Source organism: Salvelinus namaycush, chromosome 40 (genome assembly GCF_016432855.1).
Source record: "Salvelinus namaycush isolate Seneca chromosome 40, SaNama_1.0, whole genome shotgun sequence".
NCBI classification, from domain to species: Eukaryota; Metazoa; Chordata; class Actinopteri; order Salmoniformes; family Salmonidae; genus Salvelinus; species Salvelinus namaycush.
In genome coordinates, this window is record NC_052346.1 from 11,570,749 (window position 1) to 11,642,837 (window position 72,089).

General features: G+C 43.2%; 1 protein-coding gene across 1 annotated transcript; it reads right to left on the reverse strand.

Annotated features, from left to right (window-relative positions):
* Positions 1–21,883: 21,883 nt before the first annotated feature.
* Positions 21,884–58,042, reverse strand: LOC120033125 (fidgetin-like). Its single transcript, XM_038979390.1, has 2 exons — positions 57,899–58,042; positions 21,884–25,806 (listed from the first exon to the last, which is right to left on the reverse strand). The coding sequence occupies exon 2, from the start codon at positions 25,796–25,798 to the stop codon at positions 23,618–23,620; it is 2,181 nt and encodes a 726-aa protein (XP_038835318.1). The 5' UTR covers positions 25,799–25,806; positions 57,899–58,042; the 3' UTR covers positions 21,884–23,617.
* Positions 58,043–72,089: the final 14,047 nt, after the last annotated feature.

Here is a 72,089-nt window from a genome sequence, read left to right on the forward strand (position 1 = left end):
TTGCTTGATCAGTGGGTAGGCCTATTATCTGGCCAAAATGACATGAAAATTGATCAAAATATATGAACAGTATTGCAGTCATTTCAGCAGTTCAGTATTATTTCGATTTTAGAAAGCAAAGCAATCGACATCCTATCCTAAACTTGTCATTGGTTAGCTATGTCGTTTTGAGCCGCATCCCATTTCTTGTAAGCCGCCTAGCCCTGGCCACTCGCCTTCACTCCCCTCAAAGATGTACAAGCATTGGCTAGGTGTAAATGGCTTGTCTACTAATACGATTACACTAGTCCACTTTTAATCTTCGAGGGGCTGTGAATGAGTGCACAGGTGAGAAAGGGTGCATGCGCACTTATGCTGTCTTCCCGTTTTCTAGTTAGACATCAATCATTGTTGAAGCTGACAGCTGACTTCTCAGATAAATAGCCATGTTGCTTGTTATATGATTTAGCTAGTTAGTTGTCATTACTTTGAGCAAAGTTGCCACTATGCTCTGAATTACTGGTAATGAAGGATTATTTTATGAGTGGTCCCAACGATTGTCTGTCACCTCAGATCATGGATGGAGAGATGAGAGAGCATCTTCAACGAGGAGCAAGCAAGGTATTTTAAGGCCAGGCATCACACTTTTCCGACCAGCAAAATAAAGTTCTGAACTGGTTAGAACCCAACAAAAAGTACAGGTTTATATCATTCCTTTCTGTTCCTTTTTTAACCTGTGAACTCAACAGTTGTTTACATTTAGCTCATTAAATTACCTCACCAATCAGTGTGGATAGAGCAGGCAAGCTAGTTGTTTACATGCGTGATGGACAGACAAGTGTAACCTATGGCGCAAGATGTGGAGGAAGCTTGAAGCGCTGGAGATGTTGTTATGACATGCATTAGGTGAATTAGGTCCACAGAATTATACCTAGGAGGAGAAGCTTCTATGGAGGAACTTTGAATGTCCTTTGAGCTAGCTAGCCAACAATCTTGAGCTAACTAGCTAACAAGCTTGTGTGTGCAGAGCGGCACCAGAATTGAAAACACATCTTACATTTTTGTAGTTAATAAATCCGACATGAGACATGATAACTAAAGTATCCTTAACTAGCACTGGAAAAGTTTATTCATTTCTTCTCTAGCTAATAAAAAATCTCTCTCTATTTTCTGAATCACAATTGTAAAGTCAGTACTGTAGCCTATGCTTTGGAGGGGGGAGGGGCAGTGGTGGAAAAAGTTCCCAACTATCATATTTGAGTAAAAGTAAAGATACCTTAATAGAAAATGACAAAAGTAAAAGTCACCCAGTAAAATTCTACTTGAGTAAAAGTATACAAGTATTTGGTTTAAAATATGCTTAAGTATCAAAAGTAAAAGTATAAATCATTTCAAATTCATTATATTAAGCAAACCAGATTGCCCGATTTTATTGTTTTTTTTATTTATGGAAAGCCACAGGCACACTCCAACATTCAGACAGAATTTATAAACGAAGCATGTCTGTTTAGTGAGTCCGCCAGATCAGAGGCAGTATGGATGACAAGGGATGTTCGGTTGATAAGTGTGGGAATTTGACTATTTTCCTGTCCTGCTAAGCATTCAAAATGTAACGAGTACTTTTGGGTGTCAAGGAAAATGTATGGAGTAAAAAGTACAATATTTTCTTAAGGAATGTAGTGAAGTAAAAGTAAAAGTAGTCAAAAATATAAATAGCAGGTAGCAGGTAGCAGGTAGCTGAAACACAGACAGGCGACATGCAAAGATTTTCAGCTTGTAGGCAGACACTGGAATATGTTTCTGAGTGGCAGAGTGAGGGCTTTGCATAGGTGCTTTGTTGCGTCTTGTTGTGCCTGGAATGTAAAATAATGTTATTAACCGGTTCTCATGCTTTTAAAATAACTCTTCTGTTCCGGAACAGTATGGATCACTTTCGCTCCATGTTCTGTTTCTGTTCCTTAAAAAAAACATAATTTTCTGGTTTTCGGGAAACTGTTCCCTGAACCGGTTTCAACCCCTTCTCTTAAGGGTTTCACTACCTGCATCTTCTTTGTATTGTTCAAGGTAAGCTATAGCCAGTGTTGTTGGAGTGACAGTACTATTGAAGACAAGCTTGAAGACAAGCTGCTATAGCTAACATTAGCCTAAATGTTTCACCGACTATTTCACCAGCCATGGTATTCTTCATCCCTGTATCCCACAAAACACGTTAGGTAGCTAATAAGTTCATGTTAATTAATTGAGAGATAGGGAGACAGAGATAAGAAGAGGAAGAGAGACCCTTCTTTGCGTGTGTGTACAGTATGTGTGTATTTAAAAGAAAAATTGGGTTCTCCATGACAATTTACTTTAATGTGGACCCAAATAAATAAGACTGATAAAGTACTGAAACACCTTTTTTCCCCTCTGGGTAAGATGGTGAAGGGACGCACATGGATCTGGCGGCCAGCGCTGGATCCAACGTGGTCGTCACCATGGAGCACTCATGTAAGGTAAGAAAGATGACCTAGTAGTTTGTGTGTCTTAGAGATCTCTTTGTGTATGCTTGTCAGAGAGAGAGAGAGAGAGAATAATCATGACTCTCAATATGAATCATTATTATCAATATGAATTAAATCCTTCTCGCCCACTGCCATCCGGCCTTCAACAACACCAGGTCGCAGTCAGCACACGACACTACACTGTCACTTTATTGGCTTTTGCACACTAGTACTGTACTATTTTGCTTACTTCTCTACAGTTGTATGTATTTATATTTTGGATGATTGTCTTGTAGTGTTGTGAGTATTGTATTGTTTTTACTTTGCCTTTATGACAAACTAATTTAATCTCATCTCTCAGCAAATGAGATTGTCCCTCCTGGCCATGGAGACGTTGGCAACTCGTTCTCGTTCCTGACAGCTGAATTTAAATGATTATCATAATTTTTGTTATCTTTCATGCCATCCAGTGTTGTAGATAGTCAAATCAAACAGCTCTTTCTATAACGTTTTTCTTTTGAAGGATTTGTTGTTGATGATTCATAATCAGACTAAAATTCAAATGTATGTATCTATTATTGTACAGTATAATAATGTGTTCTAGTAATGATTATTTCATGCAAACAATACCAGCAGTTGCTACTTTCGAAATAATAAATATAGTGACAATCTCTTTTGAAACAAGCTGAGTGTTGGTGTTTTTCTCTCATGCCTCAGCGGAATTAGAAACATCTTTGAATGCTGTTTCCTCAGTTTTAACTTTTTGGCTGCAGTCAACTTTAAAATCTCAGAACTCGGGTTCTGATAAAGATATCTCAGTTAACAAAAATCTAAAAGTCCAAATCTGACGATGTGAAGGTTTTTCCCTCGGCCGCTACACATATTATTTTGCCAATTCAATGTTCAAACAAATCATGTGAAGTACTATGATACTGTATCTGTCAACGTTGGTATGAAGAGATACGGGAGACAGGCGCAGGAATGCGTAATAGTTTTAAAAAATTATACCCCGAATTACGGCGTGCCGTGTAAGGGCACGGGGGCGGAGACCAAACACACACGTACACAAAACATATGGTTGAAACCAAAACAAAAAAGCAAGGAGTACCTCGAATAAATACACACATGCACAATGATTAACACACGGGACGAATCATCTGCGCAATCCACAAGGGCACGAAAGCCCAAAACACACAGCACAGGTACTCGGACAGACCAGTAGCAGTGGCGTCGGACAGCCCGGTTGTGGCGGCGTCGGATGGGCCAGTTGTAGCTGCTGAAGTTACGTCGTCGGACAGACCCGTTGTGGCGACGTCGGACGACCCAGATGCAGCTGCTGAAGTAGCGGCGGCGCTGGACGGACCAGTCGCAGCGTCGTCGGACGGGTCATTCCCGCTGTCTCCCTCAATGGTCAACTATTCTGTCACGTTGGTAACAATGATTCGGGAGACAGGCACAGGAATGCGTAACAGAATTTAATTTTTTTTTACCCAAATTACGGCGTGCCGTGTAAAGGCACGGGGACGAAGACCAAACACGTTACAAAAACACAGGGTTGAAACCCAAACAAAAGAGCGAGGAATACCTCGAATAAATAACACTAGCGCACAATGATTAACACACGGGACGAGACCCATAATCATCTGCGCAATCCACAAGGGCACAAAAGCCCAAAACACACAGCACAGGTACTCACACGCACCAACGGACATTGTAACAATAATCGACAAGACCATGGAAATCAAAGGGCACATATATACAAACACTAATCAGTTGGAATATGGGACAGGTGTGCGTGGTGAAAGTTCCCGGAGGGATCCGCGACAGTATCCTTATAGAGCATGCAGCTCAGCCTAGAAGAGTCTACTGTACACCAGCCTCTCTTAGTCTGCCTCTCTTGATCTGCCGCTGGAGTGTCTTGACAGGCACCCAACATATAAAACAGCATTTCATCCCGTGGAGAACAACTCACCAGAAGCACTCAAAATAAAAGAGTGGAAGCGGCGCGGCGTCGAACGATAAACGGAGCTGGACACTCCGTGACTTATTTACTGGCATTGTATTATGTAGAGAGAAGAAGAGCCGGAAATATCGCTACAGGCAGCTAGCGAACATAATGGGGCCCCTCTCAATCTTCCCAGGAGTTGGATTGGTTGCGTCGGTTTTCACAAACACTATCCGATCAAGCACCCGGAGACATCGGCAACTAGACAGATGATTAGTCACTGTTAACAGTAGGGAAAAAAACACAGCGAGAGAGCGGATATTAATGATTCAATACAGTTGGGTGACAGATGATTCTGTTACTGCGTAGATAAAGTGTCAGCGGCCTTGTATCAATCATAATAGGCTTCTTATTGAGCATCAAGAAACATGTTTAATATCATTAAATCTAGATCTGTATCCCCCCCTCCTATTTCTCCCTCCTTCCCTCCATTTCACATCTGGCAGTTATCCACGTGTGTAAGAGAGAGGAGATAGAGAGAGGAGTGGGGGTGCTGGGGTGGGGGAGAGTGAGAAGGTAGGGGGAATAGAGAGAGAGCGAGAATGAGAGAGAGGAAAGAAAAAACTCCAGGGGCAATCATTCTTGGCAGTGCTCTGGCAGCTTGTGCGTTTTTGTAATTTCAGACTGTTTCACAGTGGCACCTGCAGCGAGGTGCAATAACGCTTTACGGACTGCTGCTGATGTCATCACATTTTGACAAACTTCTCAATCTGAAATGACCTTGGTCTGTTGACACTGGCCGGCCTCTGTCTGCCTCTCCTCTGCTGTTCGTCACTGTCCTTGGAAAGCGTTGAGAGAGACGGCTGCGTGTGTTTGTCTTTGAACACAGACCTCTATTGTACTTCTACTTTTGTCCTATTGAAACAGCACTACTCAGTCTGTTTCCATCTTCTATACTAGGTTTGTACATTTTGGGCTGGGTCTTGGTAAATGTAGCTGGAAGGCTATCAAACTACAGAGACAGACAGGTAGACAGGCAGGCTGACATCAATTTGGATCTCTCCATCACACAGAGGATTAAACAGGGATTCCCATCTCATTCCTGTTCTGTCTATCCCTCCATCCCTCCCTCACTCCCTACTGACCCCCCATTCCCAACCACACACAATTCCAGGGTCTGGTCTGGAATCCTACTGGTTGTAATGAAGTCATTCCATCCACACCTGATTGGTTGACATTGACATTCCCTCTCCCCCTTCTTCGTCCATTGCGGTCCTCCGTCCACCCACTACCCACTGGACTAACACGGGTGAACTCGTGTGGAAAATGTAAGATAAGTGGGTGGTGATGGTGTGGATTGTAAGTTGTCTTAACTAAAATAAAACAACCAGACAAACTACTAATTGGATGTAACCATTGGTAGTCATACATGGTGTGATTCTGTAGCCGAGAGAGTAGCCACACCGTCTAACCTCTATGAACCAATGGAGGCTCCTCAGAGGAGGAAGGGGAGTGTCACGGCAGCCTTCCCTCTCTTCACTAAAAGAGGGGGTGAAACAGGGATCGGACCAACACGCAGCGTAGCCAGTGCTCAACATGTTTATTAAACAAAAAACAGTGAACACTTACAACGAACAAAAATAACAAAGTGTGGCAAACCGAAACAGTCCTATCTGGTGCAGAACACAAACACAGAGACAGGAAACAACCACCCACAATCCCCAACACAAAACAAGCCACCTATATATGATTCTCAATCAGGGACAACGATTGACAGCTGTCTCTGATTGAGAACCATATTAGGCTGGACACAGAAACAGACAAACTAGACACACAACATAGAATTCCCACCCAGCTCACGTCCTGACCAACACTAAACAAGCAAAACACATAAGAACTATGGTCAGGACGTGACAGGGAGGACCATCCTCCTCAGTGAAATGTCTTTTTTATTATTATTGTGAAACATTTAAAAAGTTATCCTTTTTAGACAAAACTAAACTAAATATATTCATGTCACCAAATAATTGATTGAAATACATTGTTTTGCAATGAAGGTCTACAGTAACTTCAAAAGCACTGTCTGGGGTAGCGCCATGGTGTAGCCGGAGGTCAGCTAGCGTTTGTCCTCCTCTGGCTACATTGACTTCAATACAAAACCTAGGAGGCTCGTAGGCCTCACACCCTTCCATAGACATACATGGTAATTATGACCACTTCCGGAGGACGTCCTCCAACCAATCAAAGCTTTTGCAGTATAAACTGACATGTTGTCCATCCAATCAGAGAACTAGGATCAGAGAACGAACCTAGTGTGTTGAATTGGGATTGTGCCACAGAGCATTATGGGGATTCTATGTGTTGAGAAGTTTGGTGACATTGTTGGATTAAGAGTGAAGAATGATAGTTTAGCATTTTGGGGATATTATTCCATTCAAATTAGTTTTTTCAAATTACAGGAGATGTAGGAGGTATATTATGAATTGTTTTCTTGGTTTTAGAACTTTATTATTGTGTCCAGTTAGTACAATTTATTTAAATTTGCCTTGCTAACTTCAGTAGCTAGCTAGCTACCAGCGCGAGTGTGTAGTTTTCTCTGCCAGAATGGTAGAATGGCCAATGCTGCCGAAAATATTGTGGACTTTTTGTTGAAGAACCCCTTTCATTTTCTGGGGTACATGGAAAAGTTGCGAATTAAATGCAGGGGTCGACCTCTGCCTGAGCTCAGTTTCATGAAGAAGGATGAAAAGTTGAGGGCGTTCAATACCAACTGGTATCAAAAGTATATCTGGTTAACAGGGAACTTTCATCAAGCCGCCTTTATTGCTGACCTTACCTGCTTTTGGAAAGTCTGAGCCTTGGTCGAAAGGTGGGTACAGTGACCTGAAGAACATTGATCGTTCAGCTAAATGGCAAAACAAAAGCAGGGAGCATATACATGCCCACATCAGATTCAAGCTTCAGGGAAAAAACTGCATCGATTATGATGAAGGTCTGCGTATTCAAACTGCGCAACACAACGAGAAAGTAAGAAGAAACAGGGATGTTATCAAGCTGCTTATCAACACAACTGCGTTTTTGGGCATGCAATAATTTACTTTTAGAGGAAACGAAGAGAGGGAAAGTTCCACCAACAAGGGCAACTACAAGGAGCTTGCAGAGGTAATTGCACGTTACGATGCTTTACTTGCTGAACATATGGAACTTTCTACTGTCTTTTCTGCTTTGTCGAAAACAATTCCGAACGATTTGATAGTTTCCATCGCATCATCCATTAAAAGTTAGATTAAAGAGAGCGGTTGACACAGCAGATTCTTTCTTGTACACTCAAGTAGACTTTCCACTTTCTTCCGGTATTTATTTAGCAAAAATGATAACACATAATCACTCCGGACAGACACAAGCAAAAAGTAATTACATAAATGTTGCAGCAGCCTAGGCTACACTCAAACATTAGACATCTGGGATGAAAACGAGACTATGTTTCAGTCTGATCAACTGTAGGCTACTAATAAGAGCAGATGCATACAGCCTATGCACCCTGTCCATCTGGTCAGGGTAAACTAATTGGTAACGTTATGTATTTATAGTCCATTTGTGTGTCAGGAGAAAATGTGTACGTGATCAAATTTAGTTTCTATTCAAAATGTGGCTGGCTTGGCTGCCTATATTTTTTACATCCAAAACGATTAACTGGAATTAATTCATCAACATAATAGTGATGATAGATGTGAGTACATTTTTTATAAGGCCTACAGTTGCATAGGCCTGCATGATGCAAACATGCATAAAGCAAGCTCAGCCCTGTGAGTTCTATTGTCTATCAGTTGTTGTCTATGTGTCTGGGTAGAGGAAATCCCCCTCCTAATCTAGTCTAAATATAATGTATATGAACCAATATAAGGTAGCTGCAGTTTGACAGGGTTTTCATCCCCCCCAGGGCCAGGAGTTTTTTAAAACCATGTGACCTGGTTAGGAAAAACTGGTCACATCATAGCCCATATAAAACCTTTTTACAGCTGATTAATCACTGTCATACACTGTCATAGAGTTTTCCTAGTTATATAAGGAAAAACTCCAGGTCTCAGTGGGTAAAAATTGCCCCATCACTCTGGGACCAGTCTGCCTGCAGTTGTCAGTTATCATCAGGAATGTGGACGATCAGGGCTTTATTCAGGAACGTTTCTTTGGATACTTTGATGTGTCAAGTGGGCGAGATGCGCAGTCTGTGTTTGACTTGATTAATTTTGAGACTTCATAGAGCAAGTCGTTGTCCAAACCTACGATGGCGCAGCTGTAATGGAATGTATCTGATGTTTGTATTTACAGCTAAGTCCCCTCCTGTTCCCTGATTTAAGAGGTGATGACTACTCCACTTGACTACCATAGTCAACTTTCTCCTGACAATAACTGAAGACCCTTCTCATGTGGCCGCTCATCCACTGGCACATTGAATGTTTCCCCTCCAAGCACTGTGAGTACCCCTATCAATTTTCTCTCATTACTGTATGTAGAGCCAATCACATACACAATCACATTATTACACATCAATGATTTTACTCCTTGCTTGGACTAACTCATTCGTATGTCTTTTGTCTAACTGTGTAGTGTGTTGTGTTATTGTTTTTTGTCTTCCCAGTCAAATCCTGTCCTGCACTGGTCAAGCCTCTGAACACCTCAACTCATGCCTCATACCTCATTCAATCCCTGCTGTGTACCCTTTCCAACACTGTGTAGCCCTCTCATTCCCATTTCCCATAATATTGTACCATAAATGACTTTATTAAATGCTTTAGGTTAAAATAATTAATCTTTGACAATTTTTTAAAACACACTTTGTTGTCTCCGTGCATTCTGCGCCTATACCGTGGGTCTCCCATCCTCCTCAATTATTAAAGTCAGCAGCCTCCACTGCTATGAACAGAGGTCCTCATAAGAAAGTGGCACCAAACCGCCTATGTTGACAGCCAGGTCTCACGTAACATTGTAAATGTGAATTCGGGATTTACAGTTGAAGTCGGAAGTTTACATACACCTTAGCCAAATACATTTAAACTCAGTTTCACAATTCCAGACATTTAATCCTAGTAAAAATTTGCTTTCTTAGTTAGATCACCACTCTATTTTAAGAATGTGAAATGTCAAAATAATAGTAGAGAGAATGATTTATTTCAGCTTTGATTTCTTTCATCACATTCCCAGTGGGTCAGAAGATGACATACACTCAATTAGTATTTGGTAGCATTGATTTTAAATTGTTTAACTTGGGTCAAACGTTTTGGGTAGCCTTCCACAAGCTTCACACAATGAGTTGGGGGAATTTTGGCCCATTCCTCCTGACAGAGCTGGTGTAACTGAGCCAGGTTTGTAGGCCTCCTTGCTCACACACACTTTTTCAATTCTGTCCACAAATTTTCTATAGTATTGAGGTCAGGGATTTGTGATGGCCATTCCAATACCTTGACTTTGTTGTCCTTAAGCCATTTTGCCACAACTTTGGAAGTATGCTTGGGGTCATTGTCCATTTGGAAGACCCATTTGCAACCAAGCTTTAACTTCCTGACTGATGTCTTGAGATGTTGCTTCAATATATCCACATAATTTTCCTCCCTCATGATGTCATCTATTTTGTGAAGTGCACCAGTCCCTCCTGCAGCAAAGCACCCCCACAACATGATGCTGCCACCCTGTGCTTCACAGTTGGGATGGTGTTCTTCGGCTTGCAAGCCTCCCCCTTTTTCCTCCAAACATAACAATGGTCATTATGGCCAAACAGTTCTATTTTTGGTTCATCAAACCAGAGGACATTTCTCCAAAAATTATGATCTTTGTCCCCATGTGCAGTTGCAAACCGTAGTCTGGCTTTTTTATAGCAGTTTTGGAGCAGTGGCTTCTTCCTTGCTGAGTGGCCTTTCAGGTTATGTCGATATAGGACTCGTTTTACTGTGGATATAGATACGTTTGTACCTGTTTCCTCCAGCATCTTCACAAGGTCCTTTGCTGTTGTTCTGGGATTGACTTGCACTTTTCGCACCAAGGTATGTTCATCTCTAGGAGACAGAACGCGTCTCCTTCCTGAGCGGTATGACGACTGCGTGGTCCCATGGTGTTTATACTTGCGTACTATTGTTTGTACAGATGAATGTGGTACCTTCAGGCATTTGGAAATTGCTCCCAAGGATGAACCAGACTTGTGGAGGTCTACAATTTTTTTTCTGAGGTCTTTGCTGATTTCTTTTGATTTTCCTATGATGTCAAGCAAAGAGGCACTGAGTTTGAAGGTAGGCCTTGAAATACATCCACAGGTACACCTCCAATTGACTCAAAAGATGTCAATTAGAATATCAGAAGCTTCTAAAGCCATGACATAATTTTCTGGATTTTTCCAAGCTGTTTAAAGGCACAGTCAACTTAGTGTTGACTGTGAACTTCTGACCCACTGGAATTGTGATGCAGTGAATTATAAGTGAAATAATCTGTCTGTAAACAATTGTTGGAAAATTTACTTGTGGCATGTACAAAGTAGATGTCCAAACCAACTTGCCAAAACTATAGTTTGTTAACAAGAAATCTGTGGAGTGGTTGAAAAACGAGTTTTAATGACTCCAACCTAAGTGTATGTAAACTTCCGACTTCAACTGTACATACAAAATAATATGAAATGCTCTGAGACCAGGTTGACGGGGAAGGATAAGAAATGTCCCTTGCTTCAGCTTCAATTCCATGTGATAGTTTTTTTTGTCTTTCTCCCAACTATTTTACTCCACTGTCTACAGAAAGGAACAAACGATGGAAAGACTATTGTGAAATGATCTGAACAAAAAGCAGTCAAGCAGTCAGTCTGACAAACAAACACACACACACACACACCAGACGATAGATTCGAGGAGAAAACCACCAAAAATCCCTTCAGAACTTCACAGTCTGTCTTTTGTCAGGCTATCTAGCGCTGCTATCACACTATGTGAATGCACGCTGATGCCCCTCAGTAGGCCTCTGCTGCATATCTGTCTGCCTGTCCATCTGTCACGGCTGAGTCTAACATGACAGCCTCTGCCTGTGTGTCTGAGAGCGTTAAAGCACAGTGGAATCTGACAACACAACGCAGCAAGAGCTCTAAAATAACGATGAAAGCTCTACTCTGTACCCATTGTTTTAATAAAGCTCTACTCTATAACCATTGTTTTTAACAAAGCTCTACTCTATAACCATTGTTTTAATAAAGCTTTACTCTATAACCATTGTTTTAATAAAGCTCTACTCTATAACCATTGTTTTAACAAAGCTCTACTCTATAACCATTGTTTTAACAAAGCTCTACTCTATAACCATTGTTTTAACAAAGCTCTACTCTATAACCATTGTTTTAATAAAGCTCTACTCTATAACCATTGTTTTAACAAAGCTCTACTCTATAACCATTGTTTTAATAAAGCTCTACTCTATAACCATTGTTTTAACAAAGCTTTACTCTATAACCATTGTTTTTAATAAAGCTCTACTTTATAACCATTGTTTTTAATAAAGCTCTACTTTATAACCATTGTTTTAATAAAGCTCTACTCTATAACCATTGTTTTAATAAAGCTCTACTCTATAACCATTGTTTTAATAAAGCTCTACTCTATAACCATTGTTTTAATAAAGCTCTACTCTATAACCATTGTTTTAATAAAGCTCTACTCTATAACCATTGTTTTAATACAGCTCTACTCTATAACCATTGTTTTAACAAAGCTCTACTCTATAACCATTGTTTTAATAAAGCTCTACTCTATAACCATTGTTTTAATAAAGCTCTACTCTATAACCATTGTTTTAATAAAGCTCTACTCTATAACCATTGTTTTAATACAGCTCTACTCTATAACCATTGTTTTAATAAAGCTCTACTCTCCTGTGACGACCGACTCAACAGAGTGTTCCTTTTAAGCACTAAAGGTGGGAGAAGGGAGATGAAATGAAGACATCAGCATCTGACTCCTTGTCATTGAGGGGGACTGGATGAAACGGATCTCCGCTTGTTTGAGTCATTAGCGGACGTTTGGGGCTCAGTAATAGACGGAGCACCGCACTGATAAGGGACGTTAAACCCGCCATATTTTCTATTAGCTCTATCAACTCTAATCTAAAATGTATGGGCAGGGATACGGATAGGCTACATCTCTGATGACTTGTGATGATAGTCAATGAAGATACTGTACATCTATGAATAACAATGCTTTAGTGAAGAGAGAACATTTGATCTTGTCTCTATCGGATATGATAAGGCATCATGAATGAAACTGAATAAGTGAATGGTGTATTGGCTTGAGTATAACAAATGGCGGTTATCTCTTAGACTGAACTGTCCATGTATTTATCGACAACCTGAAGTAAGTGTCAATTAGGCTTTCTCCATAAGTTCCAGACATACAATTTGCATGACAAAATGCAACGTGTTATCAATATCTCAATGTCAATGTCATGCATTATGTATTATTGATGTATTATCATAAAAAGAATACATTATTAATAATGTATAATTTGCTTAGGGAAAGGACTAATAAACCAGAGTTACATATTAAGCATCAGCAAAAAATATCCAGTCAGTCTGTCCTGGCAACCTTAAAGGGATTGTTCACTCAAATGACAAAAAAATAGCTAATTGTAATTTGGGTGAACTATCCCTTTAAAAACATTCTAAGATATATATTGTTTTGCGATGTCTCTCTGAAACCTCCAAGCACATGTGTTTTTAAAGGGCACAAATGAATGTCATGTCTTCTGAGAGGCAGGCAGGGAGGCATCAAGGCTGACTAGCTGCCTGAGGAGTGACAGTGTTGGGAAGAGACCAGCTCTAGGAAAACAGACATTGTTGAGGAAACAAAGTCTGTGCACTCTTCAAGATTATACTTAAGAATGTGTCTTACGTTTTGTTCTAAAAACCTACACCCCAAATCATTTCCTCAAAAATATTACCTGTTTGAAAACAGACACACAGATGAAAGATTAAGTAGTAGAATGTATTTTCTTAAGAACGCAAAATTCTTATTCTAAAACACTGAAATTGATTAAAATAGGAACTTTGAACCACTAAGGGCCACTTTCAACAACACTTTGCTAAAAGAAACACGACGCTAATAAAACAAATGCTAATTTAAAAAAATAGTACCTTGTGTTCTTTGCTATCAGTCCCTCTCAACATTAATATATTGTTTTTGTGCATCTGAGGGAAACAAGTAGGAGGTCACGATTTAGAACAATACATGTTGATTCCAATTACGGTAAAAAGCAATGAACAAGATGCGCTAATGATGAAAAAAAAGGTGTTTGTGTGCGCTATCAAGAGCCAGTGTGGAATATTTAATATCAGATTTATTTCCATGATGTGTGTTGTGATGAGACTTCAAATTATTATTTTCCACACAGTGTCTGCATCAACACAGCAACACATTGTGGGTATTTACTTCTCTGTTAGAGTGGTGAAACAATCAAGGCTTGGATTATAGCGACTCTTCAAGACGGCACCGATTATTAGATCGTCCCCCACTTCATCGTCAATGAGTGGCGGGAATAAAACAGACAAAATGCTTAATAAATGGCCAAGGTGTTTTATTTTATTCACACCCCCCCCCCCAAAAAAGGAAAAAAACACAATTTTCAATTAATGAAGCTGGAAAATGTGTACGGGGTCCCTCCAGACTCGCATTAACTATGACTGGAGGGGCCAATCATACTTAGATCTGTGCTGTGGTCTACATTTCCTATGCAGGACATGCCCACTACTCTCCTCCTTTCCTTTCCTCTCCTCTCCTCTCCATCCTCCTCTCACACCCTCCACCACCCATGCTGAGGGTTGTCGGTGCAGGGCCACTATTAGTGCTGGAGAGATAAAACTGCTCCCAATTAGCGCATCACTGACCACGCTGTGGGTTCTCTTCACCCGTTAACGCTGCCTGAGAGAGGGAGGGAGGAGGATGAGCAGGGAGGGAGAGAAAGGGAGAAGCGATGGACAGTGAGAGAGAAAAAAAGAGAAAGGATAGAGTGGGATAAAAGAGCGAGGGAGTGAAATGGGGCTTAAGCATTCATTTTGAGTGGAGAGACAGGTCCCATTAGCATTTAACAGCGGTTGTGCAACTTGGTGCGGAGGTTATGATGCAAATGAGGAGGAATTAAAAGTGGACAGAGGTTTGTCATTGATGGATTGCAGTCTGGCAGTGCTCACCACTTCCTAGTGTCCATCAGAGGCGATTACTGTGTAATTAAACCTTATTTCTGGACTCTCCGGCGCATAATTACTTGTGTGGGGGGGGGGGGGGGGGGGGGGTGGAATATGGAACCATCATCTAAAAGCTGTGGCGGCAGAATGCGTTAGCGTGATGGTCTCTCCGCTGTCTCAGTCCAATGTCAGATCCAGCCGGCTGACAGTGCAGAAGAACAGTCACTTTTAATAAGAGGTGAAAACATATTAAACGACACAGTATGCTGATTATAGTGGAATTAGGCTTTCAAGTGCTCCAGTCCTTTGTGTTATTTGCATAATGTATTCTTTCTATCCACCTCTTCTAGAGCTTTGGGCAATGTCCTCTCACAATTTGAATCTATTGCACATTTAAGGCTACTTAAAGAGAATTATCACGTTGCATATTTGAATTGTTGTGCGGGGAGAGGTATGTTAGTTGTATCCTATTGAGTCTTGCTCTGGCCAGGTGATTCTAGGTGTGCAGTGGTGACCAGAGTAACCCTCCAAGTTCACACATACACGTACACAAACACACACGCACGCAGGCACGCACACACACCAATATTTGCAATGCAAATGAAGAGCACAGGAGTAAGTTCCTCTTTGATATCAACAAAATGACAACACATTGATTTAACAGAGCTCCACTAATGATCTACCGGTACTCATAAGATTACCATAACAATACATACATATATAACGGTTTCAATGAAACCCGAATGAGCTAACATTATGTACTGTATCTATAAACCCATCCAAGGTTTGTATTGTAATGCGAAGACCTTGGACCTGCAACATATTGTTGCTATGTAGACTCTCAGGGCCAAACTGTAATAGAATGTACATACACGCAGTAAGGATGGGACTGGTTGTAGCTTTTCAAATCAACTTAATATTTCATGTTTTGTTTCAAAAACAAGGCAAGAAAAAAGAGCAGCGGCTGAACCTCAAATCTCACAGACCTCATAAAGAGATAACATGTAGCAAAGTACAATAGACAAAGACCAAGCAGAAACTCCATTGCTCAGCAACCTGAAATCTCAGTCTGCTTTGCACAGCTAATTACACTGTAGCTAGCTTCCTACGCTTACCATCAACCATATAATGATGCTTTCAAAACTGGTAGAGAAAAAAGCACCTAATTTACATTCAGAGTAGTCATTTTATGTGAATTCTTTGTGTGAGGTAAGGTTTTAGTGTTTGTACTTGACACTTTCCCCACAAAAATACATTAATTGTTACATTTTAATGAGAGAAATGTATGACTACACTTTTGGTGCACTGCAACATAACAGAAATATTTTAATTGCACACGTTGTAGGTTGAGGTGGCACAAGGTTTCTTAAAAAATGTGCATTATCTACTGTATACTGCATACACAGTGCATCTTGCTGTGAAGATATTCCATAATATCTGTGTTTGATGTCAAATAATTTGCCCTACAGGAAATGTACATTGTGTAAAAACAACATTTAACATTAAAGTATATTTAAACAATTCAATTAGCCCCCCCCCCCCCCCCCCCCAAAGAAAAAGATTACAAAGATCTTTGGCGGGTTCAAAGGGACTTTGTTTTTTCAAAAGTACAGCCTTGATTTAAATCGAAACTACACTTTTAGAAAAAATGGTTCCAAAAGGGTTCTTTGCAGAGGGATAGGGTTCTACCAAGAACGGTTTTGATCTGAAGAACCCCTTTTGGAAGACAACATTTCTCTGTAAGGCAGAGTTCTACCTAGAATTATAACATCCTAAGAACTGTTTTTGGAAGAAAGGGTTCTTTGATGATTCTTTGGAAGGCAAGAAGGATTCTTCGGAAAGGCAATAAGGGATCTTTTGAAGGCAAGAGGGATTCTACATAGAACCATATATCATATTTTCCAGCATGCTCTATTTCAGGGTGATTTTTTGAATTTTTTCAAATGTGTTTTTGCATGTACATTGATTGGTTGATTAATTTTATGCTACACAAAGATAAATAACATATATTTTTTAACTAAACCAATCTGTTAGTAGTTGGACTTATTGCCCACGTTAAAGAGATGGTTGTTACAGTTTCGATCATTGAGGTAGTCTCAGTATTCAATCTTCCCTAATTCTGAATGAATGTTGCGGGTGATAAAAAATGTGACTTGTTGGATATCCTAACTCTGGCTGGATTCCATTAGGAATTACACATCACTTTGCAAGCTAGCATAATGTGAATTGCAGGCCTGAAGTGGCCTGTAAACCAGGGTTTCCTAACACCACTGTGTTAGGGTATAACTAGGCCCTCAATGAAAGGCCTCATGATATATACACTGAGTGTGCAAAACATTAGTAACACCTGCTCTTTCCATGACATAGACTGACCAAGTGAAAGCTATGATCCCTTATTGATGTCAACAGTTAAAACCACTTCAAGGGGAGGAGACAGGTTAAAGAAGGATTTTTAAGCCTTGAGACAATTGAGACATGGATTGTGTACGTGTGCCATTCAGAGGGTGAATGGGCAAAACAAAAGATTTAAGTGCATTTGAACGGGATATGGTAGTAGGTGCCAGGCACACCAGTTTGAGTGTGTCAAGAACTGCAAAGCTGCTGGGTTTATCCCGCTCAACTGCTTCCTCTGTGTATCAAGAATGGTACACCACCCAAAGGGTATCCAGCTAACTTAACACAACTGTGGGAAGCATTGGAGTCAACATGGGCCAGCATCCCTTTGGAACGCTTTCGTCACCTTGTAGAGTCCATGCCCTGACAAATGAAGGCGCTTCTGAGGGCAAAAGGGGGGAGGGGTGCAACTCATTAGTAAGAGGGTGTTCCTAATGTTTTGTACAATCAGTGTATAATGTATTGTTATAATTCCTCTAAAGGCTGGTGGAACCATTCATAAAGGGTTCTAGGAAGAACCTTTAGATTATAAAATGGTTCTTGGTAGGATCCTTCAGAGGGTTCTAGGTAGAACCATATACAGGGGGTTCTTTTTAAGAATCTTACATAGAGGGTTTTAGGTAAAGGGTTCTACCTAGCACCAAAAAAGGTTCCCCTATGGGGACAAACCGGAGAACCCTGTATGGTTCTACGTAGCACCTTTTTTTCTAAGAGTGTAAACTCTGTACTGTTATGTTGGCATTCAACACAGTTAGATGTCATGAAAACAAGGTTTATTTTCAAGGAACACAAAAACCCAATTGAAGACTTTAGATCTTAAAAAATACAACCAGAAGATATTATTTCAAGAAAACATCTTTAATGAATCAGTTGTTGTCTTTTGTACCTCAGACAGATTACATGAAAATACATTTAAGTCGACTGCAAGTATGGCAACATATTCACACATATAAACATGTATGTGGTGCATTTTGTTTGTATTTATGTATATAAATATGTACAACAGAAACACGTTACACTCAGTTAAAGTTTTGTGCAAGTGTGTTTTATATATACTAATTATATATAAAATCCCACACAAACCAAATCATATTCATGTGTGCCCACGTAATATACACAATCACACAACTACAGTTCACCAAAGATTAAAGCAACGCATTGGTTGATGCATCAAGAGAAACCTCGGAGAGGACCTGCAAAGTCCAACAGTTTTCTCCCGTCCACCAGAAATGTTTCCTTGCGGGTGTTGTGTGTCTATATGTCGCTCGGTGTTTTGAGTGAGTGTGCATCCAGCTGTCAGACACACGTTAGACTCTACCACCATCTCCTCTGCTCAGTGCCTCTGAGGTAGACTCCAGCTCAAGGACCTGTGATTTCCTGCTCCCACCCACTTCCTTTTTGTTTTTCTTTTGTTCGATTTTTCAACAAATGTAGGACATTCAAAAGACATAAATGAACTACTACATGTATAATATGTAGCCATGAGGTAGAAATGTTTTAAAGAACACTATACTTAAATGATTGAATAGAAAGCGGGAAAAATAAACAAACACGGAAACCACCAATAACATTGTTTGCCAGTTCTGGTACAAAGAAAAAATGAAGCCACGTACATAGCAACAAACAAAGAAAATAAGATTGGCTGGAAAGTACAATTCAAGTGATTTGGTTGTGTCGAAAGTACTGTATATGTGAAGGAATGGGCTTTTTGTGCTCTCATGTACATCAGTTTAGAGAGGGCAGACTGAATTATGGGATAGACCGCGTTGTGGTCAGTCTGTTGACAGACTTCACTGCAGTTTCCATGTGCTGTTGCCGCGCTGTCACACACACACACACACACACACACACACACACACACACACACACACACACACACACACACACACACACACACACACACACACACACACACGCACACACACACACAAACAAACACACCTCAGCGTGTCCTTTCCTCTCCTCAGTGAGAGTGAATGGAGAAGTGAGATTCACACGCCTGGGCTGCGGGTCAAGGAGAAGGTAGGGAGACTCCATTTTCTATTTCCAGAACAAGCCTTCTAGCGATGAGCTTTTACACATACAGTACACTCAGGCTGTGAGAATCAGCCTGTTGACACTGTATCATGTTTGTGAAACATTTGAACATTCCGATAAATGAAAGTTTTGTGAAAGTGCATTCAGGTAATTCTTAAGTACCTCCAGAGGTAAAGTGGAGAGCTCAACATGGATGCTTTGTGTTTTAAGGTTTGTTTGTGTGTAGTTTATCAATAAAACATCGTACATTTCACCCACCTACCAATATTTTATATGAGTGAAGTATAATTTGAGTCAAAGTTTCAAAGGCCATGTAAGTGGTTATATTATGGTCATGTTACTTCCGTGGATCTACCCTTTTATCTACCCAAGAGAGAGAAATTGGAGAAGTGTTCAATCTTAAATATCCGAGACATCGTGGTAGACTAGCGAGTGTGCAGTCACAGCAAGTTACATCTAAATTCCATTGAGTGCTAAAATGGAAAAGGTATGCAAACTAGAATTGGAAATATTACCAATCAAAGGAAGAGATAAACGTTACACTAGTCACAAGTTGACAAAACAAACAAAAACGTAAACGCAAGCAACATGGTACTGGCAATCTCAGTGCTCGGGGATTGCAAACCCATGATTATTAAAGACGAGACAAAAATACACACAAAGGAATGCTATAGTGCAGCTGTTGTACAATAATAATACACCTACGGTACTTCAAGATCACCATTGTAGTGCTTAGCAACAGTCACGTACAGAGAACAAAAGAAGAGCAACAAACTACATTCAAATGCAATGAGCTATGAATCACTGTTCTGTGGGTCTTTTGGAACTCACCACAGTAGGTTGACTGAACGTTTCTTAAAGGTCCAATGCAGCTGTTTTTATCTCAATATCAAATCATTTCTGGGTAACATTGAAGTACCTTACTCTGATTGCTTTCAATTAAAATGGTAAAAAAAATATATATATACAGTGGAGCAAAAAAGTATTTAGTCAGCCACCAATTGTGCAAGTTCTCCCACTTAAAAAGATGAGAGGCCTGTAATTTTCATCATAGGTACACTTCAACTATGACAGACAAAATTAGAAAAATAAATCCAGAAAATCACATTGTAGGATTTTTTATTAATTTATTTGCAAATTATGGTGGAAAATAAGTATTTGGTCAATAACAAAAGTTTATCTCAATACTTTGTTATATACCCTTTGTTGGCAATGACAGAGGTCAAACGTTTTCTGTAAGTCTTCACAAGGTTTTCACACACTGTTGCTGGTATTTTGGCCCATTCCTCCATGCAGATCTCCTCTAGAGCAGTGATGTTTTGGGACTGTTGCTGGGCAACACAGACTTTCAACTCCCTCCAAAAATGTTCTATGGGGTTGAGATCTGGAGACTGGCTAGGCCACTCCAGGACCTTGAAATGCTTCTTACGAAGCCACTCCTTCGTTGCCCGGGCGGTGTGTTTGGGATCATTGTCATGCTGAAAGACCCAGCCACGTTTCATCTTCAATGCCCTTGCTGATGGAAGGAGGTTTTCACTCAAAATCTCACGATACATGGCCCCATTCATTCTGTCCTTTACACGGATCAGTCGTCCTGGTCCCTTTGCAGAAAAACAGCCCCAAAGCATGATGTTTCCACCCCCATGCTTCACAGTAGGTATGGTGTTCTTTGGATGCAACTCAGCATTCTTTGTCCTCCAAACACGACGAGTTGAGTTTTTACCAAAAAGTTCTATTTTGGTTTCATCTGACCATATGACATTCTCCCAATCTTCTTCTGGATCATCCAAATGCTCTCTAGCAAACTTCAGACGGGCCTGGACATGTACTGGCTTAAGCAGGGGGACACGTCTGGCACTGCAGGATTTGAGTCCCTGGCGGCGTAGTGTGTTACTGATGGTAGGCTTTGTTACTTTGGTCCCAGCTCTCTGCAGGTCATTCACTAGGTCCCCCCGTGTGGTTCTGGGATTTTTGCTCACCGTTCTTGTGATCATTTTGACCCCACGGGGTGAGATCTTGTGTGGAGCCCCAGATCGAGGGAGATTATCAGTGGTCTTGTATGTCTTCCATTTCCTAATAATTGCTCCCACAGTTGATTTATTCAAACCAAGCTGCTTACCTATTGCAGATTCAGTCTTCCCAGCCTGGTGCAGGTCTACAATTTTGTTTCTGGTGTCCTTTGACAGCTCGTTGGTCTTGGCCATAGTGGAGTTTGGAGTGTGACTGTTTGAGGTTGTGGACAGGTGTCTTTTATACTGATAACAAGTTCAAACAGGTGCCATTAATACAGGTAACGAGTGGAGGACAGAGGAGCCTCTTAAAGAAGAAGTTACAGGTCTGTGAGAGTCAGAAATCTTGCTTGTTTGTAGGTGACCAAATACTTATTTTCCACCATAATTTGCAAATAAATTCATAAAAAATCCTACAATGTGATTTTCTGATTTTTTTTTCTCATTTTGTCTGTCATAGTTGAAGTGTACCTATGATGAAAATTACAGTCCTCTCTCAGTGGGAGAACTTGCACAATTGGTGGCTGACTAAATACTTTTTTGCCCCACTGTAGCTCTCAGCAAAGGGCAATTTCTCAAGCAAGAATTTTGATAGGACATCTGGGAGTGGTCTGAGTGTGGAGGGGAAAACAGAACATGTGCTGTTATTGGCAGAGAGGTTTGGAACTCTCTTTCTTATTGGTCTAATAACTAATTTACCGCATGGTGATATCACCATGAATGGCCAAAACTCCATCCCACCAAAACAGGCAGAAATTTCAGGTAGTCTTTTCAAACAGCTCTTACACTAAAATTACATTATCATAATTTTCACAATTTCCCAGTATTATTCCAACCTCATAGTGTGGAAATATATAGAAAACACAGAAAAATCACGTTTTTGACTGTACTGGGCCTTTAAGAGCCATGACGAGTGTCAAATTAGTAGTATATTCACCCTGACCATGTTCTTGGGGTAATGTGTGCACATACTAAACAATGAGGATGCGATTGGCCAAATATCTTAAACAATTTCTAGCTCTTACCCGCAAGCCCTTGTTGAGTCTCCTTGCAGATATGACACAACTGGATAGGTGTTTGCAATATGACCGAAAATCCCCAGAGCATTCCAGAGGTCTAGGTGGCTCTACAGCCATACTGCTGTGAACAATCCAAGCATGTCAGATCTGATAAGCCAATGAGGACCTCTGGTAAGGAACTGAAAACCGGTTTGGAATTGAGCCCCTGGTGCTGAACCTTGATGAATAAAGATGGCAGCCTTTTCTCATTCAAACTGACTCAACTGGCTGACATAGAGCAGTCATTAGCAACTAGCCATTTTGGATCTGAGGCTGTCCCCGACTGCTCTGCTGCCTCCTAGGTGAGTTGAAACCAACTGAAGTGGAACAGAAAGTATGTGTGATCCTGATGTTGCATTTATTCTGGGAAATACGGAATCACACAACTGTGTCACGGCACCGTTCGCTTTCTTTCATTTGGTTTCTGCTTCATCGTCAAGTACAGTAGTTCTATGGCTTCCTGTGATAACGCAATAGCAACCGAAGTCCACCGTTCCATCTAAAGAGTTGTGGGTTGTTGACAACAATATAACCCACTATACGTGGTCATCAGTGCCCCGTTAAAACACCAGGTGAACAACGCTCTTGATTCAATCAATACACAAGGCAGGATCAGAAAAACACACTAGGGCATCGCATTTTCGAAAAACCTTAAAATGGACACTGAACTCATCACCAAATTCTTCACTTAATCACCTCCATATTGACTTATTTGTCCCGTCATTCCAGAACTAAATCTGGTTACATTCATTTTCATCTCCTCGACCGTCTCGCCTAGAAGGTTTGAGGTAAACCTAAAACTGTTTCTCTAGATATTATATAAATTACTAAAATCTTGGTCTTAATACTCTCAGAGGATCGTAGTGGTGATGTCGTTGAGGTACTGTACAATTCACAAACACTTTCCTGAGTTTTTTTGCAGACAGAGGATCAAAAGAGATGAAGTGTATGGATCGGGGGTCCAGATTACTGTCACCCCCTGAGGAATACTGTTGATACTTGGTGAAATGGCAGGAGAAAAAGATTGACCATCTCCATTGGCAACCGCCACTCTAATTTTAATCTCGCTGTTGAAGTTTAAAGCTCTTAATATCAGCACATGCCATTAATGTAGATTGTGAGGCAAACGAAATCATTATACATAAAAAAAAGAAATTACAATTTAGAAAGCACCACTACAGGCACTTGGTTAGCCAACTACATTTTAGGGGACAACAACAAAGGTATATATACACACAGGGTCCTCCTCTGTCTCAAGTTGACCTCTTCAAAATGTGTAAACAATGCCTGGCTTTAGCAGTGTCAAGCATCCTAATGAAATCTCTGCTCGTTACCTGCAAAACCATCAGGTATCACTCCAACCAAGTCTCTTGATGTTTCTCCACCTCTGGTGTCAGGTCTCACGTGTGGGGGGGTTACGTCGCCCCTCTTGTGTGCCTTCCTCTCTGGTTAGCACCACAGCCAGGTCAAAGAATTCCCAACTCCTCTTTCTTGAGGACTTTCCCCCCCGAGGTTCACTGACCGCACCCAAACATTTTGTTCCACTCGGTGTACGTGTCGATCTCTTTCTGCGATATACTGGGCTGGAATTTGCAAAAAACACTGTCAAAGTCCTGGTAGATGAGGGGTCGTATCTGGCCTGTGGGCATGATGCTCACCGAGAGGTCCAGGCCTTGGGAGGAGGTGTGCAGCATGCCCACCAGGGCCTCCTGGCAAAGCCTTGCCACGTCCAGGCCGGAGAAGCCCTCGGTGCGCTGGACCAGCAGCACCAGCTCCTCCTCACTGAGGCAGTACTTGCGCTGGGACTGGGACAGCAGCTGGCTCAGCATTCGGTGGCGGGACGAACCATCTGGCAGCGGCACCAGGACCCGCCGGCCAAAGTACCGTCGCAGCCCCTCGTCCATGTCCTGAGGCTTGCTGGTGGAGCAGACCACCAGGACGTGGTTGTTGGAGTCATCGGCCGGCCCAAGGAGCAGCGCATCAAGCTGGGCCAGGAGCTCGGCCTTGAGCCGGTGAACGGGGCTCTCGTTGTTGAGCTGGGCCGACAGCAGCATGTCCACGTCGCTGATGAACAGCACTGAGGGCTGGCGGCAGCGCGCCACCAGGAAGGAGGCCTGCAGGATCTTGTCACCCTCTGCCAACCACTTGGTGGCCAAGGTGGAGCATCTGAGCTGCAGGAAGGGCGCCCCCAGCTGGCTGGCCATGCAGCGGCCCAGCAACGTCCGGCCCGTCCCTCTGGGGCCAAACAGTAGAATGCACCTCGGGGCCGAACCTAGGCCGCTGAACATGTCCGGACGTAGCATGGGCCAGAGAACCTCCTCCTTCAGAGTGGCCTTGGCCAGCTCCAGGCCTGCAATGTCACTCCAGTCCACCGGGGGTCCCTGCTGCAGGATCTCAGAGGTCACCATGTCCAGGAGGTGGGGGTCACTGCTCTTCAGCTGCTCCTCAGCGGGCCGGGAGGATGAGGTCGCCCCCGTCAGGGAGAGGTGGGAGAGGTGCACGCGGTGCTCGTCCCCTTGGTCGCTCAGGGAGGGAGAGGTGAAGCTGCCCAGGGAGTCGGCCGAGCGCGAGCCACCCAGGGTGGAGGCATAGGACGGAGGGGTGAGTGCTCCGCCTGCAGACTGCTCAGAGGCCATGGGCTGCTTGTGGGGATTAAATGGCAAAGATGACTTGTCAGCGTTCCTGTCAAAACTGTTCCCTCCGCCCGCATTTGAGATGCTGCTGTCCGGTACCCTGTACATGGGGCTCTCTGCGGAGCTGCGCGCCTGGCCATAGACAAAATTTCCATAAGTGGAGTCCATCTCTCCTTGCCCTGTCATATAGAAGGCTTTTCTCTTCAGAGAGTTGGACGAGCTGCCATTCAGAGGCGTGGGCGCGATGGGGCCGATGTTGTGCGACTGGTAGGGGTACCCGGGGAGCGTGGAGGAGGGGGGCAGGGGGGTGGGAGCGGCGATCCCTGACGGTAGGTAGGAGGATGGAGGGGGGGCTCCCCCGGGGCTGTAGCCTGGCCCCACAGCGCTCTGGGAGGGGTACCCGGCATGGGGGTAATTGTAGCCCGAGAGGTTGGAGGATCCCCCATTGTAGGTCGGGACCAGGGAGGGATGTGGGGGCGGAGGAGGGGGCTGCAAGAGACCGGAGCTGTGCAGTGGGGAGGTGGTGACCTGGGAGCTGTAGCCCAGGTAGGAGCCACTGTAGCTGGGGCCGTATTCCTGAGAGGAGCCTGCAGAGGAGTGGAGGGCCGTGGCGGTGTGACTACCACAGCTGCTGCTGGAGTAACCAGGCTCTGTCAGGCCGCTGGAGGCCAGGCCCGGGGACGGAGAGCTGCACATACCAGCCACCTCCGCCGCCACCCCTCCTTTCCTCATGGACATCCCCTCGGGGACGCAGTAGACCCCCTCCTGCCAGGCCTCACCCTCCCCCTTCCTGCTGTTCATCCCGGCCTCGGCGTAGGAGTTCAGCAGGGCCCTCTCACTGGGCATCTCCAGGATGCCAGAGTACTTCTCAGCGTACTTCTTGAGCAGGTTGGAGGCGGTAAGCGCAGAGATGTCGTCGTTGGCCCAGGCGTACTGGTATGTGCTGCCGCCGCGCTGCAGGTGACCCCGGTAAGCCTCGGCCTTGTGGGCCGGCGAGCGCGTGGTGGAGGTGATGTCAAAGTGCTGCTCCGCCCACTGCGCGTGCTCTGGGGTCCACTGCATCTTTAGGCCTGCAACGGCAAGAACATAGAGACAGACAGGACAGTTAGGTTGGTACAGCCACTCAAAATTCAGCATCTCTTCACTTAGGCTCTCTGTCAATTGGTCTTCATTATGCTGTCAACGGATAGATTTTAATGGCTGTGATGTGATGACAGTTTATTGGGAGTGATCAAACACTGTCATGCTTATGATAGTACGCACTGTATTCTGCTTAATCATGGAGATTCACCGCTGCCATTTCTTCAATATAAAATCGAGAATACAACTCATGAATATGTATATGAATCAGAGCTCGGAGGTTATACAGTGGGTCATTTATGAGGTAATACAGTGGGTCATTTATGACATGATTCACACATCATGATCAATAATTAACATCCATGATGACTAATGTACTACTGAGCAAAATGTGTTCTAGTTTAATGAAATTTTACATTACGTGCTACTGTATATTGAATAATAATTACTGTGAATAATAATTGTATATTTTATTTTTGACCATCAGTTTCATTTAGTGATTGGCTTAAAGCGGCAATATGTAACATTTTGGGCGACCCGACCAAATTCACATAGAAATGTATTTTATAGATCTGTCATTCTCATTGAAAGCAAGTCTAAGAAGCGGTAGATCTGTTCTATGTGCGCTATTTTCATGCTTTCTGTTCTTAAGATTCGTTTTTGCGTCTTTTACTTTCGGTTTTGTTCACCAGCTTCAAACAGCTAAAAATACAATATTTTGGTTATGGAAAATATATTACACAGCGGTTTAGATGGTACAATGATTCTCTATACTATACTTGCTTGTTTTGTCACATAAACTGAAATTAGGCAAGCTATTATAATTTTTGCAGCCAGGAAATGGCAGAGCGATTTCTGCAAAGTGCATCTTTAAATAAACGTAAAATATTACATTCTTGAAAATGACTAACTAACGAACATTCTTGACATTTAAGTCGTCTGATTATTTTCGGCCTCTCGCATTTCTTTTGTTTCTAGGAACACGGATGGTAAATATGACACGAGTACTGACAGATCACACGAAGGACACCGCCTCTCTGCCTTGGGACTGGGCTGGCCGCTACCAGGTTAGGACAAAATAATGCACCCTGCACAGAACAATATGACACAAACATGGCAGGTCACTCCATAATCCCTCTCTCATCTCAGGCGGCCGGAGATGGTTTCAGAACGCACCTCGCCTAGTGCAGCAAAGCAATCTCCCCCCGCCGGCAGTGTTCTGCTGCTTTCATCAATACACACACACACACACACCAGAGCCACAGCTGGCTATGAATTACAACACCCTGTGTATGAGGCCTCCGCCATACACCGCACAGTGCCGGACTGCACCTCCACCCCGTCACCTCTCTCTCTCTCTCTGCCTTTCCATCTCCATTTTCTCCTACCTTTCTCTTTCCCTTTCTCTCTCGCACCTTTTCCCTGTCCACCCTCTCTCATTACCCCCTCCCATCTTTGTCCTCATGCCTTTTTCTCTCTCCCCCCCTCCTCTGGCTCGTTCGCTCCATCTCACACACACTTCAGTCACCTAGCTCCCTTTGTTGCCTCTGAGGCTCAAGAGCCACTATTTTATATAATCCCCGAAGACTATCTGCAAATACTAACACACGCACACACACAGTCATCTCACTATCAAAGCATGGTGCTATCAAAGGCCAGACCCACATCGTCGTAGGAGCCTCCTCTCAGATCGGACTCTGTTTGATTTGATTTAACACACAGCGGATTATGAGGATCATTTATGACCATCCTCTGTCCTTTCTTCAGTCTCAGTAGCATGTCTTATGAATCCACTGTTGGAGACCCTTTAAGCACTGTATGCCTTACAATTATCGTACCACGGACGTTCCTTTTGTTTTTTTTAAGTGGAACTGGCGTGAACACACACACACACACACACACACACACACACACACACACACACACACACACACACACACACACACACACACACACACACACACATTCACTAACACACATATTCACAAACACACATCTCCAGTACGTTCGGCGTGTCAGCGTAGCATGGTGTTTGTTTGGTAATAGAGCGGGGGGAATCCCCCAGACTCCTCTCTGATTCTCTCTCCCAGACGTCTCGCCAGACACCAGCAGCTAATTAGCAGGATGACGATTTGCTAATTGTGTTCATTTACAAGGTTTTAGCCGAGGGGAGTCTTGCCGGGGAGCATGTCACGCTCCTTTATGTAATGACTATATGAAACTCGACGGAGAGAAAGGGCTTGGAAATACTTCAACCTGGATCATATTGATCAATAAACAGCAATCAGCTAAAAGAATGGAACAGTGGGGTGTGTTTCATGACGTGACGTTTCATTGACAGTGGTTTCTGAAAAATAACTGCTGCATAATAGGAATAATTGTTGCTATTGATAATTATTCACATAGCATCTGTATTCTTTTCTTGTTTTGTAAAACAATTATATTTCTGCACAGTAAAACGCATTTGAATATACAACTAGAATGTTTACTCAACGTATATTTTGGGCTTAGAGGTTAGACACAGAAGTGAACTAATTGCCAAAATGTAAAAAAGTTGAAGTTTAGGTAAGGATGGGAGTTAAAAACAAAAAGGTATTAATTTGCCAATGCAGCTCATTTGAACATTCTTAAACATAATGCATCCGGATTTAAATACATTTAAATTTAAAAAAAACATCAGCAGAAAATATTCTTCTCAACTCTGTGATTTTCCGGTTCATAATAATATTTGTCATGGTTAGCTAATGGAGAACGTTACATCTTGTACCCAGCAAGACATTACACCCGATAGCTATGTGGGTGGTTATTGCAGTAATTCTCACATCCTTTACACTAATTGTGAGGTTCAAAAACCTCACAACTTCCCCAATATACGATAGCTGCAATATTTGTCCAAAGTTCTAAAATACTTCGATGGCATTTCAATTTTTGGGGTAAATGTAATTTATTGGAAGAATGATCATTTCAATTGTAGATAGCAGAGTATTAAGTAGTTCATAGGTTATGGTAGTAACAGTTTGGGTGGGAAAAGACCCTTCTGTACTCTCTTAAAAATATAGTATCTCTCTTCAATATTTCAACACAACAGTATATCTTCTTGTATCTCTCTCACAATACCCTGGTCTACCCAAACAACATCTCTCTCTCTCTCTCTCTCTCTCTCTCTCTCTCTCTCTCTCTCTCTCTCTCTCTCTCTCTCTCTCTCTCTCTCTCTCTCTCTCTCTCTCTCTCTCTCTCTCTCTCTCTCTCTCTCTCTCTCTCTCTCTCTCTCTCTCTCTCTCCTTGGAGTGCTAGCTAGTCTCTCCCCTCACAGTGTTATTATTAACTAGAGATGCCTCCCTCCCTCCTCCCTGCCTGTGTTGGAGAATTCACAGTCTGACTCCTAGTACTGTGTACTGGGCCTTGCTCTGGGGACCACGGTTCAGCTGCCAGCATGTCAATGGAGAGAAACACACAGGAGGGAAGGAGGGAAAGAGAAGGGGGATGACAGAGGGGGAGAGGGACAAAGGAAGAGAGAGAAGCTATAGGGGAAATGGAGGGTGAGAGAGAGGATATGCAGTGCCAACGGATACAAGCACACACACACACACACACACACACACACACACACACACACACACACACACACACACACACACACACACACACACACACACACACACACACACACACACACACACACACACACACACACACACATACACACAAATAAATACACACATACACACAAATAAATACACACACACACACAAATAAATACACACACACACGACCTTCTACGCAGTAAAAAAACAAAAACACATCTTCCAAATCTTCCAAATTCCAGCCCACTTAAACAACCCCCTAACCTCCCTTTTATCACCGTAATATTAACATAGAAAACCTCAATCACCCCTATCTTATTTAAATCCATTTAGAAAACATGGAATCTTTATAATTCCATCATCAATAAAGCCAACACTTCTAAGAGACGTGTCAGGCTCCATCAGTGCCTTCATCTCTCCAATCAGGGGGTTAATGTAAAGCCACAGCATGCGTCTCAATGGTATCCTATTCCCTACATAGTGCACTACCTTTGACCATAGCCCTATGGGCCCTGGTCCAGAGGTGCAGAATATAGGGAATAGGGTGCTATTTGAGACGCATCCAGAGTGATTACCTCCACTATGCAAATGAGGGCCAAATGATAACTTGCACTATTTAAATCAGGTAACACTGATTACTCTCCCGTTATTCAGATGAGGGCATATGAGTTTGAACTCAAGGCTTTGAACCTCATGCACTTCCACAAACACATGGAACAGGCCCTAAGACTGGCACTTGAATCATACATTGTAGTCTATGTGATGGTTAAAACATGGAATACACAAATCTCTATGGAATATGGAATATGGATGGATCACCATGAATGACCGTGTAGCAAAATTGTCAAGAGCAACTAGACTTTGATCAGGAACTGTGTGTGTGTGTGTGTGTGTGTGTGTGTGTGTGTGTGTGTGTGTGTGTGTGTGTGTGTGTGTGTGTGTGTGTGTGTGTGTGTGTGTGTGTGTGTGTGTGCGTGTGTGCGTGTGTGTGTGTGTGCTCTCTGAGAGAGAGTGAGAGTGTGTGAGTCTGGCCGAGCATTAATTCACTCATCTGCAACAACATCCAACAACATTTGGATACGTCCAGAGAGCATCAAGGCATGTCTGTGTCCTTTCTGTCCGTCATATAGAAGATCAAATCAAACTCATTTCTGCTTCTGGACATTGGCATCAACGCGGCTGTATATTAGAACGGGGTGTGTGTGTGTGTATGCGTGCGTGTGTGTCTGTGTGTGTGGAGTAAACAGGTCTTCAGAAAGCACTAATGAGCTCTTTGAAGCTGTGTGATTCTGCACAGAGAGTGTGTGAGCGACTACCTATTTCAGCTCTGTCATAATTAAGATCTATGCCTTTACAGAGACAGACACGTGAACAAACACACATCCAAAGATCCTTCTCTTCCGACGAGTCATCTCATATTATGCACGCCAAACAAGTTATGCCGCAATATATTCAGAACACGTTCAGCAGCGGGTTTTGAAATTAAATGTGGTGAAAGACTGAATTTGTGGCAGCAACTGATTGACAAGTGATCTAACTTCATCAAATGAGAATAAGAGACCAATTAAATTTCATGAGGAAACGGTCACAGCAATTACTGAAATAGAGCAGAGGGCATCATTTAACCCCGAATTCAGCGAGATATTGTGTGTGTGTGTGCGTGTGCGTGTGTGTGTCACCTTGTTAATGAGGCTGCCACATTGACACTGTTACTAAGCCAGTGGCGATGCCGTATTGGCACGCTACCTGCCGTGTAAAATAATGTGATTAAGCCCTCTAAAATGCAATTAATTAAGTAATTAGTCGTGAATGAGTGTCAGACACTGCAATCAAAATTGCTTCAGTGTTTTGGTTAATTGATTGCACCTCTGCACTTACAAATACTGATGTCAGGTCCCTAAGCTAAGAAGTTACAGTTTGACTCTTAGCGTATGACCCAGCTATAACATTGCATCAATGTTGTCATCTGGATTCCTAAACGCTTGTGTACTTCTAATGAAGGTAACTATTGTGTGGTGGCCCACGAATACTCATAGTGCTGTTCAGAAATGTGGGTACCTGTATACAATAGATTGTTAGGCAAAAAACTCCACTTAGAATCAAGCTGCCTGTTTATAGAGCTAGAAACAGAGGAGAAAGCAAGGACTTGGGAGTCCGGGGTTCAACCTCAAAGACAACAGAACAAATGAAGTTATATTTGAAGTATTTCTTTCTCTTCTGTTGGTATGTAAATGCGGATTTAAAGAGGTACTTTGTGTCTGAGAAGATGGAGCTGAAACACCTCACGTGAATGTTTAAATTCCAATGTCTGAGGATTAGATCATTTCATCCCCAAAAATATTATCTGTCACTCCACAGATCCCTTCCAAAACTGAAATATATATAAAACAAAATTAAAATAAAATAGCTTGAACCCAAAGCCTGACAAATTAGTTACGAACCCCCACAGACCAAGCAAAGACCAAACCCCCCCCCAATTTCTTCTGAAACTGTAAAGATAAACAACAACCAAGCGTTGCAGTCTTTGAAGCACGTATTTTGAAGCCCAACCGCTGTTCGGTGGCCTACCATGACAACAACTAGAAGCACAGACAGCGAGCAGTGACTTTCCACTTTCAATACAGACACAAAAGATAAGCTGTCATCAACGAAAATGAGATTTTATATTAAAAAACATATAACACCAACTGGAATTCAGGAAATTCTGAGTGACAGGTCATTTTAGAAAATCCGACAGATACCCTTTAAATATTCCTAGTAATTTGGTGATCCCTCATCCCTACTAATTCTCCCTCACGTATGGATTTGCTCTAGAAACTATAACCCGCCAGCTTTCAGGGATAGTTAAAGTGATAGTTCACTCTCCAGTAAAGGTTTGCCAGATGTTTTCAGACCTTAAAAGTGAGCTAATGTTGCGAAGAGTCCATGTCCCATGACAATACAGACACTTTTGATTACTCCATTGAGCACTAACAAATCTACCTAGGCAAATATAGTGACACTTTCCCCCGAGCTGCATAATAAATTGACACTGGATAAATTGCCTTTCACTAGACCTACTATCAGAGCTCTGGGTTAAACGGAGAGCGCAGTTAAACAAATGCTCCGGATCAAGGAAATTGTGCATGGCTTCACGTGTCAGTCAGGGAGGAAATTGAGAGATATTCAGAGTGAGCTCTAAGCCGCGGCGGCGACACGGGGACGCTAACGCCCTAGCGCCTCGCCATTCATCTTTAATGCAGTCGGGCCCGTCATTCAGACAGTCCATTTCCTGTGACTGGCGCACCGTGCCTAATCACCCGGTTATACCCACGATGGCATTCTCAAAGACACAGCACACACATACATAAACACACACCGGGCCTGTAGCCCACTGAGACAAGACACCAGATCATTTTAACCCAGTGTTAACACCGACAATGCCTTTCACCGCTGTTAGCCAACATAATGACCCCCCCTCTTACTCCTCCCTCATCTCCAACACATACCACACACACCATCACACACAAACTGCAATCCTGCAGATTCATCTTAACAAGCATGGACATGTCCTAATACGTCCCCAGAATGTGCTGACATTCTCAGGACGGTAGAAAAAACAGGGCTCATTTAAAACAGTAAGCCACTGCTGAGGGACCTCATCTACATATATTCTAAACCTGTTAGAGGTGATGGGATCCTCCTGGTGGCGTAGTCCAGGACTTTGTTCCAAATGGCACCCTATTCCCTATACAGTACACTACTTTTCACCAGTGCTATACGGGCCCTGTTCAAACGTAGTGCACTTTATAGGTAATAAGGTGCCATTTGGGAGGGGCCCAAGATCTCCTTTCTTTAGGGGATCTGCAGGGGTTAACACAGGGCTAGGTGGTATTGATACACCCCAGCCTGGATCTATACCGGCGGTGCCACCGCGACTTTGTTTACCTGCTTGTTAAGTAATTAAAATAGATTTCAGACTGAAGGCCCTAATCCTTTTAGAAACCACATTGATTGGACGACCGGCAGAGGAGAGTCATTGTGTCATTCAGTTCAACATTTATTTTTTAACACAGGTGGAGTGTGTGTGTGTGTGTGTGTGTGTGTGTGTGTGTGTGTGTGTGTGTGTGTGTGTGTGTGTGTGTGTGTGTGTGTGTGTGTGTGTGTGTGTGTGTGTGTGTGTGTGTGTGTGTGCACACGTGCGTGCCTACATGTCTATGTGCACTGTGTGTTCCTCGTGAAATCGAAACTTGGAAAAGTCCTCGACGTGGAGGACGTCATTAAGGGACTGTGGACTCTGAGGGGGTGTAGTAGAACGGCAGCGAGAGAGGCCCACCTACAGATAATGGAGGGGAAGGCTCTCACCTCGTCTAAAGCTGTCTGTCTGCGTAAATAAAATGAGATAATTATTGAGTGAACAAGAGGCGAGACACTGAACGTCGCGAGGCGCACTCTTTTTTTTTTACCGTTGCGGTCGGTAAATCAACGCAAACAGGTTGCTTTCAGACATTAAGTGCCCGCTAAGCACAGTAGATGCATCATATTTCAAGAGCGCTGCGTTTGTGTGGGTGAGGAGGCAGGGAAATGGAGTGTGATGGTTATCCATTACCTTACACGGTGTTGGACGATGATCATTTTCAAGTGACTCATTTCTGGAAGTACCATCTATTGGGTGCTTGGGGAGAGAAGACTGATAGGTAATCCAGAAGAACTATTCACAGGGTTTTTACCGCGGCAGCACAAAGAGACACTAGAAGAGAAAGGCTCTTTCCCCGCTCATTATTCTAATGTACTAGTCAGAGAATAATCCACACGACGACGCGTACAAACGCAACGAAATCACAGAGCAGGCCATTGGATTCACCGTCCGTAGGTACTAAATGAGACACAATATCAGCATATGCATACATCTCGTTGTCAAATCAAATCAAATGTATTTGTTCCAAACACAATTTACAGCAGGTATAAAAGATGCACCGAAATGCTTATGTCCTAGCTCCCTCAACAATGCAGTAGATTAACCAGTGATTAATAATAACAATGCAGTAGATTAACCAGTGATCAATAATAAAAATACAGTAGATTAACCAGTGATTAATAATAACAATGCAGTACATTAACCAGTGATCAATAATAAAAATACAGTAGATTAACCAGTGATTAATAATAACAATGCAGTACATTAACCAGTGATTAATAATAACAATGCAGTACATTAACCAGTGATTACATTTACATACATTTAAGTCATTTAGCAGACGCTCTTATCCAGAGCGACTTACAAATTGGTGCATTCACCTTATGATATCCAGTGGAACAACCACTTTACAATAGTGCATCTAACTCTTTTAAGGGGGGGGGGGGGGGGGTTAGAAGGATTACTTTATCCTATCCTAGGTATTCCTTAAAGAGGTGGGGTTTCAGGTGTCTCCGGAAGGTGGTGATTGACTCCGCTGACCTGGCGTCGTGAGGGAGTTTGTTCCACCATTGGGGTGCCAGAGCAGCGAACAGTTTTGACTGGGCTGAGCGGGAACTGTACTTCCTCAGAGGTAGGGAGGCGAGCAGGCCAGAGGTGGATGAACGCAGTGCCCTTGTTTGGGTGTAGGGCCTGATCAGAGCCTGAAGGTACGGAGGTGCCGTTCCCCTCACAGCTCCGTAGGCAAGCACCATGGTCTTGTAGCGGATGCGAGCTTCAACTGGAAGCCAGTGGAGAGAGCGGAGGAGCGGGGTGACGTGAGAGAACTTGGGAAAGTTGAACACCAGACGGGCTGCGGCGTTCTGGATGAGTTGTAGGGGTTTAATGGCACAGGCAGGGAGCCCAGCCAACAGCGAGTTGCAGTAATCCAGACGGGAGATGACAAGTGCCTGGATTAGGACCTGCGCCGCTTCCTGCGTGAGGCAGGGTCGTACTCTGCGAATGTTGTAGAGCATGAACCTACAGGAACGGGTCACCGCCTTGATGTTAGTTGATACTTGATGTTGATTAATAATAACAATGCAGTACATTAACCAGTGATTAATAATAACAATGCAGTACATTAACTAGTGATTAATAATAACAATGCAGTACATTAACTAGTGATCAATAATAACAATGCAGTACATTAACTAGTGATTAATAATAACAATGCAGTACATTAACCAGTGATTAATAATAACAATGCAGTACATTAACCAGCGATTAATAATAACAATGCAGTACATTAACCAGTGATTAATAATAACAATGCAGTACATTAACTAGTGATTAATAATAACAATGCAGTACATTAACCAGTGATCAATAATAACAATGCAGTACATGAACTAGTGATCAATAATAACAATGCAGTACATTAACCAGTGATTAATAATAACAATGAGAAGAGTCCAAAATAGTAGATGTAATAGAGCTAGTTGTACATTAATAATGGACTGGATTTACACTGTATTTTCTAATATTAAGTGGGTAGTGAGATCAATAGTATATAATAGAACAGCAGCGTTGACTGTGTGTGTGTGTGTGTGTGTGTGTGTGTGTGTGTGTGTGTGTGTGTGTGTGTGTGTGTGTGTGTGTGTGTGTGTGTGTGTGTGTGTGTGTGTGTGTGTGTGTGTGTGTGTGTGTGTGTGTGAGAGAGTTCTGTGTGTGCTTATGTGTGTGTTTATGGGTGTTTGTGTGTTTGTGTGTAAGGGTTGGATATGTGGGTAGTCAGTGCAAATAATTTCTATGGTCCATATATAGTCTCCGGTGCAAATAGTCTCTAATGTGCAGCAGATCTGTGCAGGGAGACAGCTAGGTTGAGTTTTTCAGCAGTCTGATGGCCTGGTGGTTGAAGCTGTCTCGGAGCCTGTTGGTCCGGGACCTGATATTCCGACCGATGGTAGCAGAGTGAAAAGTCTGTGGCTCGGGTGACTGGAGTCCTTGATGATCTTTTGGGCCTTCCTCAGGCACCGCCTGGTGTAGATGTCCTGAAAGGCAGGAAGGCCGCCCCAAGTGATGTATTAGACCCTCTATAGGGCCTTCTGGTTTAGGGCGAAGCAGTTGCCATACCAGGAGTACCAGGCTGTCAAATGTGCAGCTGTAGAACTTCATTAGGATCCGAGATCCCATGCCGAATTTCTTCAGGCGCCTACGGTGGTAGTGTAATTGGACCATGTCAGGTTCTCTGTGATGTGGACGCCGAGGAACTTGGAGCTTTAGACCCTCTCCACTGCAGCCCTGTCAATAACAATAGGGGAGGGCTCCTCCCCCTGTTTCCTGTAGTCCACGATCAGCTCCTTGGTTTGGCTGACGCTGAGGGAGAGGCCGTTCCCTGACACCACAAGGAGCAGAGGAGGGGGCTGAGCATGCACCCGTATGGGGCCCCCGTGTTGAGGGTCAGCGTGGCAGAGGTGCTGCTGCCTACCCTCACCACCTGGGGTCTGCCTTTCAGGAAGTCCAGGATCCAATTGCAGATGGTCCTCATACCCAGGGCCTTGAGCTTAGTGTCAAGCTTGAAGAGGACTATGGTGTTGAACGCTGAGCTGTAGGCAATGAACAGCATTCTCACATAGATGTTCCTCTTGTCCAGGTGGGATAGGGTAGTGTGTAGCGCAATGGTGATTGCGTCATCTGTGGATCTGTTGGGGAGGTATGCAAATTGGAGTGGGTCCAGGGTGTCAGGTAAGGTGGAGCTGATGTGGTCCTTGACCAGCCTCTTGAAGCACTTCATGACAACAGATGTAAGTGCTACAGGATGTTAGCAGTTGATGTTATTCTTCAACAACACAGACCCCAAAGCAAATCAGGGGGAGAAAAATCAATTTATTCAAAGAGAACAAATCATAGTTGTTATGCTTGAAAGTGGATGTTCGATGTTCATTCTTCCCTGTTCTCGTTGTTTCTCCACTGAGACAGGATGTAGTTTATACCGACGCCTAGCCTGTTGTTGACTAACTAGAATTCCCTGCAGTAAAATTGGGCCAATGGCCAAATACAAAGTATCCTGTTTCAGGCTTCAATGTATAGATAGTTTGGACCAATGAGAACTTGCCACACGCAGCTATGAGTCCCAAACTGGAAGCCCTACACAGATTCTAAACAGATGTTGAACTGAAAAACAACTAGTTCCATTGATCTCTAGTTCTCTGCGCTTTGTATTTATCGTTGAATATTCTTACAAAGGTGATAGTAATTTAGGCGGGCTGCCTTAGTTTGCTTGGGTAAAGGGACAATGATGGACATCTTGAAGCATGTGGTCACCACAGACTGGGACAGGGAGAGTTTGAATACTCCAACCAGCTGGTCTGCACATGCTCTGAGGACGCGGCCGGGGATGCCGTCTGCTCTGCGAGTATTCACATGCTTGGAGGTCCTACTCACATCAGTCACAGAGATTGAGAGCTCAGTCCTCTACAGCAGTGGGGGGCCTCGTAGAGGGATCAGTGTTGACTTCCTCGAAACGAGCATACAGTAGAAGATGCTTAGCTTGTCTAGGAGAAAGGCATCTGTGTTCGCCATGCTGATAGTTTTCCCCTTGTAGTCCGTAATGGTTTGTAGTCCTTGCCACATGCTTCAAGCGTCAGCCGTCTAAATGCAATCCCTGTAGTCTTTTTTCGTCTTTTGATTTATTTCTGGAGGTGGTAGCTGGTCTTTTTGTATTCATCCATATTCCCAGAAATCCAAGTTGAATGCGCTGGTTCGCGCTCTCAGTTTTGCACGGATGTTGCTATTGAACTACAGTTTCTGTTTGGGATATGTGTGAATAGTCATTGTTGGGATAACATCCTCTATGCATTTCCTGATGAACCCTGTGACTGAGTCTGTGTACTCGTTGATGTTATTGTCAGAGGCACCCCAGAAAATTTCTCAGTCTTGTAGCATAAATTCTGATTGGTCAGACCAGCGTTTAACAAATCTTACCATGGCTTTTCCTGCTTTAATTTTTGTTTGTAGACTTGCAGGATCAGAATGAAGGTGTGGTCTGATTTTCCGAAGGGGGTCGAAGGAGGGCTTTGTGTCCGTCTCGGAAATGGAGAAATGTCCAACTTATTTTTCCTGCAAGAGGCAAGAGATGTGTTGGTGGAATTTTGGGAGAACTTTCATTAGATTTATTTTGTTAAAGTCCCCTACAACAAATGTGGACTTGAGATATGCTGTTTTCAATTTGTTCATATTCCTGTGTGATTCCTTGAGTGAAAGTGTGGTGTCGACTTGAAAAATATTGTTCATGGAAATCAAATGTCAATTAAAGCCAATTTGGTACATTTCATGTACAAGAAATACCTACAATTACTATTATCTTCATTTGAAAGAGTTTTGTCACACCTTCTGACAACAGTGGAACCAGAGTTTCCTCTTGAATGGTTATTGAACACCAGCCACTGATGCATCACTTTGTCTGTTGTCACTGGCTTTCAGTCTGTGTGTGTGTGTGCTGCGGCAGGCACGGTAACGTTAAGCTTTTGACAGACGAGTCAGGCATGGCTGTCAAAGTGACACTGTTTGTGAATGAGTGTATGTGTTTGCGTGCTTGTGTGCATCGAATGCATGCGCTTCTTGATAGTGGTTGGTGTCAGAATAAATTCTACACTGCCATAGCCAACAGTGCAAACCCCTCCAACAGAGAGAGGAGTCACCAGTTAAGAGTTCTGCTGCTGCTAATTATCTGATGATAGCCACCCTGACAATCCTCCAAAAGAGGAAAAGGCGGGCGACCGCGTGTTGGTGAGATGGGGGTCAGAGAGGCCCGCTCCAAACAGGAGTTGGCTCAGATTAAAAACTGCCTTCAGCAGAGCACAGCCTGTCTCTACTACTGAACAGCACCATTCTGAAATAACCCCAACCTCCATATTGAACTGTAAATGCATGGGATCAGTTTGGGAGTCAAAGGTGTCAAGTCTTTCACACTTCACATCAGGCACTGCCAGCTCAGGCGGGTTTTTCATCCAACAAAAATCTACATGAAGGGATACAGACACACCAAATAAAAGGACATTATTGACAGTTTGCAATTATTTCATTCATGCCTGAAATTATACGGAATAAGAAAAATGTGCTTACTTTAATATTGCTAATAATATTTTACAATTTGGTAAAACATGACGAAAACCATTGGTTAATTCCAGACTCATTTGGAGTCTAAAATACCTCTACTTTGAATTCAATGTGGATTTCATTCTGGTGTAATTCACACAGGTTGTCTAAACACTCAAACAGTGGATCAATATGGCCATCGATCTGTGGCATTGAGACTGAGCCAGACGTGTCGAGGGGGCAAGAGATTCTCACTAGCGTTCCCCAGTCTACCTCTGAGGAGCGGCAACACACTCACACCCCACACTCTCAAAATAAAAATAACTCCAACCAAACTACACCACACTTATTTCAGTCTCTTTGCTCCCGAGACATTTGTGCCTTTGGAAGTTGGAATAAGCTGTTAGTTTAACTCTATGAGGACATCCATTACAGTTCTCTGAGTGAATATCAATCCAGCCAGGCAGTCAGCGTAACATCATCACAGGTTCTCAGACTGAACTGACGCCGTCGATTCCTTTGAATAATTCATCTGGACTGAGTGATAAGATGCCCTCTGATGCAGCTCTGAGACTGAGGGGTAGATTTGGAAAAGTCCAAACTTTACAAGAACCAGCCCGTGACTGACTGATCAATATATATTTCAGACAACTCACTCATGATATCACACCACAAGACGAGGAAAGACAGATACTTGCTTCATTTACAAAGAGAAGATCTTAGTGTCTTAATGTCATTAGTCATTATTTCCTCTCCTATCCTCTATTTTCCCTTTTGTTTTACAATAACTGCTTTAGTATTACATCAAATTAGTGGGGAGGAAATCAAAAAATCGTTATTGTAAGTATAATTACAATTGACAAAAAGAATATCAATCATCGCTTATTTCCATTTCACAGAGAGACCAGGTTAGTCAATTCCTCAAACAAGTTCCAGACAGGTATTTGGAAGCATCAAACTAAACAGGCAAAACCACGGCGATTACAAAACGCCTACCTCCTTAATATGGCATCTCGGCGGATGGAGCGTGATGGGGGGTAGCAATAAGCCAGACGGTGTCTCAGAGGAATAAGAGAGAGCAGATTTAATGTAATCATAAGGGAAGCTCATCTTTCAGGGAACAGTAATAATGAGCAATCAATAAGGGCCCTAACAGAGTTAGAGAGAGTGCCTGACAGCAGCTGTAGGCCTGTTAACAGGCAGTGTCTGCTCTCATATTACTGGGGTGGGTGCACCGACACACACACACACACACACACACACACACACACACACACACACACACACACACACACACACACACACACACACACACACACACACATACACACACACACACACACACACACACACACACACACACCTGGTGTCACCAGCAGTGTGTCAGTCTCTATCGATCTCTGGCTTTAATCACATTCACTGTTAATGTACCCGAAAGGTGTTAGAGTGGTCTAAGCTGTACTACAGATAAACTAGTGTAAAGCGGATATTAGAAACACACTTTTCGTGTGAGCACCGTCAAACGTTTGACCAGTATCTCACTTCAAAAAACAAGGACATTGATTTGAATGAGAACGCCTAAAATGGCTTCGTAATGGTCAAAGTGAAAGAGTACAATGAACCTTAACGGCGCTGAGGAGATGACATCATTAGCTTCGGTGAAAATATCTGACCCTAAATCAGTTCCTATGGGCAACGTCTACCCCCTTCCTCTGGACAACCCAGTACTGCAATAAGTCAGTCATCTCCTACCTTACTGTGATCACACTTTCAGACAATCAGCGAGAGAGAGAGAGAGAGGGGGGGCTAACAGAAAGAGAGAGCGAGAGAAAAAAAAAGAGAGAGAGAGAGAGAGAGAGAGAGAGAGAGAGAGAGAGAGAGGGAGAGAGAGAGAGAGAGAGAGAGAGAGAGAGAGAGAGAGAGGAAAGTAAAATAAAGGAAAGGAAATGCGACACACCACACTGACACTCTCACTTGACTGACCCTCCAAGACCAGGTACACATTAACCCAATTACAACATGCTAGCCCAGGTAGCCTAGCTCTACACATTACCCCAATTACAACATGCTAGCCCAGGTAGCCTAGCTCTACACATTAGCCCCATTACAACATGCTAGCCCAGGTAGCCTAGCTCTACACATTAGCCCAATTACAACATGCTAGCCCAGGTAGCCTAGCTCTACACATTAGCCCAATTACAACATGATAGCCATGCTAGCCTAGCTCACACCCAATTACAAATCAAAACAAATTTTACTGGTCCCTAGACATATTTTGCAGATGTTATCGCAGGTGCAGCGAAATGCTCGTGTTTCTAGCTCCAACAGTGCAATATACGTAATAATACACACAATACACACAAATTAAGAAATAGAACGAGCAATGTCAGAGTTGAGAGTATTTTTTATTTAACCTTTATTTAACTAGGCAAGTCAGTTAAGAACAAATTCTCATTTACAATGACTGGGTTAACTGCCTTGTTCAGGGGCAGAACGACAGATCTTTATCTTGTCAGCTCAGGGATTCAATCTAGCAACCTTTCGGTTACTGGCCCAACGCTCTAACCACTAGGCTACCTGCCGCCCCAAGCTATATATAAATATATACAGTGTATATATTGTTGTATATAGACCATATGGACATCAAAGGTGTGAAATGAATATCAAAGGTGTGTACAGCAGTAGTTATATAGAATGAGCCTTGACTAGAACACAGTATATAGATATGAAATGGGTAAAACATTATGTAAACATTATTAAATGGAGCAAGTGTTCAATGACCATGTACATTGGGCAACACGACACATGTACCTGTGTGAGCAAGGCTTGCTGGGCTATAATCCACTACAGGTACCTGTGTGAGCTGGAGGATGGAGCAACATGCTAGCCCAGCTAGCCTTACTCACACAGGTACCTGTGTCATGTAATAATCTTCCCAGTGTGAAATAGTTCTCAATCGTTTTGATTGTGTTCTGATTGTGACGTCATGCTGTATAATATCTCCCAGCGCGAAAATGTTCCCAGTTAATTGCACGCACATCTCTTTATGTGGATGGCTGAGCTCGTCTCTTTATGTGGATGGCTGAGCTCCTCTCTTTATGTGGATGGCTGAGCTCGTCTCTTTATGTGGATGGCTGAGCGTGTCTCTTTATGTGGATGGCTGAGCTCGTCTCTTTATGTGGATGGCTGAGCTCGTCTCTTTATGTGGATGGCTGAGCTCGTCTCTTCATGTGGATGGCTGAGCTCGTCTCTTCATGTGGATGGCTGAGCTCGTCTCTTCATGTGGATGGCTGAGCTCGTCTCTTTATGTGGATGGCTGAGCTCGTCTCTTTATGTGGATGTCTGAGCTAGTCTCTTTATATGGATGGCTGAGCTCGTCTCTTTATGTGGATGGCTGAGCTCGTCTCTTTATGTGGATGGCTGAGCTCGTCTCTTTAAGTGGATGGCTGAGCTCGTGTGGATGTTTCTCTCACATCCTGCCTCAACCTGACTTCACAATCAGAACGATTGAGAACTATTTCACACTGGGAAGATTTGTACATGACAACCTGCAGTGAATTACAACATCCTAACCCAGCTAGACTAGCTCACACAGGTACCTGTAGTGAATTACATATAACATTTTGCAATGGGCCTTATTATAGGACAACAACCACCCAAGCCACTGCCTGTTCACACTGCTATCATCCAGAAGGTGAGGTCAGTACTGGTGCATCAAAGCTGGGACCGAGAGATTGAGAAACAGCTTCTATCTTAAGGCCATCAGACTGCTAAACAGCAATCACTAACTCAGAGAGGCTGCCTACATTGAGACCCAATCACTGGACACTTTAATAACTGGATCACTAGTCAATTTAAATAATGCCACTTTAATAATGTTTACATACCTTACATTACTCATATCAGATGTATATACTGTATTATATACCATCTACTGCACCTTGCCTATGCCGCTCGGCCATCTACTTCCCGCGCCGACAGAGATGGCCGCCTCGCTTAGCGTTCCTAGGAAACTATGCAGTATTTTGTTTTTTTACATGTTATTTCTTACATTGGTACCCCAGGTAATCTTAGGTTTTATTACATACAGTCGGGAGGAACTACTGAATATAAGAGCAACGTCAACTCACCATCATTACGACCAGGAATACGACTTTCCCGAAGCGGATCCTCTGTTTTGCCCACCACCCAGGACTATGGATCCCAGCCGGCGACCCAAAACAACGACGCTGTAGAAGGGGCAGACGGAGCGGTCTTCTGGTCAGGCTCCGTAGACGGGCACATCGCGCACCGCTCCCGAGCATACTACTTGCCAATGTCCAGTCTCTTGACAACAAGGTAGATGAAACCCGAGCAAGGGTAGCATTCCATAGAGACATAAGAGACTGTAACGTTCTTTGCTTCACGGAAACATGGCTCACTCGAGACACGCTATCGGAGTCGGTACAGCCAGCTGGTTTCTTCACGCATCGCGCTGACAGAAACAAGCATCTTTCTGGTAAGAAGAAGGGCGGGGGAGGGTATGCCTTATGATTAACGAGACGTGGTGTGATCATAACAACATACAGGAACTCAAGTCCTTCTGTTCACCTGACTTAGAATTCCTTACAATCAAATGTCGACCGCATTATCTACCAAGAGAATTCTCTTCGATTATAATCACAGCCGCATATATTCCCCCCCAAGCAGACACATCAATGGCCCTGAACGAACTTCATTTGACTCTATGTAAACTGGAAACCACATATCCTGAGGCTGCATTCATTGTAGCTGGGGATTTTAACAAAGCTAATCTGAAAACAAGACTCCCTAAATTCTATCAGCATATCGATTGTGCAACCAGGAATGGTAAAACCCTAGATCATTGTTATTCTAAGTTCCGCGACGCATATAAGGCCCTCCACCGCCCTCCTTTTGGAAAAGCTGACCACGACTCCATTTTGTTGCTCCCAGCCTATAGACAGAAACTAAAACAGGAAGCTCCCGCGCTCAGGTCTGTTCAATGCTGGTCTGACCAATCTGATTCCACGCTTCAAGATTGCTTCGATCACGTGGACTGGGATATGTTCCGCATTGCATCAAACAACAACATTGACGAATACACTGATTCGGTGAGCGAGTATATTAGCAAGTGCATCGGCGATGTCATACCCACAGCAACTATTAAAACATTCCCAAACCAGAAACCGTGGATTGATGGCAGCATTTGCACGAAACTGAAAGCGCGAACCACTGCATTTTAATCAGGGCAAGGTGACCGGAAACATGACCGAATACAAACAGTGTAGCTATTCCCTCCGCAAGGCAATCAAACAAGCTAAGCGTCAGTATAGAGACAAAGTAGAGTCGCAATTCAACGGCTCAGACACAAGAGGTATGTGGCAGGGTCTACAGTCAATCACGGATTACAAAAAGAAAACCAGCCCCGTCGCGGACCAGAATGTCTTGCTCCCAGACAGACTAAACAACTTCTTTGCTCGCTTTGAGGACAATACAGTGCCACTGACACGGCCCGCTACCAAAACCTGCGGACTCTCCTTCACTGCAGCCGACGTGAGTAAAACATTTAAGCGTGTTAACCCTCGCAAGGCTGCAGGCCCAGACGGCATCCCCAGCCGTGTCCTCAGAGCATGCGCAGACCAGCTGGCTGGTGTGTTTACAGACATATTCAATCAATCCTTATCCCAGTCTGCTGTTCCCACATGCTTCAAGAGGGCCACCATTGTTCCTGTTCCCAAGAAAGCTAAGGTAACTGAGCTAAACGACTACCACCCCGTAGCACTCACTTCCGTCATCATGAAGTGCTTTGAGAGACTAGTCAAGGACCATATCACCTCCACCCTATCTGACACCCTAGACCCACTCCAATTTGCTTACCGCCCCAATAGGTCCACAGACGAGGCAATCGCAACCACACTGCACACTGCCCTAACCCATCTGGACAAGAGGAATACCTATGTGAGAATGCTGTTCATCGACTACAGCTCAGCATTTAACACCATTGTACCCTCCAAACTCGTCATCAAGCTCGAGACCCTGGGTCTCGACCCCGCCCTGTGCAACTGGGTCATGGACTTCCTGACGGGCCGCCCCCAGGTGGTGAGGGTAGGTAACAACATCTCCACCCCGCTGATCCTCAACACTGGGGCCCCACAAGGGTGCGTTCTGAGCCCTCTCCTGTACTCACTGTTCACCCACGACTGCGTGGCCATGCACGCCTCCAACTCAATCATCAAGTTTGCAGACGACACTACAGTGGTAGGCTTGATTACCAACAATGACGAGACGGCCTACAGGGAGGAGGTGAGGGCCCTCGGTGTGTGGTGTCAGGAAAATAACCTCACACTCAACGCCAACAAAACAAAGGAGATGATCGTGGACTTCAGGAAACAGCAGAGGGAACACCCCCCTATCCACATCGACGGGACAGTAGTGGAGAGGGTAGTAAGTTTTAAGTTCCTCGGCGTACACATCACGGACAAACTGAATTGGTCCACCCACACAGACAGCGTTGTGAAGAAGGCGCAGCAGCGCCACTTTAAACAATGCCACTTCATATAATGTTTACATACCCTACATTACTCATCTCATATGTATATACTGTACTCAATACCATCTACTGCATCTTGCCTATGCCGTTCTGTACCATCACTCACTCATATATTTTTATGTACATATTCTTCATTCCTTTACACTTGTGTGTATAAGGTAGTTGTTGTGAAATTGTTAGGGTAGATTACTCGTTGCTTATTACTGCATTGTCGGAAGTAGAAGCACAAGCATTTCGCTACACTCGCATTAACATCTGCTAACCATGTGTATGTGACAAATCAAATTTGATTTGATTTGATCGCTCATCCATATACTTATATGTACACATTCTCATTCACCCCTTTAGATTTGTGTGTATTTGGTAGTTGTTGGGGAATTGTTAGATTACTTGTTAGATTTGTGTGTATTAGGTAGTTGTTGGGAATTGTTAGATTACTTGTTAGATATTACTGCACTGTTGGAACTAGAAGCACAAGCATTTCGCTACACTCGCATTAACATCTGCTAACCATGTGTATGTGACCAATAAAATTTTATTTGATTTCTTATAGAGGTGTGGGCAATTTTGAACTGTGTATTAAATGAGCTATTCAAACATATTCCTAAATTGACTTCAGCCAAGAGAAATGAGGCTATGAGGCAGTGTCTAACATGGGAATCTCTTCAGATTACTTTTGTTTCCTATCCCACAGCACCACACATCACTGAGCCAGCCTGTGTGTGCTGTGTGTGTGTGTGTGTGTGTGTGTGTGCATTAAGGCTGGGTAAACTACAGCCCTCTCTCCCTGGGGAGCACTTACTCACTCCAAGAAAGCAGAGCTGGAGGATGGAGCTAAACAAGGGTTCATTGGCCAAAATATCTCCTCTCTCTCCACACACACACGCACGCACGCACGCACGCACGCACGCACGCACGCACGCACGCACGCACGCACGCACGCACACACACACACACACACACACACACACACACACACACACACACACACACACACACACTTTCCCGTAAGCAATATCCCCTGAAGCACTCATCCACTGAGAATAGCCAAACAGTGGTGGAGCGAAGAAAAGACAGAGAGAATGAATGGAAACAGAGATAAGCGAGTCTAGGAGCTGGACTAGGTCCAGGGGAGCAGGGGAACAAACCACAGCCTGCCTCTACGACCACTTCTTACTGCGTCCGTAACATGTCAACCTAATGGCATGGACATGCAGCCAATTGATTTGTAAACCAATAGGCCTGTCCCTCTTGCACATTCAGATTACTTAGTTCACCGGTTCAGCACGGAATGAATAGTCTTCTCCAACACTCACTCTGACCACAGAGATGGTACTGGGAGGGTACATGACGGTAAAAGGGGAGGGGAATATGCATATCTTTATGTTTACAGATTGCTCATGTACATTAATTAGACATAGACGAATGCAAGTGGACACAAGTATGTAGATAGCCCATTCCATGTGAACCTCGTTTTCCAAATGAACCTCGTTTTTCTTTTCATCAAAATAATCATTTGACTGCTAACCATATAGTAATCTATATCATGTTTAATGGAAGCTAGGGATATTTGACAGTCTGAAAGATATGTTGTGGTCCTCAATGTGAAAATGGTGGAAAACCATGACCCCAGGACTGAAGTAATGATCATCTCAGGTTATTTACAAGTGATGGAGTGTGGTTGATGACTGATGTGGCCGCACACGGACACTAAGCTCTAAATCTAATATCTATTAAATACAACCGTACAATATCTCTCGCTGACCACCGGCACAGTACAAAGGACTTCAACTATAGTTGTGAGAGGTGAGAATAACTTCATATTATACACAGTCCGAGCACATTTCACTCATGTCTGTGTTCAAGTGAATCACCATGAAAATCCCTTTATCTACAAAGGCACTGTAGTCCATGTTGTACAGTGCTGCTATTATGGTCTGTCGAGGTCCGTCTCCCCCACGCTACGCGGCCCTCTCCTTTTTTCACTAACGTCTCCACACTGACTCCTCTGTCTCACTGCTAAGTGGGGAAACATTCATTTGAAATGCTTGAAGATATGAGAGAGACTAAGATTGATTTGCCTTAGGTGACCTATAAATTTACAGTATTAAGGATTAGATGTAGTCTTTATCACGTTATTCAGGTGTGGCCTAAAAATCCGATATTTGGTACTGTCGTTCCACGCATGTGCGCATGCGCGAACACACAATGAAAGACCTACTTAAAGATAGCACTCAACTACTATAATCTCCTAATACACATACATTTTCCCTCGTGTTAGGATGATTTCACACCCCTGTAATCGTTAGGGGGAGGGCTGGAGAAATAAGGCATTATGAGCATTGTGCCTGGGAGACCACAATGGGCATGCAGATTACAGAAACAAGCCGTTTAGCAGGTAGACATCTCAGAGCTTAGCTCTATCTCAGCTAGACTATAGCAAATCATAGGAGAGAGTCTTAATTGTGCTAACAGAACACCACATAACCATATTGATAATGATTCTACTGAAATCAGACTAACTTCCGGTAAATGTGTAATATCAGGAAATCTACACATTTAAGGTACAGAAGCTAACTGTTTGTCTTGTCTAGACCCTGATCTTACCAATCTTATGTCTGAACCAACCCAGTATGTAATGTGCTACTAATGAACGAGCAGGCCCATTGGCAGGCAGGCGGGCAGCTCTAATTCTCCTTCACAGGCGATCATGTTGCAGCGGAGAGCCAGATCAATACCATTTGCTCGATACACGGGAGGACTGGAATCTATAAAAGCGCTTTTATTGAGTAATTAAACACCCATTACAGTCCCAGGCAGCCAAACAATAAATTTGATAATCCTCTAAGACGCAGATCCACAGTGGTGATTAATACCCGGGTGAATGCATGGCCAGTGTGACATAAAGGCTCTAGACTAGATGACACTATGCTAAGGGCTAGCCTAGCGAGCTAATACCGTACTTTAAACAGGACTGGACTGCCTTCCAAGGGAGCAGTGATTCTAGTGCTTCAGAACAAATTAAAGGGTGTGGTACTGTACCCAGCTAGCACAGAACATTCCCGGAAGGTTCTCCTTTGGTTTTCCTACAATGTTCTTGGAATCAAAATGTGTTAGCTGGGTAGTACATTCTAAAGGTTATGTCTGTTGTTAAGAATATTCTGCTATTAGGATTATTAGTGGAGAATGCTGGGGGAAAGGTGTCTGTAGCAAATAACTGGGTTGCATTGTAAAATTCATGGAAAGAGAGGGATAACTGACATTGGCACCGGACAAATATGGGTCAGTTGAAATGTTGCAGTATCACGAGCTTCAATAAAACCCATTCTGGAGAACAGTAAGTGAACCTTTTGCTTTCTTAACAATACATTGTGAATTTAATATGGTGCTTTGAAGTACAACCATAAAACTATCACCTCTAGCTGTCTCTAAAATGACAAATGTGTTCGACCCTGAGAAAAATCTACAGCTACCAGTTAGTGATGTGGGAAAAAATCGATACAGTTACATATCGGGATATTATTTTTGACGATATTTCGCATCATACCATTTTGACAATACTACAATATTATTTTTGCGCTAGTTGGCTGTACCTGCACTAAAACTCCAGTATTTTCCCTTTATAGCTTGTTCTCCATCTTCGAATCGCAATACATATAGAACCGTGAGAATCACAATACATATTGTATCGACACCTAAGTATGGTGATAATATTGTACCGTGAGGTCCCTGCCAATTACCAGCCCTTTCTACTACCACTTTAAAAATACTCGCACCACTTTTCATAATATTGCAACAATGATTTTATTCCATTCATACGGCCCACCGCAGTTCTTTTTGAAAAATGTTTAAGGACCCATGCTTTCTACACTTTCACAACTCGTCAAAATACCCACAATCTCGCCCTTGTTGGAGAGCGTTTAGCCTTGTTGCGCCAACAATATGGCGCCTGGGTAATTCTTCTTAAATATGAATGGTCCATTCAGTCTGCTCAATGGACTCTTCTGGCAAAACCCCCCTTTTCTATCCTGACAACAATATTCAGCGCAGCGCTCTTGGCAGTTTCCCGGCCAAAGTAACAAAAGAGGAACTCGAATACGTCGCTGACGGTTTCAAAAGCATTAAGCCTTCAGTGAAATGCCTAGTTCTTGGCGAATGCAAAGTGATTTGACAACAATGGACAAATCATACAGTGGTTTATGAGCTTTGCAGGACACAACGGCAGTCTTTATTCCAAAGCACACATTAGTAATCATGTCATTGAGCCCCCCCAGGGTTCTCATTGGCCCGGAGGAGTGTGGGGAACAGGATTAATGTGTCGACCGGGTGGAGGGTGGAAGTTGGCCAAGTCTCTCAATTCAACACTAAATGTGATGAGGTTCTTTTGCCACACACACTCTAAGAACAGAAACACATACAAGAAGAACACCCACACACACAAACACCGATTTTTGCATGTTTTCTATCTAATAAGACTAAAACAAGCGAGTGGTGAGTTAAAAGTAGAAGAGGATATATTTTCTACATGTCAAACAAAACCTTCTGAAAATAATGGAAGCAATTGCATCGGTTGGGTAAAAAAAAAAAAAAATCTTCCTCTTTGACCCAAAACAACTCCCACGACTGATGCACACCCACTCAAAAGTCAATACCACGCGTGTATCTGCCTATATGGATAATGTATGAAACCAGGTTGAGGAGCTCAGAGCTGCATCTCATTACCCAGTGCATACAGTACCATCCTTAGCCGAGTCTACATTCTCACACACAGCCAAACCCTGCACCCGACACAAACACACAAAAACTGATAGAGACTCTAACACACAAATTGGCAAGCACACCCACAAAGACACAAACATGCTTGCATACACATTGCCGCACACAGACACACACCCTTCTCCACAGGTCCCCCGCAGATCAACCTGATTATGCACACGCTTCTGCTGGACGCGGCACTTTACAAAACACTACTCTCCTCCATCCTCGCTGTCTGTTTCTCTCCCCTCCCTCCCGGAGACAGGCCACAGGCTGCCGTGCTGGCCGTGCCGCACACACACACACACACACATAACACACCCAGCCCAGCCACTCAAGGTCCTTTATGCCACCCCCTGGCAGCCTGCCAAGCTGTCAGACACACACACACACACACACACACAACTCTGCGGAGAGAGGGGCTGGGTGAATAAATATGCCAGGCAGGGACTTACTTGACCGCGGCTGACAAGAGAAAGAGAGAGAGAGAGATTGCGCGATTCTCCAATGATCGTCTGCCTAATCAAGCTGTACACCAGCCGAGATACACAGAGTAAGATATAGGATCAGATCACAGGCAGATGAGAGATGAGAGATGACTCAATTCTCTCCCTCTCTCTGCTGCTGTCTTTTGTCTCCACCCAGCAGCCCTGAAAAAAAGCAGTCATCGTTTAATAACTGGTTCCCTCATCAGGCAATTCACATATCAACGCACCGTTTAACTCAGATGTCCATATCAATAACTTAATTAGAATCATCGAAGGTCTCATTTGAAAATACAATGTACAGGATAAGCCGTGGTCTATAGTGGATCTAACGAAGCCGAATATCCGGTAGCGGGACGTTGGCTTTAATAAGTCTTTAGCATATTTAACTTTTCCCATCACCTCGGTAGAATGTGTTAATATATAAGAGAATCTTAGCCATGGGTAGTATGGAGAGATTGAGCAGCAGAGAAGCCACGCGGGGTGAGAAATTACTGATTAAAATTCCAAATGGGCAGTGAAAAAAAGAGAGGGGGAAAAATCCATAGCTTCGATTTGATTAAACCTATGAAAATGGTGCATTACATAAAAAACAGGGGAACTTCAAACACTTTGAGCACTTGCCATGCACAGGGAAGATATTATTTTAATTCCTGTATTCACACCAAGGTGAATTCAGCTGAACTCTGGATGAAGAAACAGTGCGATGTTCCCAAGATGTGTGCTGTCTGTCTCAAGTGTTCACAGATGAGTGTAATTGCATGATGGGTAAAGTGTTTGAAACGGTAGATGGTCACTAGTGGACTGTTGTCTGACACTGCTTCTCCTTCCAGGCCCCATACTGATTATTTTACTTGTCTACTAATTTACTACCACAAATCTCAACACACACCTGAGCTCTCACACTTGTCTTTCTGCACCATACACAATTACAACGTCAGGAAAAAAACTCCCTGAAACCCACTTGTAATGTTGAATGATGGGGAAAGTATTTTACGGTAAAAAAAATGATAACAATAGATTTTACAATAATGGGGCCCACTTAAAATAGCATACTCAAAATACTAAATAGGCTAATGAATACAAAGTGCTGACTATCATCACCATAATGAAAACATCCATACATACAAAAAAATACATCCCTCCCCTTATTACTGGGTATATGGTGATACCTAAAGTACTGTGCCTTCAGAAAGTATTCATACCTCTTGAATTACAGTATTCCACACTCTGTTGTGTAACAGCTTGAATTCAAAATGTATTACATGTATTTATTTTCATTTATACACAATACCCCATAATGACAAAGTGAAAACATGTTTTTAGACATTTTTTGCAAATGTATTGAAAATTAAATACATTCATGTCTGATTTACATAAGTATTCACACCCCTGAGTCTATAATTTGTAGAAGCACCTGCAAAGATTACAGCTGTGAATCTTTCTGGTTTAGTCTCTAAGAGCTTTGCACACCTGGATTGTGCAACATTTGCACATTATTCTTTTAAAAATTAATCAAGCTCTGTCAAATTGGTTGTTGGTCATTGCTAGACAATAATTTGTAGCTCTTGCAATACATTTTCAAGTAAATTTGAGTCAAAACTGTAACTTGGGCACTCAGGAACATCCACTGTTATCTTGGTAAGAAACTCCAGTGTAGATTTGGCCTTCTATTTTAGGTTATTGTCCTTCTGAAAGGTGAATTCATCTCTCAATGTCTGGTGGAAAGCAGACTGAATCAGGTTTTCCTCTAGGATTTTGCCTGTGCTAAGCTCAATTCTATTGATTTTTTATCCTGAAAAACTCCCCAGTCTTAACGATTACAAGCATACCCATAACATGATGCAGCCACCACTATGCTTGAAAATATGGAGAGTGGTACTCAGTAATGTGTTGTACCTTTGTAGTGACTGGGTATATTGACACACCATCCAAAGTGTGTATCAAATGTCTGCTTGTTTTATTATGTGACTTCTTAAGCACATTTTTACTCCTGGACTTATTTAGACTTGCCATAGAAAAGGGCTTGAATACTTATTGACTCAAGGCATTTCAGCTTTCCATTTTTTTTGAATTTGTAAAAATTTCAAAAAACATAATTTCACTTTGACATAATGGGGTATTGTGTGTGGGCCAGTGACAACAAATCTAAATTGAATTCATTTTAAATTCAGGCTGTAATACAACAAAATGTAGAAAAAGTGTGAATACTTTCTGAAGGCAATGTATATATGCTCCTAGACCAGATACAGTAACAAGTATTACTGTACTAAACCAGATGCTCTACATCAGGAGACCTCTTTCTCTCCTAAACCCCCACAAGACACAGGGCTGTCAGCACTCAGAATGATAACAGCATGATGACAGTCTGAGGGAGGGGAAGAACAAACAGATCACCGTTCAAATGGCTAGAGGAAAGATTTAGGCGTTTGTCTCTGGGACTATCATACTTTCCAAAAGAATGCCTTTGCCCATACACTGTCAGCCAGAGGAACACCAAACACACAAAAACATCTAAACAGACAGCCAGAGCTGACAGACTGATCCAAAGAAATGAAGGAGGAGGAAGACGAGGAGGGGGTGCAGGAGGAGAGCGAGGAGGGGCAGGCTGGATGTCAAGGATTTACGGATTGGCGGCCGTTCATCTTTGCAGCAGCAGAACGAATGCTTCTTCGTCTCACAGACAGTATAGCAACAGACAGCTGCCTCCCGTTTCCAGCGCTGTGTGCCTCTCTAACTTAGATCACTGAGAGAGTTGTCAGCACACACAGAGAGACACGCACAAAGACAACATAGCCAGCTGCCACAAGTCCAGGGACTAGTTTTTGGAGAGAGAGAGAGAGAGAGAGAGAGAGAGAGGGGGATTTGCATGAGCCAGGCTCCCTTGGGGTCATTCCTCGCTCACTGAAATGGGGAGAGCACAAAAGACAACACTTAACATATTTGCTAAAAGATGACAACCCTGCCTAGATCTCATTTGAAGCCGGCCTTTGTCAGGAGCTGCAGACGAGAGAAATCCACTGATATTTGCGAGAGAGAGAGAGAGCGTCTGACAAGTGTCTCTTTCTTTAACATTACAAGGAATCCATCTACATACATCTTCCTGAGCAGTAATTCCCCAGGGTTCAGTATATGCAAGGGAGTCATTTTGGAACGTTAATAAGAGAGAGGGCTTCTTTAATGGTAAACATTACAGACGGATAGAAACTGTCAGGCTAATTCCTGTCTTTAGTCCCACAGGGAATAGTCCAGCTAGCCTTAACGCCAAACCGCTCTCTGTATTCATTCTGAGTCAGAGGGAAAATCACTAGCTAGATAAACAAAGTAATCGCGAAGAGACTGTTATATATTAGTGTCTCTGTTTGTGAAGACCGTTTTCTTTAACCCTCTCTAATATCTCTACTATCCCCTTCATTATCTCTTTGAGCAACTATTATGGCGCTTCTGACAAAGACATAAAATGAGACATTATGTACATAATGAGGGGAATCATTGGTGCTGTCAGTTTCAGTTTCTAATATAGTAGGGATGTGTAGTGGATAGTGATATTTAGTGTTTAGATCTTTAGCACAACATGATAATACTATGTGAGAGTGAATGCACACACACACACACACACACGCACACACACACACATACATCCAACACACCTACACATACACACACTCCACCCCCCGTCCCACACACACACAACTCTCATTACATCAGCAACAGCCAGTATAAATGACACGGGGTATAAGTCACTCTCTGTGCCTGTAGCCTCCACAACTTCCTTCTCTCTATCAATTTATCAGGAGAACCACCGGGTAGAAACACACCATTAAGAGACTGCTCAGTGCATACCAGCTATCCATCACTACACTAAATGACGTAGAACGTCAACTTCCTTATTTAGGAAATAACCAAATTAAATCCAGTAAATATCAGTACAGATAGTTGTCCTGATTATTAAAAAAGGAATAAATCGTGTTTAATGTTCACACGGGCTTTTGCCTTGACTTATGCGACAAGAGATCACTCATCTGTAGGGGCCCAAACTGAGATATTTGGATTTGCAAACAGGCTCCATGATGTGCGTAATAGAATCGAAAACAGAATACAGATGTGCTGTATAAATCAAGCAAAATACATTTGAGAATGAATCAAGCAACAGCATTATAGCAAGGGGACATTTTTACAATGCAACGGAATATCTCGATCTGAAACAGTCTTCATCTTTATTCCAGAGAAGTTATTGGCTGTATTAGCCTGCACTATAACAAGCTGCATTATGTGGGCTAATCTAATGAAAACAAATCTATTCTATCATCAGGCAAATATATAGTGGATTTACATGCAATTAATGAATTAGTAAAGTAAGGGGGTGGAAAAGGATAATCAATCGACATATGTGACTGACTACACCACGAGCTGTGGTGTGTTTCAGAGAGAGAGAGAGAGAGAGAGAGAGGCTAATATTAACATTCATCTCTATACTAAGGTATAAAACAACAAGTGAAAACTTAGTGACAAATTAACATGACAAATTAACAAAATGTTGATGTTGAACAAAGTAGGCTAAGTCCTGTTTGTTATTTCTCGGAACACACAGAGAAATACAAATTAGACTTGGTGCATAATATTCTGTCTGGCCTTTCTTGTGATGAATGTTTCACTACATTATCTAATGAACAAACACTATTTTTTGTGACTTCAAAAAAGTTAATTCTTGTTCATTTTGAATTGCACACCTCACATTATAGTTTGTATGATGCATACAGATCAGCGCCACAAAGCCAGTCCAGAAATGGGATAGGCCTAAATCTTCTATGCTCACATATTCAGGATGAAGTCGAATTATTGTCATGCTCATTCGGGATATTTTGGTTTTGATGCAAAATATCTCAATAGTCTTTTATCAATTTGAAATATGTGTCTAATAGCCTAACTAGGCTATATATTTCAGTGTTCAATGTTGATAAAGGCCTAATGGTGACAAAGATGATCTCTTAATGTGTTATTAATAGCTGCTTAAAACTGCTGTTTGTCATTTCTGATGAGGTTAATTACTATCTATAATTCTTATTTGTAGGGTAGGTTTCTGGTATAAGAAACATTCTATTCAAACAAATGACTGATAAATGACATATTGTGATTACATTACAGATTGTTTGCCACACCTGAGACTAACAAAAGCTAACCTTACAGTCTATTCTCCTAATCATTTGATTATACTCATTTACTAGTAGTATATCCATAATAACAACGTTTGAAGATTAGTATAACACGTGTACCGGTATATTAGTCATAATTTAAGCAGACTAATATATTCTGAATATAGCCTACATAACAAGTGAACCTGGGATACATTCCCGTTAGCCTACTATTGCCCAAGCTCAGCGCGTGAAAGGGGTTCTGGGTGCAGCAATTCCTGAAAACATATCGGCATCATAATGGTGTGCCTTCAAAACCAGCACAGACAGACGTCAAGGGTCCGTTTGCATTCACGGCGACCATCTGATGCGAGGAATATTCCATTAGGTATACTATAGTAATTTGTTTTCCGAGAGTGGCAACAATTCGGCCTAGACAGAGTATGATAAAAAATGATTTTGATATTTTAATCGTTTTAACTTGGACACAAGCCTGAGGATGATAGGCCTAATAGCATGGAAAAATCAACATGTAGGCCTACATTGCTAAACTCTCACAAAACAATGTACACGCATGCAACATATCTCAGTATACATCAGTAATATTTCCTGGCATTATTTTAAAGAAACTGACACAAAACGCATGCTTGAACACAAGCACGGTCAAAACAACCACAATTTAAAAATAACAACAACAGTTCATCAAATGAAAGATTGGAAAAAATAACCTACCATAGACGCTGCTGCTACTGATCATTTCTCGCTGCGAATAACGGGGAAGAAGAGGGGAGAGCATTGGAATTGGAATTTGGACGAGGAGGAATTCCAAAGGTTGTTTTACATAAGAAGCACTACTCTCCTTCTAGTCAGGGCTACTCAATACTCACTCTAACCTACATGCATACTATTACAGGGAAAGTGTACCCTGGCAGCAAAACGCTGTTGGATAGCGCTGTAGAGGGGGGGGGGGGGGGGGGCAAATCATATGATGTGCACCCACTTGGTTCACACCAGATCATTTGCCCATTGATTACTGTTATTATGTTATCGAGAAATTACATGTGGTGATATCGCTCTCGCCTAATAAAAATACACCAGCTCTAGCATAGGCTACTCTCGTGCTTTAACAATAGATGGCGTGTCACAAGGACTGTGATATTGCATCCGCTCATGCGAACGATAAGATGCATAGGGATACTTGTTGTAATCACCGTATGCATGTATAAAAGTTGGCTACTTTGAAACAATTCAAATATCGGCCCAGCATCCCCCCCACATGCACTGTCATTCGAACCGAGCAATAGCCCTTGGATCGCCTAAATAAGAACACAACATACCCATGCGGTTTTAAGTGACACTAATCCAAAACGCAAATGCGCTACTTTACAATCCTAAAACGAACAAACTCGTTGATAAATGATTTGCAAAACCACTAAAACTTGTTTTTAACTGTGAATGCTTAAATCCCGTATGATTCATTGCGTCTCGGAGGGTGGTGGTGTCTTTACGGATAAAGCGCTTGGGTTCCCTGCTAAGGCAAGACTCGCCTAATATCGGCTACTTTAATTGCGGACATCTCGAATCTAGTTCTGGAAAGGCTTACCTGTATGTGCGACAGGTCGACCTCTGGGGTTAGAGCAACATCGATCCACGGTAGAGTTTGCTGATGAATGACTGTGCGGTGGGTTAAGCGAGGCTGCCTGCGATTTAAAACCATTCCAAGTTAGCGCAGGCAACACTGACCACAGCCACTGCCATGTTGGAATTTCAAACCCTAAAACAGCTGCTTCGGAGACTGACCAGTATGCCTCGCATTGCGCATGCGTCTAGCTGCAAAGACCAGAAATTCAAAGTCCCGCGTAAAGGGGGTAATTATGCAAGGTTATTATCTTGTTATACCGACAGACATCGAGGCAGCATTGTATTGGGAAATAAGCAGAAGCTCGTGATTGTGTTCAAGTAAAAGCTACAGTAGACTATTGTAGGCTATGAGATTGGATCTGTCTAAGCAGATACTTTTAATCTATGGATTATTTATAATAGCGTGCTGATAAAAAAAAGATCAATTGCAAATAATAAATCAATAACCATTGTCCCATATTTAGAGAACAATCTGGGAATGTAGCCTATCGTGTGAATGTGTGCTTGCTGTGTGACACACGCGCGCGCACACAGACACGCACTCATTCCACTAGCCCTAGTGCTGTATCTCCCAATGATAATTATAGCACCAATGTAGAATTATCTATCTGAGTCCTAATTAGAGCTGAACTGTCCCAGTTAACACACTATCAGAGCATCAGTAGGGAGATCACATTTAAACAAGACATCAAAGATGGAACAACTGTCAGATGAAGTTCAGTGTGTCAAATAAAGGCTCAATTGAAACATCCCAATTATCATGGCAGATATCTTTTATTTATTTACACAATCAAAGTCCTGGTAATAAGAGCCAGGAATTTGATTTGTATACAGTTGAAATGAAGGGAATAAGTACATTTAAAAAATAGTGAGACGTCTGCGATGGTCTTCAGTGCTCACAAAAGAACAGTTGACGACACTGAGTGCACACTTGCGCGCGCCCCCGCACACACACCTAGACACACAAAGAGGTTCAATTGGGAATTATTTTTTAAAGTGCTATAAAACTGTCCCCAAAAGGGGTTGCTATTTCGATGACCATTTTGAACAGAGAATCGCTTCAATTCTCACTGTATGCTCCCATCTGTTCCACTCTGTTCCCCTTCAATTTAACCCCTGATCACACATGGCCTGGCTGGCTGACTGACTGACTAGGGCTGGCTCTATACGGTAGGGTTTCACTGGCCTTTTACGGGGCCTCTGGTTTGGACATCATCAGTTCAGCATGGAGCTATTCCAAATCCCAGTGCTCCAGTTCCCATCACACCTCCCTATACAGGTTCCAATGTAGGTCTACCACCTTGTGGTCCCCAGGTATACCTCCAGACAGTGAGACAGACCAACAGACAGACAGATAGACAGACAGATAGACAAGCAGACAGACAGACCAACAGATAGACCAACAGACCGACAGACAAGCAGATATACAGACATTTTCCACGCTAAAAAATAAGAGGTGCAATTTACACTCTACAAAGTGAGTGTAAATTGAGTGTACAAAACATTAGGAACACCTACTCTTTCCATGCCATAGACTGGCCAGGTGAATTCAGTTGAAAGCTATGATCCCTTATTAATGTCACCTTTTAAATCAACTTCATTCAGTGTAGCTGAAGGGGAGGATACAGGTTAGAAAAAGATCTTGAGACAATTGAGACATGGATTGTGCATGTGTGCCATTCAGAGGTTGAATGGGCAAAACAAAATATTTAAGTGCCTTTGAATGGGGTACGGTAGTAGGTGCCAGATACACTGGTTTGAGTGTGTCAAGAACTGCAGTGCTGCTGGGTTTTTCACGCTCAACAGTTTTACGTCAAGTTGGACATCCAACCAACTTGACACAACTGTGGGAAGCATTGGAGTCAACATGGACCGCTTTCGACACCTTGTAGAGTCCATGCCCCGACAAATTGAGTCTGTTCTGAGGGCAAAAGGCGAGGTGAAACTCAATATTAGGAAGATGTTCTTAATGTTTTGTACACTCACCGTATTTGCATATTTTGTTCACATGCTGAGTAAATCTCACTATTTTGTTGCAAAAAAGTACTTGACACATTGAGAGAATGTCCCCCTCCCCATTATGTTGAAACCTGGACTCTAAACTGGACTGAGAACGATAGGAGGCCACAGCTGAATGTGAGTCACACTACTAGGAGTGGTATTGCTGTGGTGATAGAAAGTGATGCAACAGAGACAGAGGGTTGAATCAGTAGGAGGGTTTGGGGGCTGAGAATGGAGGGGGTTTGGCTCGCCTTGTGTGTGCCAGCCACCGTGATGGTGTACCTACGTGGCTGTGAGGTCCACACAGCTGCCGACTGGCTTGGAGGTCATTCTGAGATACAGCCACGCTGTGATTCTTGATGCTGCTGTGGGTGTGTAAACACACACTCACACACACACACAAATACACACATATACAAACACACATGCATACACACAAATATACACAAACACATGCATACACATACAGTGCACACACACATACATGAACATACGCACGCAAGGACACACACACCTTGTGTCCGGCATTTTGTCCTTGTGACAGCAAGCAGGACACATGGAATTATTAGACTTCTTTGACGTCTCCTTTTCTTTCTGTATAATATCCACACTTCACATACACTCCGAATTTCTTCAGAATTTTGTTGGTTTCTCTCTACTTGCGTAATATCTTTGTCCCTTTCCGTTTGATCCACTACACTATTCTTTTTTTGTAGGAAATGGTGGAGTACCTAGAGTATTTCAGACTTGATGTAGAAAGTACTGTGTAGGCTCCACACATAAATTACCCTCCTGTGGTAGGCAGAATATTTGCATCTAATTTGCAAATTGCAGTGAAGACAGCAATTCAAGGGATACTGAATATTCAACGGTAGCATGAAATATTTGACACTAATCTGTAAAATACCACCTAGTGTACGAATCTCCCAAAGTCATCTATCATTCGGATTTAGTTTTCAAATTAACCACAAGTCCAATTTGAAAGAGAATTTGCAAGAAAGCTCAGTCCGCCACCACCAACATGATTCCCTAAGAGTAATGGATAGGCTAGATAAACTGTGTGTGTGTGTGTGTGTGTGTGTGTGTGTGTGTGTGTGTGTGTGTGTGTGTGTGTGTGTGTGTGTGTGTGTGTGTGTGTGTGTGTGTGTGTGTGTGTGTGTGTGTGTGTGTGTGTGTACTGTATGTGTAAGCATGGCCTTGTTGAATTTGAGCAGGCCTAGCCGTGATTTTACTGCTACATTAATCTAAATGGATTTGAAGTCATTAACCATTTCAGAGGTAATGATGTGGTGCTACCACTAATGAGCTTTAGCTCTTAATTGAATAGGAGGGGGTGTACAGTGATGCTAAACCCACAGTAGACGTTCAACTCCACCCTCCTCGTTTCCATCGTACCACACACACACTGTAGACACACACATGCATGTGACATTTGGTGATGCACACACACATACACACCCTCGACGTTGACAACGTTTTTCCTTCCTTACACTCACAGGGGTTAGAGAAGGGGTTCCTAGTCACGTGACTGTCTGGATTACAGCCTCTCCGCCCGGGGACTTTGATGTCACCCTTCATCACTTCAAGACCACAAGCTGTACTTTTGTTTTACATCAATTACAGGAGAAATCTCTGTTTTTTTCCCAGTCATCCTGAAAATGAAAAGAAAAACATTGTCTGGTGTCATATTATGATTGAATTATGCATTATCTAGTAGGCTACTGAAGTGCCGGATCCAAAAACATCTTAAAAAGCTTAATTTGAGATGCATCTCGTCCTTAAAAACAAAACAGGCAGCTTTGTATAAAGGCAAAGTAGTTTTATCAACTGTCACACAGATCAAACATTTAAATTGAGAGAATGTGTTTTACATACATTAAGAATACAAATCTATTTTCTTTCCTTGATGTCTATAATCCTCAAATCACAGATATAATTGTATTCCTCATTTATAAATCATTATGCAAACATTTAACCTGCAATATTTATTAACAGATAAAGATGTCAAGTACAATTTAAATGAAGCTGAAATCTAACATCAAAATCTCACCTTTCTAAATTCCCTACAATACAATACGTTCCCTTGGTAATAGTACCTATGTGAAATAAGATTGTGTTGGTGTCTCTTATCAAGTACAGTTACACTGCATAGAAAGCCCCAGTGAATAGAGAACACTGATATAAAAATAACACCCTCAAAAAGCAATGAAAGCCTAAGGGAGAAAAATGAGAGTATTTACAATGAAACCCAGTCACTGTTCCATAGTGCCTAGCGTTCAGAGAATCAGGAAGGAAATAGACTGAGTAGGCAGGCTGAAAGGCCTGTGTGTCTCTGCTGGTGTGTGGTCTGCTGTCCTTTATGGACTGAGACTAAGACCCTGATGGGTCGGAGCTTAGATTGAACGGAGCCTATTGACAATAAGCAACTCAATCTGGCAATAAAGGCAATGTGATTTACTGTAAACGCCACTGGGCCCACTGAGTCACGGCTGTAGAGGCGCAAACACATAGGGACACACACGCGCGTGCTGGCTCACACACAAGCGCACGCACGCACACACACACACACACACACACACACACACACACACACACACACACACACACACACACACACACACACACACACACACACACACACACACACACACACACACATTCAGGCACACACACACACACTCTCTCTCTCCCGCCTGGTTGGTTTGCCTCTGTCTGCTACGTGAGTCGCCCCACACACTCGCTCTGTGCACCCAGTCATGCGGCTCAGCAGCAGTGACTTTGACAAATAACCAGGAAGTCCCACTGTTGGCTTAAAACTCCAAGTTGTTCAGTTGCATTTCTGCATTTGTCCTGCCTTAATGGCTGTGGAAGTGGCTTTCGAGGTAATCTGTCATTGATTGATTAGGTGCTGGCCAAATCCCCTCACCGAGTGCATTGGTAGGCTGGCCGCCCGCTGCTGCTGCTGCTGTGTGAATGTGCAAGGGAATGGCTGTATTAGGGGAGTGTGTGTGTATGTGTGTGTGTGTGTGCGTGTGCGTGTGTGTTAACGCTGCCTGCTACACAAACACACACTTACATCCACTCAGGTGGACAGGCTCATGAGAGGACTCCCACTGCAAGGACACCATACATGCTGTTGTTTGTTATTGCTGCTCAATAGAAACATGCTTTAGGCCTGCGAAACCAGACAGACAAAACATGTCCTTTCCATAAACATGCAGACATGTCGTGTCAGTCAGATTTCAGGTGGTAGCTAATAAGTGTCATTGTATCAACTGCTGTTGATTGGATTATTTATAATACAGCACATCGCATCAATACAGCACAGTGGATCACTCAGAGCATAGTGGAAAGATGATCACATTGAGAAGTGTTTGTCAATTAGATTGCAGTCTAATCCATACATGGTCAGACTTGTTAAGCATGCATAGGGTAGTCAATACAGTGCATTCGGAAAGTATCCAGACCGCTTCCCTTTTTCCACATTTTGTTACCTTCCAGCCTTATTCTAAAATGGATTCAATTACTTTTTTCCTCATCAATCTACACACAGCAACAACAAAAAAGTAAAATTTTGCACATTTAAATAAATAAATAAATAACAGAAATATCTTATTTAAGTAAGCTCCAGAGTTACTCTGTGGAGATGGGAGAACCTTCCAGAAGGACAACCATCTCTGCGGCACTCCACCAATCAGGCCTTTATGGTAGAGGGGCCAGACGGAAGCCACTCCTCGATAAAAGGCACATGACAGCCTGCTTTTTGTTTGCCAAATGCCATCTAAAGGACTCTCAGACCATGAGAAACAAGATTCTCTGGTTTGATGAAACCAAGATTGAACTCTTTGGCCTGAATGCCAAACCTGGCACCATCCCTACGGTGAAGCATGGTGGTGGCAGCATCATGCTGTTGGGATGTTTTTCAACTCCCCAAATAGAGGTGTGCCAAGCTTGTAGCGTCGTACCCAAGAAGACTGTAATCGCTAACAAAGGTGCTTCAACAAAGTAAAGGGTAAAGGGTCTGAATACTTATGTAAATGTAATATTTCTGTAAATAAAAATATACATTTGCAAAAATTTCTAAAAACCTGTTTTTGCTTTGTCATTATGGGGTATTGTGTGTAGATTGATGAGGGAATTTAAAAAAAATCCATTTTAGAATAAGGTTGTAACGTAACAAAATGTGGAAAAAGTCAGGAGGTCTGAATACTTTCCGAATGCACTGTACGTTGTAGACCTTTAAATAGTCTAATGTTTTCCATGTGGTATGCTTTAATGATTAAATTACATTAATTAATATGATATTTGATTTAACACTATGCAATAATTTAAATGTATTCCAATTAAATCGACATAAAATCACCTGTCCATTTCACGTTCTCCTTCATTCTATATCACAACTAAAACTAAAGAACATCCTCTTAACAGTTCTCAATCAAAGAATAACATGTTAGTCTCAAAAAAGCCAGAGACGTCTGGGCCATGAACAATTTTACATTAATTTTAATGGAGACACTTAAATGGTAATTATTCCAACTCGGCTCAAATGTGGAACTAACAAATGGAATTCAATCAGGGCTGGCACATAATGACCGTCATTAGGCCACCAAAAATTATAATGACATCCTATCTGCATTTCAACCTGACGACTCTTTTACGTTGGGATATCGAAGCCAACTCACATCTCCATGGTGATAAGCCGTATTGTTTTTTAACGCCGCTCATGACTGGTAACCACCTCATTGTTTGTGGCGTAGTCTTCCGCTGAATGAACGACTGGCTTCATCTAATGAACTACTTGAAAGGTCTATTCTTGAGTTCGCCCTTAATTGAGAGTGGGAGAGTGCTGGCGTCATTGACCGCCATGGCTCTCTGTCTCCTATCTAGGCATTTTCACATGATGCAGTTCTGCTCTGGCCTGGCCTTTTCACATGATGCAGTTCTGCTCTGGCCTGGCCTTTTCACATGATGCAGTTCTGCTCTGGCCTGGCCTTTTCACATGATGCAGTTCTGCTCTGGCCTGGCCTTTTCACACGATGCAGTTCTGCTCTGGCCTGGCCTTTTCACATGATGCAGTTCTGCTCTGGCCTGGCCTTTTCACATGATGCAGTTCTGCTCTGGCCTGGCCTTTTCACACGATGCAGTTCTGCTCTGGCCTGGCCTTTTCACATGATGCAGTTCTGCTCTGGCCTGGCCTTTTCACATGATGCAGTCCTGCTCTGGCCTTTTCATATGATAATAACAGTAATATATGCCATTTAGCAGACGTGGTGCAGTCCTTTGAAACAGTAGGCATCTTGTATATTCTCTGCCTGGTAATGGGTCAAAATCTCAAGGGATAAAACAATGTGTGAGTGAACAATTGTCTTGATAGTATCACACTCAAATCTTTCAATTAGGGGCAAATCCTGACTTGCCCCAAATGTATGTGTAATTTCAACCCTTTTTTAGGTAACGTTCTAGTACATTATAGGATTGTGCATCTTGGTCCTTAGAGATATAGTATTTCAGTGATGGGTTATTACAGGTTCACTGCAGGTCTACCTCATACAGTATGGGAATGTGTACCTCCTGTTGTTACAGTGAGCGGGTTACAGGTCACAGAGAGCACAGTATTATATTTACTTTGCTTGGTGCAGCACAGACAGCAGCACTCCACAACATCTCATGGTCACCAATGTGTCTACACAATTAGCAAGGGGCTGTGTATGTTCAGCGTGTGTGTGTGTGTGTATATATATGTATGTGTATATATATACACTGCTCAAAAAAATAAAGGGAACACTAAAATAACACATCCTAGATCTGAATGAATGAAATATTCTTATTAAATACTTTTTTCTTTACATAGTTGAATGTGCTGACAACAAAATCACACAAAAATGATCAATGGAAATCAAATTTATCAACCCATGGAGGTCTGGATTTGGAGTCACACTCAAAATTAAAGTGTAAAACCACAATACAGGCTGATCCAACTTTGATGTAATGTCCTTAAAACAAGTCAAAATGAGGCTCAGTAGTGTGTGTGGCCTCCACGTGCCTGTATGACCTCCCTACAACGCCTGGGCATGCTCCTGATGAGGTGGCGGATGGTTTCCTGAGGGATCTCCTGCCAGACCTGGACTAAAGCATCCGCCAACTCCTGGACAGTCTGTGGTGCAACGTGGCGTTGGTGGATGGAGCGAGACATGATGTCCCAGATGTGCTCAATTGGATTCAGGTCTGGGGAACGGGCGGGCCAGTCCATAGCATCAATGCCTTCCTCTTGCAGGAACTGCTGACACACTCCAGCCACATGAGGTCACTGCCAAACGTCCTGCACAGTGCTGGGCTGTAAGCACAACCCCCACCTGTGGACGTCGGGCCCTCATACCACCCTCATGGAGTCTGTTTCTGACTGTTTTAGCAGACACATGCACATTTGTTGCCTGCTGGAGGTCATTTTGCAGGGCTCTGGCAGTGCTCCTCCTTGCACAAAGGCGGAGGTAGCGGTCCTGCTGCTGGGTTGTTGCCCTCCTACGGCCTCCTCCACGTCTCCTGATGTACTGGCCTGTCTCCTGGTAGCGCCTCCATGCTCTGGACACTACGCTGACAGACACAGCAAACCTTCTTGCCACAGCTCGCATTGATGTGCCATCCTGGATGAGCTGCACTACCTGAGCCACTTGTGTGGGCTGTAGACTCCATCTCATGCTACCACTAGAGTGAAAGCACCGCCAGCATTCAAAAGTGACCAAAACATCAGCCAGGAAGCATAGGAACTGAGAAGTGGTCTGTGGTCACCACCTCCAGAACCACTCCTTTATTGGGGGTGTCTTGCTAATTGCCTATAATTTCCACCTGTTGTCTATTCCATTTGCACAACAGCATGTGAAATGTAATGCCAATCAGTGTTGCTTCCTAAGTGGACAGTTTGATTTCACAGAAGTGTGATTGACTTGGAGTTACATTGTGTTGTTTAAGTGTTCCCTTTATTTTGTTGAGCAGTGTATATATATATATATATATATATATATATATATATATATATATATATATATATTTATAGCTGGGTGTGCTAGACCATGTCCCTGAGGTTTACTCTCTTGATTCAATAGCGCTCCACTTGGATGGACTCTATCAGATAGCTGAGGCCCAATGAAGGCTGCTGTTCAACAGGGCTTAAAGTACAACACTGCTGCAGGTCCGCAGCGGGAAGGTACCTGGTCTTCAGATAGTGTTAATGTTGTAAATGACTATTGTAGCTGGAAACAGCTGATTTTTAATGGAATATCTACATAGGTGTACAGAGGCCCATAATCAGCAACCATCACTCCTGTGTTCCAATGGCACGTTGTGTTAACATATCCAAGTTTATCATTTTAAAAGGCTAATTGATCATTAGAAAACCCATTTGTGATTATGTTAGCACAGCTGAAAACTGTTGTTCTGATTAAAGAAGCAATAAAACTGTCCTTCTTTAGACTAGTGGGGTAATTGCCAAGAAACTAAAGATCTGGTACAACGCTGTGTACTGTACTACTCCCTTCATAGAACAGCTCAAATTGGCTCTAACCAGAACAGAAAGAGGAACCACTCTAAATTCCAAGCATCTGCCTCTAACCCTAGGAAGCTCTTTGCCACCTTCTCCTCCCTCCTGAATCCTCCTCCCCCTCCCCCCCCCTCCTCCCTCTCTGCGGATGACTTCGTCAACCATTTTGAAAAGAAGGTTGACGACATCCGATCCTCGTTTGCTAAGTCAAACGACACCGCTGGTTCTGCTCACACTGCCCTACCCTGTGCTTTGACCTCTTTCTCCCCTCTCTCCCCAGATGAAATCTCGCGTCTTGTGACGGCCGGCCGCCCAACAACCTGCCCGCTTGACCCTATCCCCTCCTCTCTTCTCCAGACCATTTCCGGAGACCTTCTCCCTTACCTCACCTCGCTCATCAACTCATCCTTGACCACTGGCTACGTCCCTTCCGTCTTCAAGAGAGCGAGAGTTGCACCCCTTCTGAAAAAACCTACACTCGATCCCTCCGATGTCAACAACTACAGACCAGTATCCCTTCTTTCTTTTCTCTCCAAAACTCTTGAACGTGCCGTCCTTGGCCAGCTCTCCTGCTATCTCTCTCAGAATGACCTTCTCGATCCAAATCAGTCAGGTTTCAAGACTAGTCATTCAACTGAGACTGCTCTTCTCTGTGTCACGGAGGCGCTCCGCACTGCTAAAGCTAACTCTCTCTCCTCTGCTCTCATCCTTCTAGACCTATCGGCTGCCTTTGATACTGTGAACCATCAGATCCTCCTCTCCACCCTCTCCGAGTTGGGCATCTCCGGCGCGGCCCACGCTTGGATTGCGTCCTACCTGACAGGTCGCTCCTACCAGGTGGCGTGGCGAGAATCTGTCTCCTCACCACGTGCTCTCACCACTGGTGTCCCCCAGGGCTCTGTTCTAGGCCCTCTCCTATTCTCGCTATACACCAAGTCACTTGGCTCTGTCATAACCTCACATGGTCTCTCCTATCATTGCTATGCAGACGACACACAATTAATCTTCTCCTTTCCCCCTTCTGATAACCAGGTGGCGAATCGCATCTCTGCATGTCTGGCAGACATATCAGTGTGGATGACGGATCACCACCTCAAGCTGAACCTCGGCAAGACGGAGCTGCTCTTCCTCCCGGGGAAGGACTGCCCGTTCCATGATCTCGCCATCACGGTTGACAACTCCATTGTGTCCTCCTCCCAGAGCGCTAAGAACCTTGGCGTGATCCTGGACAACACCCTGTCGTTCTCAACTAACATCAAGGCGGTGGCCCGTTCCTGTAGGTTCATGCTCTACAACATCCGCAGAGTACGACCCTGCCTCACACAGGAAGCGGCGCAGGTCCTAATCCAGGCACTTGTCATCTCCCGTCTGGATTACTGCAACTCGCTGTTGGCTGGGCTCCCTGCCTGTGCCATTAAACCCCTACAACTCATCCAGAACGCCGCAGCCCGTCTGGTGTTCAACCTTCCCAAGTTCTCTCACGTCACCCCGCTCCTCCGCTCTCTCCACTGGCTTCCAGTTGAAGCTCGCATCCGCTACAAGACCATGGTGCTTGCTTACGGAGCTGTGAGGGGAACGGCACCTCCGTACCTTCAGGCTCTGATCAGGCCCTACACCCAAACAAGGGCACTGCGTTCATCCACCTCTGGCCTGCTCGCCTCCCTACCTCTGAGGAAGTACAGTTCCCGCTCAGCCCAGTCAAAACTGTTCGCTGCTCTGGCACCCCAATGGTGGAACAAACTCCCTCACGACGCCAGGACAGCGGAGTCAATCACCACCTTCCGGAGACACCTGAAACCCCACCTCTTTAAGGAATACCTAGGATAGAATAAAGTAATCCTTCTAACCCCCCCCCCCCCCCCCCCCCCCTTAAAAGATTTAGATGCACTATTGTAAAGTGGCTGTTCCACTGGATATCATAAGGTGAATGCACCAATTTGTAAGTCGCTCTGGATAAGAGCGTCTGCTAAATGACTTAAATGTAAATGTAATGTAAATGGAGTGGGAGGCCCCGGTGCACAACTGAGTAAGAGGACAAGTACATTAGAGTGTCTAGTTTGAGAAACAGACGCCTCACAAGTTGTCACGCCCTGACCATAGAGAGCCTTTTTATTCTCTATTTTGGTTAGGTCGGGGTGTGACTAGGGGGGGGGGGGGGTCCTATCTAGGGGTTTTTATTTCTATGTTGGCCAGGTATGGTTCCCAATCAGAGGCAGCTGTTTATCGTTGTCTCTGATTGGGGATCATATTTAGGCAGCCATTTCCCCACTGTGTTTTGTGGGATCTTGTTTTGCGTTAGTGCATGTAGCACCTCTTATGTTACGGTTCGTTGTTTGTTTCCTTTTGTTTTTGTAAGTTTCACATAAATAAAGATGTGGAACTCAGAGCCCGCTGCGCCTTGGTCCGTCTCTACACACAACCGTGACACAAGTCCTCAACTGGCAGCTTCATTCAATAGTACCCGCAAAACACCAGTCTCAACGTCAACAGTGAAGAGGCGACTCCGGGATGCTGGCCTCAAAAGGACATTTCTAAGTGACCCCAAACTTTTGAACTGTAGTTTATATGTTCCTTGTATGAGTGGAGAGTGTTCCAGTTGATTCTATTTTCATTTGTTTCTGATTTTTAAATGACTCACAGTCTCATGATGATTATCATGCTGTCATAAAGCTGTCTGTAGAAAAGGACCCAAGGCTAAGCCTTTCTTCCATGGTGCTATTGGATACCAGAGACTACATTCAAAAACCCAGCTGGATTTAATTCTCCAACCTCTCTGCAAAATGACTTCTGAATTGCATCTGTGCTCACTAAAAACATTCCTCTCAGAGCCTGAACATGAATGAAAGAACCTCGGAGAGATAACAAAGAGCTCACCAAAACAGTTGAAATGACCAAAAGATTCAGAAGGCATTTCTCCTAGAATACCTTGAAGATAATGGTATCTTGGCCTGGGTTACAGAGAGTAAAGAGATGCTATAGCTGGGCTGTTGGGCTGCACTGAGGCATTTCCAATTTCAGTTTGAACCCGTAGCATTGGCCCGCGTCATCTGACAAATGACTGCTAATGTGAGATCACAGGCCACTTATGGGAGATTATTGTGGGTTAAGGTGAGGCCGTCGGGAAATCCCCGCCCAGACAATGTTTTGGAGGATGTGCATGGCTTGAATGGGAGGTGCAGTACAGGTATAGAATGAGCTGATTTGTCTGCAAGGCAATCACTGAGGGGGACGTTTTCATCACGCAGAAGAGCGCAGATCTGTGAAAAGATACCGTGAAACTTCTGCAGCACAAACGAATTTGACAGACGATGTTGCCCTTCATGTGTTTTCTCGCCGCACTTTGTGAATGCAACAGTAACAGCGGCTAAAACCTTCAAACAATAATTTGTACCACTAACAAGGGTGAAATTGGTTGATTTGAGGAGACATGTGGTTTTGTGATAGGCTGGCCACAACACCCATGAGCTTCCACTGTCGGTTCTTGAATCTAGTGGCTGATGCCAGTTTGAAACAGAGAACTTTGTCTGTTTGTCTTTACCCTCAGGACACTGTGTGTTCCTGTTCTAATGTCTTACAAGGACACACATCTTATCCGGCATGAGAGTGTGTGTAGCGCGATGCCTTCAGGAAGTATCAGGAAACAATACTATAGAATTCCAGGGGCTATATGCTCATGCAAAATGCAGTGCTTTGCTACAGAGCAAGCTACACCAGGAGGCCAGGAGAAGCCTGCCTTAACTAGGATAGCTACATTATAACAACTACATGTAAATGTGTGGCAATTTGACCTTTGCAATTGAAACAGATGTAAGTAAATGCCTCAGTGACATGGATAGGGAAGTTCAGAGTAAGACAGGCAGTCTCACCTCGCACCGGCTCAGTCCTCTCCCTTTTCTCTCCCTCTTTCTACTGACTCCTTTAATGGAAGAAAATTAAAATGGCCCTCAACTCCACACAGCATCCAGTTGTAAATCTCTCTCCCTGCGGCTTACAGTTCAAATTAACGGCCCAACATAAGTATTTGAATTTCATGAATTGCAATAATACTTACATCACAAGATTGTGAAGTCATGTCTCGAACAGCGATGATATGATACATTTAGAACCATGTGCAAAGTGGTCCCCAGATAGATCCTGATGCATTATAATAGAGTTTATTGGCCAACCCCTGAGTGCAGATATTCATGTTTCATACTTGAAGGCTTCGCTGCCTTCCACACTGGAGCGTTTAGATGGGAGCATTAAGTAGTAAAGGAGATTAAAGGACTGTTGGCTTTTCTTAATAACTGGGGCATTCACTCATGGGGTGAGACATATTTTCAGTCTGATAGCAGTCTGCCGACTACGCCACAGCCTGGCTTAAACAATTGAATAAATATAAAGGCCTTAAAAGTGTAGTGATTTACCGTGAAAATGGCAAAAGTAAAAGTTAAATACTTCTGATTCATTATGGCATATTGATGAGGTATTTCAAGCCATTTTTATTTGTATTTTGATAGACAAAGTAAAGGTGTTTGCGTTTTTGCCTGTGGGTTACTTGGGTGCATATGTGTGCGCGTGTCTGTTAGTATGTGTGTGTTTGGGTGGGACATGCATCCGTCCATGCATGTCTGTCTCT

Coding starts and splice junctions, on each gene's coding strand:
- LOC120033125 (XM_038979390.1), bottom strand. CDS start 25,798: ATGCAGTGGACCCCAGAGCACGCGCAGTGGGCGGAGCAGCACTTTGAC.